Source organism: Folsomia candida, unplaced genomic scaffold (assembly GCF_002217175.1).
Source record: "Folsomia candida strain VU population unplaced genomic scaffold, ASM221717v1 Fcan01_Sc030, whole genome shotgun sequence".
In the NCBI taxonomy this organism is placed as follows: Eukaryota; Metazoa; Arthropoda; class Collembola; order Entomobryomorpha; family Isotomidae; genus Folsomia; species Folsomia candida.
Genome location: NW_019091222.1, coordinates 124640 through 196728, shown reverse-complemented (window position 1 = coordinate 196728; position 72089 = coordinate 124640). Strand labels below are relative to the sequence as shown.

Below are 72089 nucleotides of genomic sequence, written 5' to 3'. Positions count from 1 at the left end.
CGAGAAGCTAGTTAACACGCCAACTTTAACTTGCAAATAATTCAATGGATCACTTACTTTACGGTTCTCTTCATCCTCCCGTGCCTTCCTCCGCCTTTCGCTATCAGCAGACTGTTCTGCCTAATTGTCAGAAGCTAGTTAACACGCCAACTTTAACTTTCAAATGATTCAATGGATAACTTACTTTACGGTTCTCTTCATCCTCCCGTGCCTTCCTCCGCCGTTCGCTATCCGCAGACTGTTCTGCCTAATTGTCAGCGAGAAGCTAGTTAACACGCCAACTTTAACTTGCAAATGATTCAATTGATAACTTACTTTACGGCTCTCTTCATCCTCGCGCGCCTTCCTCCGCCTTTCGCTATCAGCAGACTGTTCTGCCTAATTGTCAACGAGAAGCTAGTTAACACGCCAACTTTAACTTGCAAATGATTCAATGGATAACTTACTTTACGGTTCTCTTTATCCTCACGCGCTTTCCTTCTCCTTTCGCTATCCGCAGACTGTTCTGCCTAATTGTCAGCGAGAAGCTAGTTAACACGCCAACTTTAACTTGCAAATAATTCAATGGATCACTTACTTTACGGTTCTCTTCATCCTCCCGTGCCTTCCTCCGCCTTTCGCTATCAGCAGACTGTTCTGCCTAATTGTCAGAAGCTAGTTAACACGCCAACTTTAACTTGCAAATGATTCAATTGATAACTTACTTTACGGCTCTCTTCATCCTCGCGCGCCTTCCTCCGCCTTTCGCTATCAGCAGACTGTTCTGCCTAATTGTCAGCGAGAAGCTAGTTAACACGCCAATTTTAACTTGCAAATGATTCAATTGATAACTTACTTTACGGCTCTCTTCATCCTCCCGTGCCTTCCTCCGCCTTTCGCTATTCGTAGACTGGTCTACCTAATTATTAATCATCACTACTAATTAACTTAACTATCATTAGCAAGGTATAATTTAAAATAAGACTAAAAGTTCCGTACTTTACGTATTACTATATCTTCTCTCGCTTTTTTCCTCGCATTACTGTTGGCTACCCGTTCACACCGTCTGTAATCTTCATCCTCCCTTTTTAACTTCTTTAAATTTTTCAACTGAATCTGAGACTGCTTTCTCAATTTTGGCATTATTACTAAAGCGGATTTGGAATGATTTCAGTAGAATAAATCCGAAGAAAGCCGTAAAATTGCAATTTAAATAAAAAACTAAATCAATTAATTACAAACACTTTTCTTATTTTTGTTTACATTATTTATTTCATAGCAACAAATCTTTAATTTTAAATTTAAATTTAAGAATTTCAGTTGGATACCATAGATTTCATTTTATATCTCTTATTACAAATCACTAACACTGTCAAATTTCATATTCTTTCATTAGAAGCCGTCAGAGGCCTATATGCCAAATTTCAAGGTTCTAAAGCAATATTTGAAAATCGGTGTGGGTCACCCTATAGGGTATCTCTGGGTTAAATTTTTCCAAATTTTACTTCAAATTCTTTCATTAGAAGCCATTATGGACCTATATGCCAAATTTCAAGCTTCTAGGATGATTTTTAAAAATCGGTGGGGGTCACCCAACAGGGTCGTATTTGAAAAAAATTTCAATTTTAACTCTATTTTCCTAGTTTATACCTCCAATTGGACCATCATGCTGAATTTCAGCCTTCTACGAATATTTCGAATATTCTGCACCAAACTCAAAAAACCAAAGGGTCCCCCCTATGGTTTTAAAAATCATATGACCCCCACCGGTCAACTACTGGACCGATCTGGCTCATCTTCGAACTTGACTCGTACTTTCACCCGATAAGCACATGGTGAAAATTTCAACCAGATCGGATAAGTTTAAAGAGAGTTATCGTTAGACGGACGGACAGACAGACAGACAGACAGACAGACATGACGGTTACATAAGCCCTGACTCGGGCTAAAAAGTGCAAAAAATTATAGTCGAGTTTCTAGTTGTTAAGGGAGATCGCGACAGGCACCTGTCAAACTTTGACAGAGGTTGGTTCCTGTCGAAATTTCCTTGGTTTTTTTATGCAACAACATTCATAATTAATTGTCAATGTCGCCCTGTAATTGTCAAATTGTCATTGTCGGATTGTCAATGTTTATGCAACAGGCCCCAGGGCGGTTTTAGAACTATTGCATTAACATTTACGCAGTGGAAATTTTTTCAAGGTATTAAAAAAATTACGGAATCTGCAAATGAGCCCAAAAATTGTCTGCAAGCATGTCATGCCGTTGGTAACTGTCTTACCTTTACTGAGCAATTGGAGATCCTGGACAGCGTTGGTCAAATAGATTGTGCTGGTTTCAGTCGCCCAAAACTTTTGATGGTTACAAATTCTCTAACTATAATGTTAATAATTGCCAGATTATGATATTTCTAGGGCAATCGATTTAGCGGTTTTTATTAAAAACCATACAAATTTGACAACTTTCTGTCTGAATGTAGCAGACATAAGGGATAATAATTATGGCTGGATATTTAATTTGTTTTCTAAAAACATTTCAACCTAGTGCGGTATGAATGTGAGCAGACTGGTTTAATTACGATACAAGTGGTCTAATCAAGGCGCCTTATACTCTGTGTCGCTTTCAAGACATGTCTGTGATATTAATATGAACCCGTCCATATTTCTAACGCTGACAACGTGCACCTCACGATTATGTCTCCCAGTTTTAATTAAGATTGTAATCAAATTTTAACAAACAACTATGTATAATGTGTGACCTTTCCGCCTAAGTGTACCAGACAGAAAGGAACGAATTGAAGCAATACTATAATTTAAGCGGTTGTGCAATTTTTCAAAAACGTTTCTTGTGCTGGAATATTACGTCACCCTTCGCGATTAAGGTAGGCGGTTGGCGTAATTTAATTGAATTCTCCGTTTTCCAACATTCTTGTGTACATTTCACCCGAAATAACTGCGTACAGTTTAAATATTGCAACGCCAAAAATGTAGTCCATCTAATACGACAGGTTAAGAGGTGAATTATCCCTGCAGATTGTTTTATTCATTTTCTGGGTAGTACAACATGTTTTCATAAACGCGGTTTCTTCCTTTCTTTCCCTTTTCTATGAATACCGCATTTTAAGCTTTTAAAAATTATCTTTTAAAATTTGCAGCGTGTCCAGTTTTCTGGATTTTTCCAAACATTCACAATGAAACAAATAGTTTTGTAATTTTTCAACCATTCTCGGTGAAACCCATGGTTTTGTGTGAATTTAAATCACCAATGAAAAATTTATAAACTCTTTGCTGTGGCGGTGGACTTGTCCCGTAACTGTAGAATCGTAGTGTTGCTACGATGATATTTCTGGCCTGACAAGACATTTTTGTGAGGCAGGCGGCCATTCCGGAAAACCAGGCGAATCTGAAAAAAATTTAAAAGCTTATATATTTTGATTTAAAAAAATAGTCTCCAACGAGCCATATTATTTCGTCCGGACTGACAGTTGCGATGACGTTTAAAATCGCTTCGACAATCGCAAATATGCATTGATGTTTGTTCCCGGGGGGATGTACACGTGGAAATTATATATATCTAAAACTAAAAAGAAGAATTGGCAGAAAATAATTAAATAAATAACTGTATTTTCAAATTTAACTAGTTCTTCTTTACGTTATGACTTTATTAATTACGTGCTATGGTTTTTAAGCCAATATATACAGAGGTTACACGGCTGTAAATTCTAGGCACTTTTTCTACTACTGATGGTACCCAGCGGGCTTCCGCGAGCCTAAATTATTCTGGGTAAATTAACAAAATCTCCAATGTTTAATAATACAGAATGCAAAGTAGAACTTCGAAGTTTTTACTCACTAGAGAAAATTTACAAATATATGCTGATTTGGGTATGTATCATTATACATATGTATGGACAGTAAGAAAGACGCGAGATATGTAATCGTAGTATAATATTGGACATAAGTTGTCCAATCTGTATACGATGACAAAATGCAAAGGTACTGAGTCCTATTATTCTCATGTCTTTTTAAAATGATGAGATAAGGATTTCAATCCTTCGAATTGGGTGCTCCTTTAATACCGATAATATTAAGTTGGACAATTTACTCATACAAAGGGTGAGAGATTCGTATAAGACCATCTAGCCCCAGACATATCTTGATAACCGTGAGTCCGAGTATTTTGAATTTTTGAACACGCACAAGTCAATTCATTAGCGTGAAGTACTAAAAATTTCAAAAAATTCTGTCCACAAATGGGTCACAAAATAAATCCGGAAGTGGAGATATCCGTTTTAATACTTTTAAGGAGTGGTTCCTCACAACGAGACATCCAAAAACATCTTAAATGCAGTGATATCCAGTTATCAAAGGGCGCAATTCATAAAATAATACATGGCCTACGAAATAAAAGAAACACGATCAATGCTGGACTTCCCATACCTTCAAATAATGATCCCCCAAAAAAAGCCTCAAAAACGGTAATCCGGAAGATTGACCGTTTAACGTCCAAAGAGAATCCACCCGGTCAACGAACCATAGCAAACATGGTCAAATTGTCACAGAGACATGTCAGCCACATAATAAAAGTAAAATTAAAAAAAAATCCACCGGAAGAGGTCCGTTCATGTTCTGAAAGACTCCCACAAGGCAAATCGGACAACCACCGCTAGGCGCCTGTATGAGGACCACTTGGCAGGTGACAAATCCGAATTTGTTGTCACAATAGATGAAGCATAATATTACCTCCAAGGCTGTAACGGGACTAGGAAAATCTGCTACACCCGAAGCCAGGAGGAGGCTGAGAAGTTTGGCTGTCCTAAGAGAGAGAAGTTCTCTGAAAAGATTATGGTTTTGGGCGCAATAACAAGTCGTGGAGTCCTCCATTTAATCAAAGTCTCCCAAAACACCAAGATTAGTTATGCCAGATATGTAAATGATGTCCTGAAACCACTTTTGAAAAAAAAATTCCAAAACTCTACCCCACAGACTACGACAAAGTTGATGTACATCACGAAAAAGCGACCTATCACATTGCCACATATACCCAGCGATACGAAAAAAACCTTGAGGTCTGGCGAGGCACAAAAATTATCAAAAAATACCCTGATCCATGTCAAGTCACCTAATATATCTCCAATGGACTTCTTCGGGTTTGGTCACTTGAAACAAAAAATGTTTAACAAATATCCATCCACAAAAAATGGATTCTGGAAACTTTTGCAAGACGAGTGGAGGAAAATCACCCCTGAAATGTGTCAAGGGGTATTTTCGGCGTGGAAAAAACGTTGTCGGACTGTTGCCCAGGTGCATGGGGAACACATTGAGCAAATTAAGGATATTCACAGACATCGTATTTAGGGTAATTTTTTGTGTTCTTGACCTGGTCTTATACGAATCTCTCACCCTTTGTAATTTATCAAATTTTGTTAAATTGATAGGAAAAGATTACTCCGGTTATGTTTCAATTAATGAGTGTTTCTGATATTTTTATTTCTTCAAGAAATGAGGAGATACTTACAATGCGAAGGCATGAAGTGATACACCCCGATCTTGATGGGACTAATTCTATTATGTTCACAATCAAAAATAAGTAGACCCGTATTTTTTCTTTCCCAAGAATGCGCGCATTTAAGCGCGTGGCGCCAATTTCAAATCTTTTTCCAGCCAAAATTTAAGATTTTCAAATGGCTTTAACTTTTCGAATTTTTCCGCGAATTCAAAAAACCAAAAACATGTATGCTTAGAACTACTTCCTTTACAATATAAAAATTCAAATTCAAAAAATTTTTAAAATTCGAATTTTTGTCGAGATTTCGTATATTTCGAAAATTCGAAAAATGGATAAAAATTTGAAATTTTAAATTAGGCTAGTAATTTTATTATTTCAATTAATTACTCGGACAGTATGGACACTTGTTTTTTTAATATGATTAGACTTGAGAACACCTTATTTTGATTTTCGATAATTTGCTTTGTTTTTATCGATCCTTGGAAATTCTTTATTGGTTATCGATGATACATCCAGCCCCAATGTATTTCAAACGCCGAGGTCAGAATTAGATACATATGATGGCAATTTTGTAGTATGTGAATTGTGCCATCAAATATGATTGTGCCAACAAATTCAAAAGCTATTAAATTTGGAATTGCAAGTTTTAATTATTAGACAAAATCTTGCCTCTACACGATTAATTGTGGCTACTTTAAGATATCTATTGATTCTCTCGTTTGGTGTTGAAGAGGGATTAGTTTGACGGAAGACGGAATCGATAGGACGTGGGTATTGCTGACTGTTAACGCAAATTTTAACAGACCCGCATATCCTGTACAAATTATGTATTCGGATTGAAGTAATGTATACTTCTTGATTTGCATCTTTCAGACGCCAATCGTCCCGGAGGCATGTGCCAGTTGCTTCTAGAAGATAACTATGGACGCTGATGTTGGGTGTCATTAATTGCTTTATATGATCTTTGGAGGTTTGGTTGCTAACAACATAATCTGTATACCAATATTGAAATATGACTTTTAAACTTTTACAAAATTTGATTTGAGGACTGGACCATCATTTAAGGTATAATGTGGTACTTACTTGTGGTATGCTATTCGCGAGAAATGAGACAAATAAATAGAATCCTGGTTAATATGCATTAATTCCAATTTTACATTATGCAGGCTTCCTTGTGAAATAGTAGTTTGATTCCTTTGAGTATTTTGGATGTAGAAATAGAAATCCTATTAAGGTTCGAAACTTAAGCTAGGCATTAGTGTACATAAAGAGTTTGATTTGTTGACGAATAATTATTTCGAATAGTTATCAGTATGTGAAACTCATAAAATAATATTTTTGTTTTCGAGAATTTGTGTTTTGCTTAATTTTGGGGCCTTATCATGGAAAGTTCACCAATCCATTTCGACGGTATATCCAGCATACCTCTACATCTCGGTATCCCACTACTTAATGTTGCATTAAACATGGCTGCCCCTCCAAGGTTTTTATTTATTTCTAAGTATCAGTTATGAAGAATAACTCTTCTACAATTCTAGACTTATGTACATTCTAGATATCAATTTAATATTTCATATTTAAGTATTCGGTGTCACTCTTCTTAAGAGTATAGACACAAGTTGAATTTAAGTATTGGGAGGTGAGGATCGTAATCAGTTAGATTTCCAACTTTTGCCTTATTGTTTAAAAACATGAGTACAAGATTAACTTATTTAAATTGTTATTAATGAAAAACTATTTTCTCTAAATAAAATAGTGTTTTAATGTATTTGGTGACGCAGGTATTGTTACTGACTTATCAATTTTATTAAAAACCGAAAAACCTGTCAACTTGAGATGGTGGTTGACAGAAGAAATTTGTATTGTTGCTGGAACTATAATTTGTTTCCTGAAAACGTTTCCCTGTATCTCTGTTATAAGCAGAGGAGTAAATTGTTACCCGTAAGATTCCAAACCGTGCATGGTGACACTTTAAACTCTATCAAGGTTGTGTTTACAAGATTCTAGATTGAAATCTTCAATTTGTCTGTGTAGATCTTGCCCTTTAATCGTATACGAGTATCCTCCACAATTCAGTTTAGCTACGTGATTTTGGGTAGCAAATAGTTTACAGATATTAAAGTAAACTTCAGCAATGGGAATATTTTTTAAATTCTATGTTAGCTTATTCCTCCTCACGAGAATAGATAATGGAAGACTTCTTGGTAAAATTAAAGGAATTCGATTTGTTTTTAAAAGATTTACCAGACAACATTCGGTAATATGTACTTTACTATTGACTGTCCCGGGACAGTATTATTTTTTGTAAAAACGCTGAGTTTCGTATTTTCTAAGATGGCAGAATAACGTAATGATGTAAAATGCAAAGTAAAACACCTGTACATATTTATCTCGGATATTCATCTTACGTACTTAATAAATTATGTACATTTCGCATAAATATAATTATTCAACTGAAAACATATGATTTCCGTTAATATAAAGTGTTACGAGATGGAAATTCCTTACAGGTATTAAAGAAGTTTTCCAAGTCATGATTAATATATAAAGCCGTTATCTGCAATTGGGTTTCAAATTTACTGCAAATTGCAGTCTGCAATTAAATATGTAACAACGGTGCTCCATCACTTTCTCCGTACCCCCAATTTTTCAGGTGGCATTTTTAGCTTAAGAATATTAAAATTTGTAGGAAATCAGAGAAAAACTCAACCTTTCGTTGTAGATAATAATTAGTGTATGTTATATAATGAATTTAATTTCAATATCGATGGAAAACGAGAACGGTGTTATCCGAGGCTAGGAAATAGAATTCAGGCAAATTCCCGTTTACAACTCCTTCGTTCGCATTCCTTCAATTATGCAAGAAATATAATTTTAAAAGTTTCTGTAATAGCTCACCTTGAAAAGAAGTTAGAACAAATCCAGTCAACTAAATTGAAATGATCGGGATCCAAAAAAGGAAGTAATTCGAAGTATTGGCTCCAAAATAGTTTTCTTTAATAATTTTTATACTTGAATCATGTTAATGACAATTGATTCTTCAAATGACGGTGTTTTGTAATATTAGCTAATAAATTTAGGTACATTGAAGTTCTATTCAAGTATTTGTACAACTTGCAAAATAATAGTTTTACTTGAACAAAAGCTACTTGGAATAATTGAAATGGTAAGCATCTTATGTTGATGAGTAATATTCCCAATGGTTATCTAGTAGCCTGATAATCAGATCGAGGGCCATCTCAGAAATAGGAAACAAAAGCTTTTACATTGAATATTTTGTTAGCAGAAAGTACAAGTATTTCCACAGCCATTTAGATAATGGTATCCAAGAAATTAATTCTTTGGATATCCAAATTTGCAAAGAGAGTTTAAAGAATTTATTTTTTTCTTAGGAACAAATGTTTCTGAATTAAGTTTGGTGGGTGGATTAGTTTAATTGGTTGACTTTGATGTTGACCGAGGTACACATTATACACGTTTTAAGCGATATGGTAAATCTAAAGAATTCAATCTCTGCGAATACATTTTTATACTAGACCCAATAAAACATACATACATAAAGAATTCAATAATAACTTGAGAAATATATTTGTATCGATTTTACATTGTACAATTGTACCTGCAATGACAAAATATAAGCCATTTAATAAGAATGGTTAGGAATAGAATTTTTATCTGGATTGACGTCCCTATAATCAGATAAATAATACCACATTTTTTAATGAACAGGATTCCTGCTTTAAATTCTGGGCACGATTTCCAAAAATTTGCCACGTATCCAATTCTTTGTATATTTTAAGGCATTCACTGTGAAACCGATTGTATGGGTAGCAGGTGATATTGTTACATCAAATTAAATTAAGATAGTAGTCCCCGTTGTACAGTTTTCTGAGACAGAATACTAAGAAAACAATATGCATACGTGACAACTTTTACAAGGACCCAGACATTGACCAGACTATATTTTGATACGGAAATCGGGTTTTGATATTTCATAGACCTGATTGCTCTACATAAGGCAAATTTATCATTAAATAAGACAAATTGTGAAACTGTGGAAGCTAATTATTTTAGAATTTCCACCAAGTCCTGCTTTGTCATTGATGTAATCATAAGTGGTCTATTTGAACTTGGGTTCTTAAGTGTGAAGGACCCTTGTGAATAAGGAAACTGGGCATAATTAAATAATACAGTGTTAGAACTTCTAACACGCTTAAAAATTTGACTCCTTTCTGTTTGAATGTAACAGACAGAAGGAATACAAATTGAAGATGAAAAAATTATTTATTTTAAAAATTCCTAAAAAATTTCTATAACTTGCCGGACCTGCTACAGAGAATATTTAGTACCAGGTTTCAAATTCTGGATGCATCCCCCTTCACAGCTACAACAAAATACATAGGCTATATTCCAAAATTGTTAAGCAATATTTGATTGGCCAGCTGTTCCAAAACTATTACATAAACTATTACGCAGTAGAAATTTCTACAAGGTATTGGGGAAGTTTCATAATCTGCAAATGAAACATTTCCTGCAATCTTGTCATGATACTGTCTTGTTGCATCATTAAACCATTCTGACTTCGTAAATAGGTCAAATAAATTATGGGTTTCATGCCCCAGAATTGTTGATGGTCAGAAATTTTCGAGAGATAATTAAAAGAATTGAAGCTAACAAAATATTATGATAGGAAATTTATAAATCACATAAAAAAATTTGATTTGTTAAATTATTTAATTAATATGCCGGACAGATAAAAATAGCTAGCTATGTAAATACGTGTTTGTTTGCAATGTTATTGGGATAATAATTCCATAAAGTTAATTAATTTCGATAAATGTAAATAATTAAGTAATTAAATAACTTACAAATAGAAAGAACACGTAACTGAAGGGTATGTATAATAAAAATTTGATCATAATTAATAAATAAATATATAGATAAACGTAAGTTCATCTATACATGTCGGCAGTCGACATGTATACAAAGGTTTGGTATATGAATTGCACATGTCGAAGTAATTGATATAGAATTTACCTGGGTCGCTCAAATGCACAAATTTTTTAATTGTGCATAAGACAGAATGGATACTAATTAAACATTATTAATTAAACATTGAACCTTTATTTATTTGTGCAATTCCTGAAGATCAGGAAGCAATGCCTGAAAGCTGGAACCGTAATTTATTAATACAGTCAGTAAAAACATTTTAGGTTTCGCCAGGAAAGGGTTACCGGTTTCTATATAATAAGGTGATCTAATTTATCCAGCAGCCGGTTATTTCCGCCATACGGTGTCCAACAAGTTTATTTATTTAGTATGGCTGCCTCTTATCAGTTTCTAATAGACTATGGTGAAGATTACGGCCTTACTTATCTGGACTCATAGAGATATGTTCATTTAATGTTCTGGTATTTAACATAAATGGGGTATATATAAGTAGAGATTGCAACTTGATAAAACGTATGTACAGACTTCGGTATGAAACTGAGAATTAATTTTGTTATTTTAATTCTTATCTAAGTAAGATGATATGGTGCTCATTGATACTTGATATTGAGAATCAGCTTTTTTCTGTTGCCGAAATGTCCATTAGATGCCTTTGACTCAATTAGTTCACGTAAGATAAGATAACTAAAGTCAGTTCTCTCTATGATCTTGCACATTAGACATTTTTTCACATGAATTGGTTGATCTAAAAACTTCAATTACTTTGGAGGTGTATTTGTATTTATTGGACTTTCCAGTTCATTCCATAACCGGGTCAAATTTTTCGTATTTTTGAGGGATTCATAGCAGTGTTCCGTTTTAGCCGGCCAAAAGTACTTTTAGCCACTGGCCGGCTAAAAATGGTTAAAACCGGTCAAAATTGGTTAATGGCCAAAAGTGGCTAAAAGTGTCGCCACCTTACGGCCCCCCATCCGAACTACATGTAGTTCATCTAGTGTACCACTACGTGGCGACACTTTTGGCCACTTTTGACCACTTCCGGCTAAATCTGGCTGAATTTTGGCCGGCTAAAATGGCCGGTTAAAACCGGTTATTACCAGCATAATAAAAGCCACCCGGAACACTGATTCATAGTGAAACTATTTTGTTGACATGAATTGCTACTTTTACAACAAACTAAACTAACTGCATCATCCTCTTTGTGTAGTTTTCACAGAAACAATGCTACGAGAATAATATGGTTAGCATAACCTTGACAAGGGCCAAGGATTTGGTAGGAGATTGATTTTGAAGGGATGACAGGAGATTTATTTGAGGAAGTATTAGAGTTACCTTACCCGCTGCTTCTATTCTAAGCCATCAGGCAATCGAAATTCTTTGTTGGTATTGAGGAAATTTGATAAATATTAAATTATTTTGAAGTTTGCTATAGCAAAATAATTAAGGTTACTTATACTCTAACATTCCCGGGATTCCCATGACATTCTTGATTATTTATATTATAAGGGCCGTAAAAATTGGCTTTAATTTAAAAAACCTTAGCATAATAAGAAGAGGAAATGTGTCTATGTAATCCTATCGGCGGGATCGTCTCGAACTAAAATGTCTACCCAAATTATACGGGGCCAAATATTATAGTAATTGGTGAGCGTTGAATCACTTATTGAACAAACTCACCGCTGTAGGTATTAGCAGGTTTGTGTTTAGTGAGAACAGTATGCGTAGTCTAGTTTGGAACCTTTACCTTACCTAAAAATTGGACCTAGGTACATATTAAATATATTATTCTCTTGGTATTGAGGCAAATCTGATTTCATTCCGCAAATATTTATATTAAAGGGTAAGTGCAATTTATTTACGGATTATTTAAGATAATATTTTTTTTTACCTGATTAACTTTTTGAGAAATATTATGGAAACTGTAATTCTAACAATGTGTGTAATTTAATCTATTTATATTTCATACAAAAATTTCAATATTGTTTTAGTAATATTCATAATTAAAAATTAATTAAATTTTGTAAACGTTATTTAATATATTTTTCTATGTACATATTCTTTACACTTTACGATGTTTGTGCAAATTAAAATATCTATTTAATACCTATAACAATTAAATTCATAATACAAATATATGCAGTATAAAAAATTATTCATTTTTTTGTACTGCAAAATAATAACTGAAATAAATAAAAATGTACAATTATTCTAAATATTTACCTACATATTCTCTTAAAAATTTTTACATATGTAAATGAAAAAGTTATACAGCACCTACTCATTTTTATAGAAATAAGGCTTTCCATCCACCAGAAATCCTCCATCATCCTCCACCAGGTGACAGAAAAGGTACGTAAGTCAAAATTTGCATAAAAATCTACCAACAACATGTGGTAGCGGAACAAAGACTGCAACTCGAGGAACCTTGCGGCAAATCGTGACAATATTTTTAAAAAATTCTGATGGCACCACTGTTTCAGACACACGTACTGTGCACAAACAATCTCTTTTTCTCCCAGTAGGACAACGTCTTTATTTATTTTTTCATGGACAACCTCAACAGTGCTGTTATGCAATATGTAAAAAGTTTTCGACTGAGACATGCATTATAAAATGTATTGTTTTATTACGTCTAAAATACTAGTGACTATTTTACTAGCATTTAATAATTTATGTATTAACCATTGTTCAAAACTAGCAGAAATTTTAGGAATTTATCATAAAGGTAAACAGTTTTTTATAGTATGTACGAAGGAAAAGTCAACATTGTATCATTCAATTTGCACGACAAGCTTAAAAATCATTGAAGGCGCACATTCTTTAATGAAACATTGGAATAATAAATATAAAAAACGGTATGAATAATTATTATGACCGACAGAGAATTGAAATGTATAACCTGTTTTCTTAAATTCAAATTGCTGCAAGGCTTCTCACTACAAACATATAATATATTTCGCGGGTTTGAGGCATGGTTTACTTCTCCAGATTGTGAATTATTCCACAATGTCTCGCAAGTTCGGGAAAACTTTTAAACTTCTTCCCACAGAAGTAACACTCATGCCTCCGAATATCGTGTATTTTTATGTGCTTAACTAAATACGGCTTCACGATGCTTTTATACTCGCATTTGTCACAACTAAAGACCGGAGTATTGCTTTGTGGATGACAAACTTTCACGTGTCTTCTAAAAGAATCTTTCGAGGCGAAATTCATGTCGCAACTTGCACAGTTAAAATTCTTCTGGATGGCATGGACAGCCAGTACGTGGCGTTGTAAACTGCTTCTGGTAAGCAAGGTTGCTGGACACTGATGACAACTAAATTGTTCTCTTTGAGATTTTTCGGTATGTATCCACTAGGAAAAAGGATATATGGTAAGAGTAAGTGTAAACCAGTAAAAATCTGTAACTGTAAGATTTACCTTATGTGCTTTTAAACTACTCATTTGTATGAAACTTTTTCCACAGGTGTAGCACTTGTAGGGTTTCTCTCCTGTATGGGTGGCAATGTGGTCGTTGCGGTCTTTCTTATGCTTGAATTCTTTCCCGCAAAGGGAGCACGAAAATCGGATTGGAACCTCATTATGTTCGACCCTTAAGTGTCCCATTAGACCAACTTTGTTGAGATATGTCCTATCGCATCCTTCCGCTGTGCAAGAGAATCGTTGTGGAGTTTTTAAACTGTGACGTTGTAAATTTTGTATAGTCGCAAAAGTTCGCTTGCAAACATGGCAGGTATGTGGGGGCCGTTTGCTGTGCTTGATTAACCAATGGCCGGCTAAGCTGTCGCGAGTTTTGTACATATTCTTGCAAACCTATTGAAAGGACAGAAGCTTGTTATTTATCCAGTGATACATATAATATCTTCCGGTGAAGATATATTCTACTTCACCCGACTTATCAGCAATCTAACACTGACCTAACACTAACCGAAATTATTGTAGAATGAAACAAAAACCATAATTGGAATTTACTAGTAGCATTGCTAGTAACAATTTACTACCGCTGCGGTGGAATAATATATACATTATCAGGGCCGGTAATTAATTTGAATCGCTTGGTAAAATAATTATGCTTCTGTTACTCGTTGAAAAAGTTGCTACATTATAACGATTACGCTGGACAGGACAATAAATAAATTTTGTGCTTGAAAATTAAAGGGTATTATCTCACCTCGCATTTTACTTCAGTGGTTGAGTAATGTGCTTTGAGGTGCCTATCCAAATTACGTTTCGTTTTAAAAATTTTGTGGCAGAGCTGACATTTGAATTTGACACGTTGGTCGCCTGATTCCATCTCTCCTTCTAATATCTGTTCTTACGCAATTGAAACTATTAACTGAATTATGAAACGTTGTTAAAAATAACAAATTAAATGAAGGAAAAACTGCACGTTCGCAAGTTCCAAAACAATGAATTTTTTCCTCCAAAACTGTTGACTACAGTCACCCTATTTATTTATTAACAACAAATAACAACCAAGTAATGGATGTCTACCGATGTAAAAGTACAAAATTAGACTCAACCTTTTTCAAACTTTTGTTGTGCTTTAACCCTTAAAAGCTATTAATGGACTAATGCTCATTTCGCTGGCTTCGGTCGCCAAAGCTCGGTGCATGTATTTGTAGGATGCTTCGTAGCATGAGAAAAAGTTGGTCAAGCTTATATGGAAGGACCATTCCGAATTGGACATATTCTTAACTGCAACATTATATGTATTCAGGGAAAGGTGGAGAAGAGTAGCAATTTAGAAGTTGAGATTATTATTTATTATGATCTAGTCAGACAAAACTAAACTAATGTCAAGTCATTAAAATAGTCCAGATTTTAAGTGGATTCCAAATAAGAAGAATTTTATACTTAATTTTTTTTAATCAAGAATGTTTAGTCAACCTGCAAGGTAACAACAGCTATCGGCGAGCGTGCTGAAACTTTTTCACACTTTAATAAATTATTGTGTATTTAGTACAAATACAAATCTCAAATATAAATCTCAAATACAAATCTCAAAAGCAGCTGGCCATGGTGGATACGATGAATCAAATGGTAAATAATTTTATTTTAAAGGACTGCCCACTCCGACATGTGCATACTTTAGCTGAGATAATTACATAGGGGCTCCAAGGTAGGTACAGTAGAGGAGGTTATATTTTAGCCATTCACATATCCAGTATTTAAGGAAATTCTTCCAGGGAAGGAATCCTTGATTAAGCGATTATGTTAAATGATGTTCATAAGTTCGATTTATGGAAATTAAAAAAGTGTAAATTAATACAAATGTGTAAAATGTAAGGAACGGATGAAATTACAGATACTTTTATCGCATATCCACACATATGTACACATATCTATACATATCGTCGGCGGGAGCTCAAATTAGACACGTCACCTTATTTCTCATCCACTTTAATTAAATGAAAAGTTTTAAAATTTTGACGATAAGGGACACCCCCATTTAAAATAAACCTTCCCATAGTTTACTCGTAGGCCCTGAAGGGCAGTGCAAGTGAAAAATTTGGAGTGGGTGACGGATAACATATCGCCGAGCGGTTTACGTGGTTGTCACGCCCATTTTTACCTGATCGCCGGACCTGAGGACACCAACGGTTTAACAGGAGAGTGTGCCACTCCCACTTTAAAGGGCACGCAGTTCAGCCTCTTTGAGGGCCCCATCCGGTGCATACCGGAGGGCTAGAGGTGAAAATTTTCCGATGGGAATTTTTTATTAATTTTTGGACTAATTTGTTTTTCATTATCTGGGTGGGCCCACTTGGACCCTCCTCGCGCCCGGAGCACTGTGCAGGATCGTCTGGACGTCGCCAGATCCCCCGACATTTCTACATGAGCCCATTTGAATTCTCGTCGCACTCGGAGTCTGATACGGATCTCAATGTCCTACGAGGGGGGCTTGGGAGATCCTCCCGATCAGCCCACTTCTTCTGCGACACGCCGACCACGACGATCTTTGGTGGGAAGAATTGCGGCGGTGCTCGATTATGCTGAAGATGAATTGCCACAAAATAGTTCCACACTAAATAATTCTACCCTTGCTCCGCCATCGCAACGCCGTAGGCGATCTACTACTCCCACGTCACCAACAACAACCAGAGCCGACACTTTCGAGGCGGCGAAAACTTGGCTTCGGGACAACCTCGTCCCTCTACCACTCTCCCGTATTCCAAAGTCGGAGGTTGGAGCACGATATGCTCTCTACGTTCAAGAAAGTGGCCTTGGTGGGGTGGCCGTCACCACCCTAGGCAAATATTTGAAGGAAGTTTACCCCAACGTTGAGACTGGCCGGTTTGGAGGGACTGGCACTTATGTAGGCCTTCGTTGGGCGGATCAGCCACCGCCACCAGATTCACAGCAACAACAGGGGAAGGACTGGGGGGAAATTCTCTCCACTTTGAAGTCGACTGTTCCTACCCGCCGTCGTGTCCCAAAAGAATGGTCGTCACTGAAGCGTACGCTTACCAAAGCCATCACTGAGGTCACCATGACCAATACAGAGGAGAGTTGGGGCAAACTTTTCCTTTTCCCCTACGCAGTGCTGCACGTCCCCGAAAAAGCAGATAAGGTGCGCAACAACACCACTCAGGGGAAAATAGGGTTGTCGCCTGGGACAAAGACCCGTTCGCTTCTCTACCTCGCCCACGCCATCCACGCCCCCTCGTCACAAAACCACATCAAGAAGAGCAAGCCATTGCAAGAAAGGTGGAGGCCAAGCTGTCTGACGGTGACATACGTGGTGCGATCCGTTTGGCCTGCTCTACAGACACAATTGCCCCCAACGACGTCGCTACCATGGCGGCACTCCTCGAGAAGCATCCTCCACACCCAGGGCCAACATATTATCCTCAACTTCCGCTGAACAACGTTGAACCTATGGAGGAGGCTGATGAGCGGCGGGGGGAAGTGCGCAGTGGTATCGTCACATTTCCTCCTGGGTCTGCGGGCGGACTCGATGGCCTTCGGCCGCAAATCCTCAAGGACCTCATAAGTGTGGGAGGGGTGGTCCCTGCCAAACTAGTGGACGCTATTGCGGGTCTTGTTGATCATTGTTTGCGGGGTCAAGTCCCGCCCTCCATTTGCCCCCTCTTTTTTGGAGCGACGCTTACCGCCCTCAAGAAGAAGACTGGGGGCATCCGCCCTATCGCAGTAGCTAAACCCTGCCGCCGACTGGTTGCAAAAATAGTTCTCTCCCGCATCACTCCCAAACTCGTTTCTTATCTCGCACCTCATCAACTGGGGGTTGGCACAAAAGGAGGTGCTGAAGTGGGAGCCCACACCGCACGCATTTATTTCAACCACCCCCACAGTACGCCGCGTGCGTTCCTAAAAATGGATTTTAGGATTTTAGGAACGCTTTCGATGAAATACGGCGGGACAAGCTTTTGGAGACTGTAAGCGAACTTATGCCAGAATATTATCCATACATTAACCAGTGCTACGGGGCCCACTTCACTCTTTTCTATGGGACCACACCCCTTCAATCCCGCCTTGGCATCCAACAAGGGGACAATTTGGGGGCCGCTATTTTCTCGGCGGTTATCCAGCCCATCGTCCAGGCTATCGAGGCGGAACTGAACATTTGGTACCTGGACGATGGGACAATTGCTGACTCACCAGAGAAAGTGCTTCAGTGCTTAAATGTGGTTACCGCCAGGGGAGAAGAAGTAGGATTACACCTCAACCTGGGGAAGTGTGAAGTGGGAATCCTGGGGACGGACTCCCAGACACGTCATACCATTCTACAACAATTCTCAGAAGCCGCCCCCGGTATTCAATTTATTTCTGCCGACGGTGCTACGCTTCTGGGGGCCCCGCCCAACGATGACAGCATTGAAGGGGTCCTCAGGGCGAAGACAGATCAACTGTTTTTCTTCTCTTCCCGCCTTAAGCATGTCTCCGCCCACTCGGCATTTTTCCTCCTCCGGGCGTCTATCTCCATACCTCGTCTCATCTACTTTCTCCGCACTGCCCCGACTTGGAGAAAGATGGACGCCCTCACAGACTATGATGCCATCCTAAAGTCCGCTTTGGAAGGCACCCTCAACTGCACCCTTACTGAACACTCGTGGCTGCAGTCATCGCTCCCCGTTAAGGAAGGTGGTCTGGGGGTCAGGCACGCTGTGGACTCCTGCGCTGTGGCAGCGCCCTGCCCCTCGTTCAGCTACTCCTTCCGGAACGCATGCACGGCACAGACGCCGCCATGGCAGAGGGGGGTGGAGAAGTGGTCCGAATTTGGACCTGAATTGCCGGAAGAGTCGGTCCAAGAGGTCCAAGCAGCATGGGAGCGGCCAATTTTTGACATCACGCGTTCTCAGCTTTCCCTCACCGCCGTTACCCACGAAGACACTGCCCGCCTTCTCGCCTTCCGCCAGAGAGAAGCTAGCGCCTGGCTCCATGCCCTTCCGTCGCCACAACTTGGCACACACCTTCCAGATGAAACGTTTCGTGTGGCAGTCGCCTTGCGCCTGGGTTGTGACATTTGCCAACCACATATCTGTCCGTGTGGCGCGGAAGTCACGCGGAAAGGCTACCATGGCCTTCATTGCAGAAAAAGTGCTGGTCGCTTGTCCCGTCATGAAACCGCCAATGATGTCATCGCTCGAGCTCTTCGTTCTGCTGAAGTGCCCTGCATCAGGGAGCCCCCCGGCTGTTCTCGTCAGGATGGCAAGAGACCTGATGGCCTCACGCTTGTACCCTGGGCGCGAGGTCGGTCTCTGGTGTGGGACTTCACTTGTTGGGACACATACGCGCCCAGTTACCTCCCCTCCACAGTTGTTCATGCTGGAGCAGCCGCGGAGAAAGCGGAGGAGAGAAAAAAATCACTCTACGGTTTCCTGACAGGTTTCTTTTTGTCCCCGTCGCAATGGAATCGTCAGGTGTTTGGGGGCAGGAGGGCCTTGCCCTCATAAATGAAATTGGCAACAGAATTGCCCGCAAAACGGGCAACAAACGAGCTTCCGCATTTTTGCGTCAGCGCGTCTCTCTTGCGACTCAGCGTGGAAATGTCGCATCCATTTTGGGAACTTTGCCAGCCGGTAAAGAGCTGGACGAAATCTACTTTTTTTAGCTTTGTCCCCTTTTTTTAATGATTCACGAATAATTTTTAGGTTAGGTTTTTCATTTTTAAGTATACGGTTAGGGAATGATAATGTGTGACTCCTGCGAAGTCAGTAATTTTCTTACATAATTTTGTATTTTGATATTGTTGAACTCTGCGAACAAACAACTTTACTACACCTGAATAAACCTAACAATCTATACATATCCATGCATATCCACACATATCCATACAATGTATGGATATGTGTGGATATGTATGGCATACATATCCACATATCAACACTTATCAATACTTATCCATACATATCCACACATATCCACATATCCTATTAATCAACTTAATACCTCCAACAAAAGTTTGATTATATAAAGAAATTTCATTAAATTCTGGCTTCAACCAACAATTTTGTATAAAGGTATTTATTTAAATTACATCTCACGAAGGCTAACGTAAATAATTTGGTTTTTTCGGAATATAGGGACTTTATATGTATGTATATGTGTAGGTATGGTGAAGTAAATTTATCAGAAGAATAATACTTATTTAAGACGAATGCTCACAAAAAATTGTATTTTTCCATCTAAAATTATAAAGTTTCCTTAATTTGCGTGTATATGTTGAATAATCTATGGGCATTTATAGATATTCCGATTGGTTTTGCGTCTTGCATACTTATGACAAACATTCTTTTGCAACCGTTATTCATTAAGATGAATAAAATTTAATACACATAAATATTTTGAAAAATATTTGCCAATGAGAAAAATATAAGTCAAGCATAATTAAATATGTTTTACAAAATCTTAATTATTACGACCAATTGTTTCTTGTCTTCTGCATTGTAATGATGTTATAATATAGGTAGCTAAATGGTTGTACTTTTAGTCGACTTCCTTGTTTCGGCAAAAGGAAAACATTTCAACTTAAACAATCGAAATGGGGTCAATTTCACCTGACTCTTCATACACAAGCTGCTAAGGACGAAGTATTTACCTGCAGAAGCAAATGGAGCTGGGATTTTCGGAAACTTATTTTATATAAATCTAGTCGTGGAAGGGTAGCTTGAAAATATCAGTAAAAAAAATTGTGATACTAATTTAGTCTTCCATAGTTATCTCAAGATTTGAAAATTTTGCGATCCAATTCCCATCCATCTGTGAATATGTATATTTGTTGAGGTGACGTGGACATGACGACGTGTCACTGTTTTGTTGTTACGGTAGGTAGAAAATATGGTGGAATTATTTACCTATCAAACGCAGAAACTTAATAATTTACAACTTTTCTTAAATATATTCTAGAAACAATAACCCTGAAAATCTTAAACGACAAATAAACCACCGAATATTAATGGAAAACATTTCTGAAGGGCAGGTAAATAAATAAGGCTCAAGAGTAATCCGTCTTTCTAAATTAATCCTGGTCTACTAATCAGTTAAATGAATATTTTGTAGACCTGAAGGGAAAAACAGTTAAAGAAATAGGTCAACCGGGACGAGATGACCGTGCCAACCAATCAAATAACAACATTTCGAAGAATTAATGGAAATGGTACATAATCACAAAATTGGGCTTTATATACAAAGCTTTTCTTCAACATCTATTATATAATTTCAGGACTTGTATTTCCTGGAGAAAAATATCTCGAGTCAAACACAATTTTTTTTATTGACCTGGACCGGAAATGGATATTTCTACTCAGAATCCAAGCCAGCACAAAGGAGGAAGTCATCCCTTGATGGAGATCTTGCTGTCAGCCCAACCCATGGTGGAAGTGGAAGTTAAGATGTTTGAGTTTCATTATTTCCTGATTGATAATTAATTAGCTTAAATTAAATTTATTCCTGGGATATCTCCATCCATTGACATGCAGCATATTATATTACACCGTCCGTCTTATTAATTAAAAAAAAACCGCACAACCTAAAAATGTTCGACGAATATGACCTTAGTTATTTTCAAAGTTCGAGACCGCTTTTTGCTCTTTTTGAATTTGTGATGCGGCGGTATTTATAGAATAAACAACTCTTAAATTTTAGAACATATAATTACACTTACGAAATCTCACACGGTTTAGATTTTTTTTTTCATAGTTACATATGTACATATACCGTTAATAATAATAATCGATCCACTAGCGAAGATTTATAGAAATAATTTTAAAACAGGATTGAAGCAGGATTGTGTGGAAAATAATGAAGGAATTTAGAAGGAGGTCATTTATATAGGAAAAGAAAATTTGCAATGTTTAAAAGAAGTTGCATCAAAAACTATTCGCCTTATATTTTTACCAAATTTCCGTAAAAGTTTATATTTTTGCACTACGCTTTTACGGGCGCTGCGAAAAAGAAACAAGATTTTAATTTCAACATAAATTCGTTTAGATTAAAGCCCGGTGATATTTGTTATGAAATATCAATTTATTCAAACTTTAGCAGAAATTTATTTGGGGACTGTACCAGCATTTCCGGTATTATGTGGTACCTACATACATATATAATGCTTCCCGGAAAACACAAGACGAATAAATACTTGAGTATTTTAGTTTCAAGCATGGAAATCCTTATGAGATTCGATACCCAAGCTAGGCATCTTTGTACATAAATAGTTTTTTTTAGCAAATATCTAATCAATTCCTATCGGTAGCAGTATGTGGAATTCTAGGAATCATATTTTTTTTCTTCGAGAATTTTTTTTTCAGTTATTCCTTTTTAATGAAAAGTTAGCTATTCCATTTCCCTGATATATCCAACATCCGTACGTGGAGCATACGATTATGTTTTCTTAAATATTATTGTCATCCTTGGTGTTATACTACAACGGTCCAGGTCCAGGTCAGCAGTGAGGTACATTCTTGACCCTAGATAACTGATATTGTAATTCTGGACGACTCGTACACATTCCTTTTCTTGACCGTTAATGTTCTTATATTTAAATAATTGGTGTCGTTGTTCATAAGAATCTTAATCAAATAAGAACTTAAATAAAGTGTTCTGTTTCCCAGTGAAATATAACATTTTAATAGAACACTGGCAATCATTAATGGAATTTCCTACTTTTGTCGTATCAGTTATAAACGTGAGTAGATCAACTTATTATTTATAAAGAAAATATGTATCAAGATGTAGGTATTGTCATCGATTTATTTAGCAATTTACTTATTAAAAACCAAAAATTTGCAAATTACTTCCACAGTATAGCTGACAGAAGGGATATTAATTGTAACAAAAAGTTTCCTAAAATCACGCTACATATAAAGATTTTCTAAACGGAGGCTTCAAGTGAATTTGCTATTATGTAAGACATGGTGACACTTTATACTTTTTAAAGCTGTTCTTTTGTTTCTTGGGAGACGGAGTTTCGAATCTATGAATATTGTGCTGACAATGTGATTCAGTTTGGCAACTTCAATTTGAATCATGAATTGTGCACCGATATATACCGAGATTAAAGCAAATTTCAGAACCGGGAATAATTTAAAAAAATATAAATTAGTTAATTCCTACTCGCGACTCATGAGTATGTATTTGCCCACATACATGCATATATAAATATTTAGTAGAGTAGGGATACCTTTTGGTAAAATGGAATCCAAATCAGAGCTCCGCGCCGCCGATTTTACGCCGGCGCGCCGCCGACGCCGAGCAAAAAATCGGCGCCGCCGCCTCCCAGAAAAATTGACGCGCGCCGCCGTTATGATTTTTATGGCGCCGTCAAAAACTTCAAGCATTTTTTTGAAAATTTTGTAAAAAAAATTGAAAATTTTTGTTGAAAATTAATAATTGCAATTATAAAATCTTTTTAAATGTTGAATTTTTTTATATACATAAATTGCTAAATTTTTTCTTGAAAAATTAAAGTAAAAGTAAAATTTCCTGTAGAAAATATAAAAAATTTAACCAATTTAACATGGAGAAAGTTCAGCGCGCCACGGCCCGCCGCCGCCGAGAGCCAAATCGGCGCGCCATGGCGCGCCGCCGCCGCCGAGGGAAAATAGGTCTCACACCGCCGCCGATGGAAATTGTATCGGCGCGGAGCTCTGATCCAAATTCAGAGAATTGCAATTTTTTTTACAAATTTCCGAGAACTTGAATTTATTCTTTGACCGGAAACATTGGCATCCTGGGGATAATAATATTTTTTTAAATGAAATGCCTTGTATTTGGCATTTGCTTTTATTAATAAAACGTTTTCAGTATTTTGCTGAGAATTATGGATATTGATCATAGTTAATTTAAATAGTATAATTGATTACCTAAAATATCTAAAGATTATTTTTGAACGCGTATGTCAAAACTAATTAACAGAGGCAAAAAATACTTATGTACACGACCGACGTAGGTGCAAAATTGTTTGCAATTAGTCTGACAATAGCATCTTCCGTCATAAATCTCGCATGGGCATGCAAGAAAGTCAGTTTTGAAGGTTTCAGCAAACTCCCTTTTCGATTGAGTGAGAACAGATCAAGTAAACTGAACAAAATTTTGTAAAATTTTGTAATATAGACAAAACCGTCATTATTTTAACCATAACATATTATCATTTATGCCCAGTTAAATTTATGTTGGGTGCAATAATTCAGATAGAAATATTTAAGAGAATTATCTTTTTCCCACAAAAAGGAAATACATAATTAAATATACCTATTAACCATACACCGGTATCTGTATGTATATTTTTTAAATATACTTAATTGAAACTTTTTTAAACAGTATCTGAAGATGTTTTTTATTTAATCTCTTAATTAATACATACGCATACCTGAGGCAAATAAGTTACAGTTTTCATTTAATTAAGAGGTCCGGATATTGATATCGATTTTTTACACTAAAAAATCTGACTGCTATCTGGCTGAATATAACGTCCAGAAGTGACCTGTAAATAAATATTAATTAAGCTGGTATCTTGATTAGTAAAAAATTCTAAAAAACCTTTTGCGTCTTAACTGATTTGCTACACTGAAACGTAAGAGGTTTTCAATTGTCCATACATCCGCCATCGCAGTTACAACAAAGAACGCATGCTTTCTAATTGTCCCCGCTGTTAATTAGCATAAACAATAACGCATACTGATGATTGACCAAAATAATCATTAGAATCGTTAATTGGGCCCACTGACGAAGAAAATTTTGGTATAAATATTATTTTGGTTTAAATTCGTTATCTAATCAACGCAATCCCTGCTGTTGGTAGTGACAGAATTCTTTTGTAGAAAACGTGTGTGAATTTTAATACTGAATTGTGTTCTAATGTTAGATAAATTTAAGAAATGGACATAGCTTGTTTTAAGTTAAGTAAAGAAAAGGTTTTAAATATTTCTGACTGTAATTAATATTGTAAATTAATGTACAGTTTGGGATTTAACAATTTAGTACTGATTTTAGACGCGTTCTTCTATATATGTAAGAGGGACTCAATAGACTGCCATCCAGGAAAAATTAAAACAATGTCTGCTACGGGTATTAGAGGAGATGTTTCCAAGTACGAAATGGAAAGTAAAACTTAGAAGTTTAATTTTTAGAAAAAAAACTGCAAAACATATATTGTTTATACTGCAATATGCCGTATACTAATTTTGCTGAAAGAGTCATACTTATTTCCTTTGAAGCATTTAAGTATTGTAAGAACAAATTTTACATTTCTTCCAGCGCAATGATTTCATTTTTATTTAAGTATGTACGTACTAAATAGAATAAAGTGCTTATCCACAAACTCATAGATTGCAACAGTAGTCTAGCTATATGTAAATGAAATTTACCACAAGCTTAGTAAAATACATATTTTTGTAATGACAGCATTAGTGCTAAATACATGAGACAGACAGAAGGAATTAATTAAAGTATTTAAATAAGACCTGTAACTTATTATGCACTTACAAAATACTTTTGCCAATAAGTTAGCTAGCGATTTCTAACAAGGTGATTTCATGTATACAACAGAATACCTCTGCAGTACGATGCCCGACTAATTTTTGATTCGATCAAGTCTTTCTCGTATGAGTTTCTATTGATCATATACTTATAAAGATTTTGATTTTATTATTTTTTAGTAAATATTTCTGTCTGACGACAGTAGATATGTTCATACATAAGATACGTGAGATTTTGCGTTTCAGTAATGCCCTAAAATAAACTTGCATGCTGGGTAAAACGTATGGGAGGAAATATGTAATTAAAATACATTTTTTTAAAATAAATTCGGTCCTACGAGGAAGAGGTTTAGATTAGTATTGTATAATTCGACATGCATCCATCTACGATAAGATTATAATTTCTATAGTTAGAGTTCTGATTTATGATCGGTGTATCCTATGAGATCATGTTTAAAATTTTTAGGGTTTATTATTTGCGTAACTTTTTCAAGTAGTTTTTTTGTGCTTGGTGAAATAACTTAGTATTACATGTTTGTTTAAAAAACAGTTTAATAAGTGAAATTGTCATTCAGCGTCATTTCGCAAAAATCCATCTATTAGGTCCCGCCAGTATGGGAGTTAACGACTTAAATATATGTAAAGCTGCTGACGAATCTAAGGTGCTTTTTAAACTGGTGAATCTGCACTCATAGGTTTTGGCCGAGTATCGTCTGACTCCATACACATAATTCTTGTTCCAGCAACGTCGGCCCTCAACGAGTAGGTGTGGCTTCACATATTGAGAATATGTAGGATTGGGAAAAGTTGAAGCACCTATGTGTATCGATAAAATATTTCAGAGATGAGCATAACTTTTTTCAGGTTTTCCGTAGCTTGTTCCGAATTAAGAATATAGATTGGCACAGTAGAATATGAGTACGCCTGGTACACATAATTTAGGAATTTAGAGAAATAAGATATATCTTATTTAAATGATCTCTTCACTAATTTATCTTTCTTAAATAAAAATATGTACATATTGGGTGATTTCAACTTTCGTGATGAGAGATCGCTCAACCCATTTTATGATGTTTTAACTCGACAATTATTAATACAAATTATTGATAAACCGACCCGGGGTGAAAATATGTTAGATTTAATTATAACTAATAATACTAATTCTGTGATAAGTAAATATGTATATAACCCTCATCTATCTGACCATTCATACATTGAATGTAATTTAAGTTTCATAAGACCTAAAGTGCCAAGGAAATTCTTAACATATCGTAACCTTAAATCTGTTAATACGGAAAATATTGTAAAGGCGATGAACTCCGTAAAAATAGAGGGAATAAACTCGGCAAACAGTGCAACTGAACATATGGTGTCTAAAATACTAGCAGTGTTTAATAAGTATGCTCCTTTCAAAAATAAAACAATTCTCCAATACCCTTCCAAGAAGTTTATTTCCCAATCAACTAAAGACTTAATTAAGAAAAGAGATAATGCATATAACGTATATAGATATAATAGCAATCAGACAAATTTAATTACTTTCCGTCAACTGAAGAAAAAGGTCAGTGCAGCAATATACCATGACACCAAGCTTGAATTCTCAAACAAAGTACAGCAGTTACATTTATGGGGAGCACTCAACAAACTATATCCATTACTAAACCCGTCACCAGAAATAAATATTAGTCCAGAGGAGGTTAACTCACACTTTGTTGCCGTATCTACCCGAAATCCTTCCACGACAGTTCCTGCCCTACCCATGAAGCCGCCTCTACCTTGGGACCTGTCTACACAAACATTTCAATTTCTGACATTGACCCCGAAGGACATTTACAACACCTTGAAACGTATGAAGAACCGGTCGTCCATTTCATATATGATACGCTTGGTATTTGTAATAATATGATTAATATATGTATGGCATCCTATAATTTTAGGGTCCAATTAACCAATCTTTTTAATTTGGGCTCAAATCAACTACCTGCCTCACTAAAACAATCCAAAGTTGTCCCTATCCCTAAAATTAAATATGTTACTTCACCAAATGACCTACGCCCAATATCCATACAACCTATCTTTAGTAAATTATTCTCCAAATGTTTGTTTAATCAGCTATATGTATATTTAGAATCCAACAGCATGTTATCACAATATCAATTTGGTTTTAGAAAAATGCATAGTACAACACATGCACTAATTGCATTAACAGATTTTGCTTATGACGCCCTCGATAATAATCTGATATGCCTTATCGTAAGTCTCGATATACGTAAAGCATACGATATGGCATGCAAAGAAGTACTTAGACACAAATTACGATGGTATGGTGTAGATTCAGATTTAATTGATTCTTTGTTAACTGAGCGATCTCAATATGTTTGCATATCCTGTAAAGAGTCAACCAATATTTCTAAAACTCTGCCTACCAATCTAGGCTTTCCACAAGGTTTATGTATTAGTTGTCTATTGTTTCCTATAATTATGAATGATCTTCCGTACCATGTAAAGAATAGTCTTTCCATTATGTTCGCTGATGATACGGGAGTGACGATAGCTGGTAAAATTGAGGATGTAATTTTAGTTAAACAGAAACTTGAGAATGATTTATGTTTTGTTAGTGAGTGGATGAGACTAAATAGACAAGAACTTAATGTTGACAAATGCGCTGTAATGTTCATTAGTAAGAAGAAGCACAAATCTGTACTATCTGATATTAGCATTTCCATAAACAATGTTCCGCTTAGGAAAGTTACTTCTATGAAAATTCTGGGTGTAACTATTGACGAGAACTTAAATTTTAATGAGCATACGAAAAATGTATCAAAAAAATGTTTTGGAGCATTATGGTCGCTTCGTCCATTAAAATACGTATTAAGTACTCGTCATAAATTAATAGTGGTACAGGCATTAGTTAATTCAATTTATACATATGCATGTCCTGTTTGGTTAATTGGTAAAAATAACTTAAATATTATTGATAAAATAATTCGTGTATGTGCTCGGTTCATAGCAGGTAAATCTAAATATGATTCAATTATTGATGATATTAATGAATATGAATGGTTATTAGCCCAAAACATTGTAAAAGTAGAATTATCCAAATTAGCGCATAAAATGATGGGTGATAGTGGGCCTGAATATTTTAAAAACTAAAGCATGTCTACGAAATAGCGGAAATGGTATTGAGTTGCCCCAACTTTTTACCTGGCGGGTATAAAAATTTAAAAAAAATAGTTTTCGAAAGTCAATATTATGCCCGTGAATTTGTGAAAATTTCATTTTGATACCTTTTGATTTGCGAAAATGGGACGCAAGGAAAGCGAGTACCTCGGAATGCGAGTTTGCCACTACTACAAAAATATAGGCACCAGTGACAGGAACATCACAATTGACCACTTTGCTACGGAAGGATTTTCCAAAAACACAATTCGCCATATAATTACACTACTGGGGAAGCCGAACACAAAAAGATTCCAGGTCAAACTCCTATCAAAATATCACTCACAAATATGACTAAAGTGAAAATACTTTTCACGAGGACGCCTTCAGTATCCTTGAGGTTGGCTGCGAAAAACTTGGCATGAAAAAATCTACCATATCAAAAATTAAAGTACAGAAGTTGAGCATCACGGCTAGGACAAAAAAGAAATCACCAAAATATGTTGAAGACCAAGAAAAACGTGCCAAATCCGGACTAAGAAAAATTTCGGAAAAAACACGCGACAAAATTCTTGTAGTTTACCATGAGACTTATGTGACCTTCCACCCATTGCAACTACCTGGAAGAAAATTTGTACATGCTGTAGACCATACACAACTGGAATTTGAAGAAAAATTCAAGTTTCATACTAAATTTCCAAAAAAATACATGGTTTGGCAGGCACTCGACGAGTTTGGCAATGTTTTGGATGCCTACATTTCGGACGGAATTACTTCCTCTTCCGTTTACATTGAAAAATGCATAAAGGGCAAGTTAATTCCCCTCATCAATAAGCATGATAACCCTGATGACGTTTTGTTCTAACCTGACCTGGCAACATGTCATTATTCAAACATTGTGCTATCTGAGAGAGAAAAACATCAATTTCGTGGCTAACAAAGAAAATCCCCCAAATCTCCCCCAAGTCAGAGGAATTGAAATGTTTGGTCCCTATGTAAGCAAAATATAATAGTCGAATCAGGGAGCCAAAGAATTTGGTTGGATTCAAGATGATATGGCAGAGATTGTCAAAAGAAGTTGCAAAAACGAATGGCAAGGCCTGCATAGGGCACGCTGCTAAAATGACCTCTGCGATCGGTCGTAAAGGGGTCAGGAAAGCAATGTGTGATATTTCTAAAAAGAAGGACACTCGATGACTTCAGATACGAATTTTCAATAAAATCGGTTTGCTAGTTTCTTAGTAGCATTGCTTTTTGTCCATTTCCGCTATTTCGTAGACATGCTTTATTTGTCGTTGGTTAATGATACTAGATGTACAAGAAATAAGGTATATTCTGAACCAGTTCAAAGCGCAAAAAGTAATATTGCAAAGAAATCATTTCGTTACAGAGCACAAAAAGTAATCCTGAGCATACCTGAATTCAATCCTGATGTAAATTTTAATGCTTTTAAAACCTTTGTAAAAACCTTATTTATAGATAAGCAAAGAACTGAACGTATGCATGAGATTTTTGAACTTATTAATGATTTTGAATTTGATAACTGTATGTACTAAGATATCCTTGAGATGTAATGACCTACTTGGTAGGGTATCTCATTGTATTAATAAATAAATAAATAAATAAATAAATAAATAAATGTCTTTACTAAAAGAGTTGGAATTAAGCAGGAAAGAATTAGCCAATATCAAGCCAATTTTTGCCAGCAATATAATTGAAATCCTATTTAATTTTAATTACTATACGAAGAATAAAATGGGCGACCATTAACTAATAGATTGCATCGATGGTCTAGCTATATGTAAATGCTATTGGTCAACATTTTGGGAAAATACATAGTTTTCAAATATCAAAAGTCACAGTGTTGGTCTAAGATCCGGAATTTAAACTTTGGACATCATTAGAGGAAAATATTCGTTATCCCATCGATTTAACGATAGTAATATCTATTTCTACAATGCCCTATGTTAGATGCATATTTGAGACATTGTTAATGTACCCACGGTATGAGGTCAAAACTATATTTACGTAGCTGCGAAATGCTTGTTGTCATTTGAATTACATAGTCTTTTACCATGCAAATTTTAAAAATATTAAAATATGCGAAACTTGCTTTCTCACAACTACATATAAATATGTAATAAAATTGCGGTACGGTAAAAATGTCGGTAACCAGAAAGAGCTTTATTTCTTTTTCTAACGGTTAGAAGCTTTCGGGAATATATTATGATATCAAATTGGAAGTGTGCAAAACATAATGCGTAAAAATAAAAATCATATCAATAAACTGCCTTGTCGAGTTCATTTGTCAAGTGACAGTGGACGACAGTGATTAAAAGGTTTGTATATTTTTAACATTTTTGAATTTGTTATTTATATTTTATTTAAGCGATGTTATCGATTTGCAAATTCCCACGAAAAATAAACAAATCTGACAGCTATCAAACTGAATGTACCAGAAATGATGCGAAGCAGGGACCGCATATTATTTAATGCAATCAATGAAGACTTTTTGCCAGTAAGGGAGTTAGTGATTTCTAATAAGGTGATCTCATGTATTCTGCCGGACTGTTATTGGTGATGTCCGACTATGTTTTATGTTGACCATGTCTTCCCCATATGCGTTTCTATTGATACCTTATATTGATTTTTAATTTACTATCTTCCAATAACTATTTCTGTCGGAATGTATGCGACAGTGCGTAGATATGAGGCTATATAGAATTCGGTCAAATAAATTGTGTTGTCGTATGTTAACAATCACGCAGGTTTGAACTCCAATACCAGTGATTGCATGTTTTAGCTGGGGAAATATAAGCATAAGTATGAAATATTTATACAAAACTAACTAAACATTTTTAGACTTACTAGGATTTAATTCGGTTGGCAATAGAGTGCTCGAGTTGTGCCAATAACAAATATATTGACCCTGCCAAAACTTCCCATCTCTCGTAGAGAATGGTAATATTATTTAAACTATTGCGCAGTAGAAATTTTTACAAGGTATAGGGGAAATTTAATTATCTGCAAATGAGCTCAAAAATTGTCTCCAATGATGTCACGACGTTGGCAAACGTCTGTATGTGAACATCCACAATTGAACCATCCTGGCTACGTAAATAGGTAAAATAAATATGTGGGCCGCATCCCCCAGAATTTTTGATGGATAGAAATTTTCGAGACATATTTAAAAAAAATTGAAACTGCCAAAATATCATGATAGGGGTTTTAGAAATAACATAAAAAACTTTAATCTACTAAATTTATTAATATGCAGGACAGATAAAAATGGATAGCTATGTAAATGAGTGTGTGCAAAGTTATTGGGATAATAATATTATATAAAGTTAATCCATTTCGATAAGTGTAAGCAACTATGTAGACCCGTTAACCGTACAGGCTCTATGACACAGAATTGCGTAATTAAAGCAATTTCAAAAAGTATCTGAAAATGCTATGTGCAAATATAAGAATATGTACACATAGCTGAAGGGTATAAAAATTTGATCATAATTAATAAACGGATATATGTATAGATTAACGTATGTTGATGTATATATGTTGGCAATCGATATGTATACAAAGGTGGGGTATTTGAATTGCACATGTCGAAGTAATTGATACAGAATTGACCTGGGACGTTCAGATGCACAAATTTGGAATTGTGCATAGGAAAGAAGGGATATTTATTGCGGTTGACGTTTATTTATTGATGCAATCTCTGAAAATCTATCTATGTTCAGCCAGGTCTAGTGGTACGATTCTACGTAGTATAACAATAGAAAGCAAATATGTTTTTCAGAATACGTATTGGAAATTCTTAACTGGTATTGAGGAAATTTCATATTCATTAAATTAATTTGAAGTGTTCTACAGTTAAATTATGAAGGTCCGTAACTTTCGTACCAGTCCGAGATTATCTTTGCGTACTACCGATGGTTTTGTTGACAATTTCTATAGATTAAGTATTTTATTGTTATTTTTTATGTTTTACTTAAAATACTCCGTCTCAACTAGATGTTTTCAAAATACGAATACCGCCTGTTAGAATGCAGAGATTTCTATTTTTTCAGTGTTGCTAATTTACGAGAGCACATTGGTTAAACAATGTGTTTACAATTTGGAAACTTGTCTTTTTAGCCCGAACCAAGGGCTTATGTAACCGTCGTGTCCGTCCGTCTGTCCGTCTGTCTGTCTGTCTGTCCGTGACACGCTAGCGGACGAACCCCTGAACCGATTTCGACCAACATGGTCTTAAAATGACCGTTGGGGCAAGGCCTTGGATGTGTTCGAAGATGAGCATAATCGGTCCAGTGGTTGACCGGTGGGGGTCATATAGGTGGTGGGGGTATTATGCACCAAAATTTCAAAATGGTCGTAGAAAGCTGAAATTCGGTACAGAGGCCATTAATGGTATCTAATGAAAGAATACGAACTAAAATTTGGAAAATTTTCATAAGCTAAGCTTGAATAAGCTTGAAATTTGGCATATAGGCCCCTGATGGCTTCAAATGATGGAATATGAAGTGAAATTAGACAAAAAATTCACCCAGAGGAACCCCTATCGGGTGACCCCCACCGATTTTCAAACATTGTCCTAAAAGGTTGAAATTTAGCACACAGGCTTCTAATAACTTCAAATGAAAGAATATAAAGAGAAATTAGAAAAATTTTCACATTTATGTACCCTGTTGGGTCACCCATACTGATTTTTTACAACCCTCCAATTGAGCTGAAATTCGGTTTGAGGATTGACATTGATTCTCACACTGATTTTTAAAATTTGTTGTATTAATCTGAAATTGATGCCTAGATCAGACAATCTTTGAATTAAACGTCATATAGTCGGACGACTTCCTTGGTTCGGGCTATGCAAAGCTGTACTGAGAGGTTTTGGTATCATTACTATTCCTTGAAATAATCACTTTACTTTTAAGCTATACAGTAGTTATTTAACTAATCCTTAGATATCCGGAGGACACACAGGCTGCAAATTCTAGACACCTCTTATGCCACTGATGGTTCGACGTGATTTTATTCGAGTTTAGTTTATCCAGGAAAATTTAAAACAATCTCTGCTACGGGTATTAGAAGAGATGTTTCCAAGTATGACATGCAAAGTAAAACTTTGAGGTTTTACTTACTCAAAAAAAATTACAAAACCTATATTAATTGCGGTATATATGGATGTGTACGGTTAGAAACTGTGAAAAATTATTGCTACCTGACACAGGTAATTGTAACATAAATAATATTGGACTCTTTATTAGTGTGAATGCAAACACTAAAAGTTTGCGGCTCTTAATGGGATCTGGACGAAATGTTTCTGCAAAGTGTATATTCCGCGTCCTTATTTATGTAACCCATCCGGTATGAGCGTCTCATCGACATGTTGAGAGCAGGATGTTCCCTTCGTCCGAATTACGAAGGTACATTCTTGGTTTGCTAAAATTTAATTAATTTTAAGATTGTCGCAACTAAAATAGCTTCGAATAAACCTACAGTGTGTAAAAAAAGTTGTGCAGCATCGCTAAAATAATGGATAGCAAGTTAGTTAAATGTTTATAACTTTTCGTGGTTTACATCAAAAGCTGTAATTTTTTGTGACAATGTTTATTGTACATGTATCTATTATATTGGAGACTCGGATGAAAATTCAAACGCTTTTGGACGAGGGGCAAGGTGTAAGGGAAATTGCCAGAAAATTCGGAGTTGGTCGAAGTACTGTCCAATGGTGGAAGAACCGGGAGTCATCCAATGTTGAAAATCAACCTGGACGACCTACAATACCCTCACCTACAACTGGGGAATATGACAAGAAACCATTGTACCGGAAATTACGTAGTTTCACCAAAAAATGTGTGGAGGCCCTGTAACTGGCATATCGGTTAAATCGGTTTGACAAGGAAATAAGCCACATCTCCTTTTAAAATTACATGAAATCAACACTATAGGGACGCACGACATTCAGGGGTCCTAAAAAACCACTTTTGCCTAAAAAAATATAGAGGATAGCAAAAAATATGGCAACTTTTTCGGAGAAATCGGGTATTTGACCAATGTGAAAAGGAGTCGAAATACACTCGTCACCGATGAAACCTGAATATACGGCCACCCACATGGAAATCCTCACAACATCAGGTATACAACTGAAAAAAGATTCTAAGTCTCAGCTACAAGGATACAAAGAAAAATCCTCCAATTGGTGGTTGCTGGTAGGCTTTTTTTGCAGGAGTGGCAAAATTGCACATCATTTCTAGAGGTCAAAATGTTAACGCAGAGTATTAGCGTAAAAATATACCGCCAGTGTACTTCGATGCAATGGACACCGTGGATCTTTTTCCCGTCAAGAGCAAAATTATATTCAACAGAATGGTGCTCCAGCACATACTTTAAATGCCAACATGAAGGTTTTGACGGCACAACTTTGAACAGCCTGGGGAAAGAGGAGATTGCAAGGAAACAGTCCGGACTTGATTTCTGTAGAGAACCTGTGGTCTTACCTCAAGAGTACAGCGTATGAAGATCCAGTTCCACATGACCATGCTTTACTAGTGCGTAGTTTTCAAAAAAGTTGGGAAAAAATTTCGCTCACCGTCTTGGAAGAACTGACCCACAGCTTCCCCAGAAGAACTAAAGATATTATGGATGCTAATGGGGGGAGCACTAACTATTAGGCTATTACATATGAGCAGGATTTGTGGAATTAAAAAATGTAAATATGAAAATAAAGGCACTTTTAAAACATGTAGTTTTATGCTGCACAACTTTTTTTACACCCTGTACACAATTAACAAGTGCGAAGTAATAGTGTTCTCAAAAAGTGTGTATGAAAATTTTCAGTGTTAGACAAGCAAAATATAATCGTATACTAATTTTGCTAAAAGCTACATACAGTAATTTCCTTTGAAATATTTAAGTATTTCAAAGACCAAATTTTCAAGTTTTTCCAGCACAATAATTGCATTACTATTTATTTACTTACTAACTAAAGAATAAAATGCTTGTCCACAAACGAATAGATTTCACCATTAGTCTAGCTATATGTAAATGCTATTGGCCACAACCTTGAAAATGCATAATTTTGAAATGTCAACTTTTGTGCTAAATAAATGAGAGACAGGTAGAATGCATTAATTGAAGTAAATAAGACCTGTAACTTACTATGCATTCACAAAATACGGTTTCCAGTAAGAGAGTTAGCGATTTCTAACAAGGTAATTTCAAGTATCCAGCAGATTACTTCAGCAGCACGATGCACGACTAATTTTTGATTCGATCAAATCCTTCTCGTATGAATATCTGAATGTATGAAACAGTATACAACTCTGTCAAATAAATTGTGTTGTCCTATGATAAAGATCACGCAGGCTAGAATTCCTATACCAATGTTTACAGGTATTCTCCATAAAAATATCACCGGAAGTCTCGAGAGTTTATACAACGTAAGCATTTTTAAGCTTACTAGTATTTAATCGACCTTAAGTTAAACAAATAAATTAACACTGCCTGAGGCTGCCGCCCTTGCACCGAGGTTGATCATATCGTTATGATATAAGTCAAGGACCTCTGAGTCTCCGTCTGTTATTTGTTCCACTTATGTACTAATCAAAATGAGCTGGATCGAAATTACTAGATCCGGAATGGTATAGCACAGGTTATTCTTATTTCTCCCAGTATATCTAGATATAATCCATTTTAATCTAGTCGTAATATTAGGCAAAGTACTACAATAATGAACTTATAAATCCCATCAAAAACATTCAAACTGACCAATCTGTTTTTAAACTGTATATTTTTTTTTACTTATATTCATGCCAATCTATGTGTATGTAGTTTACTCCACACGAGGTAACTAAACTTCTATGACCTTTGTAGTTTGTTCAAGTGTATTGTTCAAGGAATATCCACCAAGGCCTATAAATTATTTTAACTAAGGGATCATCTTAGGGTTTTCTGGACCTGGAGTTCTTAAATGTAATTGAAGAATTATCTAGATAGATGCAAGTAAATGCGTTTATTTGTTCGCCAATTTTTACTAGTAACTCAAATACAAAGTTGGTGACTTTCTGCTTGATAGGACAGAATGCCATCTTAATGGTTCGAAGTGGTTCTGTGCGAGTTTGAATTGCTTGGATATATTATCTGTCTCAATTTCTCCCGTTTTCTAAATGTTGTATTTAATATTTAGTTGGACTTTAGTGAAGTCATTTGACTGACAATTAATTAGAACATTTTAAAATGACAAATGTTAATATGATAAAATTGTTAATACTAAATTATTAACTATGTAATTATTAAACTAATTGCCAAATTAATCTATTTGAAATTAATAGTTTTAGTCAGTCACATAAATTGTTAAAATTTGGGGCTTTGTGGCTTTCAAACTGCTGCAAATAGGCATTTTCACTGTTTTTCTCGGGAATATGACGAGTACTTCACCAGAAACTTAATAAAGATGTCCTGCTGTGAATAGAGAAATTATTTTTAGGGTTAACGATTTGGCAATTTTTATTAAAAACAAAACAAATTTTGCAACTTTCTCTCTAAATGTAGCCGACAGAAGGTATATTAATTACCATTAGCAGCGTTAATTTGCATTATGATCGAATCCATTATGATCAATTATCTAAATAATTGAACAGGAGTCGGATCTGCGCCTAAATGTACAAGGCAGACAGGTCTTCAACTAGTGCTGTAACTTGAATCTATTTTTGCATTTTATAAAAAAACTTTCTTATACTGTCAAATGATTCCCTCCTTGCTCAAATTTGCCATTTATTTCAAGTGTGGTTATGTCAATTGGATGAAAGTTTTTGCTTCTATCAGCTTCGGGTAATTTAAATTAAACGTATATCCGATATGGGAATATTTTTTAATCAGATTTTATCGTTCCAACTCGAGAATAAATATTTAGATTTAGTAGAATACGGATTCCTTCTGGTAAAATTTAGAGATTTAGAATTTCTTAAGTGCTGCTACTGTACAGACGCATTTAAGTAGGGTAGAAAGTATTTTTATCTGGATTGATAATCTGGACATGATTAACAAAATTAATGTAAACTAGGTTATTTTATGGTGCCAGCGGCAAAATTTTGATCATAATTAATTGAAGACCTAAATAACCATTTCAATTTGACAGAGAAATGATGTCCTAAAATATTTGAAGTGATTTTCTTTTAGCCTTGACTTATTTATCTAGCTAAGGCAAAAGATACAGGCGTCGTTGGTGTAGATCGACAATAAAAAGTACCGTAATCAATTTCACAGGACTGGCAAGCAGATCGTTTTTAAATGTTTCGGCGAAAGCTCTCCACGAGAAGGAGTAAGAACAAATTCAATAAACTAAATACAAAATTTATAAGAAAGACAAAACCTGGCATTATAGCAACCATTATAAATTATCACACAATCTTTACAGACCAGTTAAATTGGTTTTAGGTATAGCTTTAGAGATAGCAATATTGCAATAAATTGTTTGCTATAAAAACATTTATACGTAATTAAGTATAGATCTCTGATGATTTTGGTTGAGTGCAGACATCTTAACTATACAACAGTATGTATGCTAATTTTATGTCATAGATATATAATATACTTAACAAAAGTATTTTCTTAGAGTATCCCCGACGAGCACAGTCAATACCTTTTAGTCTCCGAAATGTACCTAATCGGTTCAGCTTTGCCCCTGCATCATGTAGGTAACGAAATCTGAGTACAGGATCGGTATTCGTAAACAAAAGTTTACAAACCTAACGCAGTTATGTAGGTGACATGGTTTCTCCTTTATTTCCGTTTATTTCCAGGATTTATATTTATCGCAATCTTTCAACATTTTTCTGCATTACACAAGGATAAAGCGTTTTTAGAGAACTGCGATTGAGTCACGAATTAAATGTTTATGCCTGTAGCCGGTATGATTCAATCTAGCATAACAATTAATACAATTAGTAAACAATTGAGCTAAACTAGTTTACTTAAAAGATTTTTAACTTTGTCTGTAATCCTCTTAACGAAAACTGATTGTTGTACGAGCATTTTTCTCGTTTTATATTTTCTCATATAATTTGTTATATGGTATTTCTATTCAAGTATTCGTAATACGTCAAAAGAACAGTTTTGAATTAGATTGATAACAATATAAAAATATACGGACCACTAAACATTATTGCCATTTGAAACGGGTTTCACCCTGTCATTAAATTGGACTCCAGCAAATAGCCGACGCTAACGGCTCCAGCGGATTCGCCATAAATTGTCATCTTGTTTGGATTCCCATTAAAGTATAATATATAATCCATTTATTTGCGAATAGTTGATCTAATAGTCCAAGGTTACCTGGGGGGAGGTTGAATTCAGTGATAAAAAACCTGCGTTTGTACACAAAACCGGTCACTAAAATTTATGTGCCCTTGCAATTTCGTATTATTGTTTATATTTGTCTGACTTAAGACGCCTAAGCGATAGTCAATAGACCCCAGAATGTTGTATTTAGATGCCAAAAGTCGGTCACCATTGTACATGGCGCCACCCCACCTAACTAATGATTCACCTAGCAATATTTCATTATTTTTATGGTAAGATGGATCTTCAAATCAATTTGGCAAATAATACACATGCAACATATTAACCGTTTTTTTAGCAAAAAATAAAATCATGGGTTAACCGCTATGTTAGGATTTTGTGAATTTGTCCGAGTTTATTATTTAAGGAATTTTCACCAGCTAAATGTTGTCATCCAGTTTACCACGCGAGATCTTATTCAAACCTAGGTTAGTTCTTATATTTGGTAGAATAAATAGTTACATAGATGTAAATGTATCTATTTCTGTATTGTTGATTGCTATAGATTTGCCTACGGGTCAATCAAGTTCAGAATTTTTAAATAGTATCATAATTTAGTTAAATTGATACGAAAGGATCACGGTGAGATCGGGTAATCCTTAAGTTCTGAAATAATATTAAGTGTGGTAATTTACACACCCTTAAAAATATAGATTTACAAAACATATGTTCGTCTTTGTATGCATTAGAATGTGTAAGTAGGAACCTACAAAATTATTTGTATGAGATATACGTAATTTTAACATGAATAATATTGGGACGTCATTTTGTCGAGAACACATATTAAAATTGGCAGATCTCAACATAATCTTCACGATTGGGTAACTGTAATACCCTGCATGTTGTCCGTCTGGTGTGAGATTCACACTGAAATATCGGGCGAGCTAGAGGTTTGTCGTTGCAATTTGTCCCAATAAGAAGAGAAACTGCGAGTTTCTATTACAACTTCTATATCAACATTACCGGCGGGGTACTCTGGAACTATTTAATCCTGCAATGCATAGAATTCGTAAAAAAATTCTTAGCTTATACTAAGTCTGCGAGTACATGACTATCTGTTTTAGCGAATTATTTTTTCGTACTGAGATCAGCACTTCGACTTGAGAGCACCCAAATTTTGATTTTAGGTAATTTGCTTTGCCTTTCCGGATCTTGGGGAATTTTGTATTGGTTTTCGATGGTACACCCAAATCCAATGTATTTCAAATGTCATCGTCCTTATTAGATATGATGAAAATTTTGTAGTATTTTGCACCATATTGGACTCAAAATTGTATGTTAAGTATTAGACTAAATCGTGCGTCTATAAGATTAACTATGGCAGCGTTAAGCTGTCCCCTGATTCGCTCGTTTGGTGTGGAATATAGACTAGTTTGGTGGTAGATGGAATCGATAGGATGTGGATGGCCATGCTGATAGTTATCGAAAATCTGGACAAATTAATCTAATAGATGTAATGTATACTTTTTGATTAGCGTCTTTCAGACACCACTTATACCGGTGGTTGCTGCAGCTTGCTTCTAGAAGAAAACTATGGACGCAGGTTTTGGGTGGTATTCTCGCGATATGCTTATTATTATTAGACGATTTTGAGGTGCCCGTGGCACCACATGAATTAACTTGGCCGATTCTGTCCGTCCGTAATACATCCTTTCATTGGATTTCTGTGCCCATTCTTCAGTTTATACCACCTAGTGATACCAACTGTAGGGAAAGGAATTCCGTTCCCTTTCTATCTAGAAATGTGGTTATATTTGAATGTCTAAGGTCATGTCCTTCCCGTCATATTTTGGCCTTGGTGGTAAGCGAATGTGAAGAGTACGGCATGCCCTTTATTTTAAAGTATGTAAGCATTGCAAATATCGTCCGCCTCATAGCGTCGCTTTCTTACCCTAACCTACCCTAATCATAGGCGGCCAGTGAGACGGACGCGGACGCGGCACCATAGTGTCCGCGTCCGCCTCATAGGATCGCCTTCTTACCCTACCCTAACCTACCCTAAGCCTAGGCGGCCAGTGAGGCGGACGCTGACGCGGACGCGGCATCATAGTGTCCGCGTCCGCGTCCGCCTCATAGGATCGCCTTCTTAACCTACCCTAACCTACCCTAAGCCTGGGCGGCCAGTGAGGCGGACGCGGACGCGGCAGCATAGGGTCCGCGTCCGCCTCAATCTGCCGCCTTACTTTTCTAGTTTAGCGAGTGTCTCATACACAGGCCACATTTATGGAGGGTGCATCCATGGTCCATGAATCGTGCTCGAATTAAAAATTCGTACCCCTTCAATGCTTTTTTGATACATTGAAGGGATGCGTTCCGACGGACAAAACTGGGTAAATATATAAGTTAATTATATTGTATGTATGTATGTATTTGTGTGGGACATTGAGTTTTGTGTAATAGCATCAAATAGGTAGATATGGTGACTGTCATTAGGTATGTCTGCAATAAATTCCTTTTCTCCCTAAAACCTGTTAACCTTAAAAGTTTGAACCTTTTTGCCCTGTTACAATTTTAAATGTTGGTAACTGTCTATCCTTTCCAGGATTCCATTGGGATTGTTATCTAGCTGAAATTTTTGTATTTTTCAAATTTTTAAATTTGAATTATATTTGAATATTGTAAATATTTTCAAATACGGGGTTTTGATAAGTTGTTTCTTTAAGTGCAAATAATCATTAGCTTTGCTTTGTCTAGTTTTGTCTAACCGATTCAACAATATTTTGTGGATTCACGAAGCTGGCATTGACTTTAGAATTGTGTTATCCAATATTAAGGTTGTTATGGGTTTCTAATAAATATTTCGACTTTTTCTTTATTTACGAGTGACACTACTTAAGAAAGGCATTACATTATTATTCTAATTCTATTTCTAGATTAGGACTGTCATTAGTAAAATTTTCTTCTTTGGGCTTACACATATGTATAAAACAATTGATTAGCATTAACCTACATATTTAGGGTATTCGCGGTGGGAAGTGGCACACTTTGGTTTTTGACTTGGAAATGGTCAAAAGACGTAAATATGAAGTATATATTTTTGTATAGTGTAGTAGTACTATCTGGTATTATGTTTAATTAAACAAACTAGATTTCAATTCATTGTACATTTCATATTTAATTTTTTACTAGGCGTCCGCTGCAAGTACTTTTTCGGAAGACTTCGCAACTTCTTCGGTCATTTTCTTTCATTGATGTCGAAATTTTCTTAAACTGTGATATTTATCGTGTGCTCTGGAATGTGCCTGCTTATATATGAGCAAAAAGTTTTGAATTCGGTGAAGATTTGCGGAGCCTCGAGTATTTTCTTCATGGGGTAAAAAACCGAGATTTTTCACAATCTCATCTTTCGCGATGTTTGCTTTGTAGATTTTTGCAAGATTAGGCCAGAAAATCCAATTGATGATTTTATTGTTCTACCTGATGTAGGGAATCACACGGTACAAAAATAGTAACTGTAAATATGGTACAGAGTTCATATAACCCTCATGAACCCAAGGCTTAAAAATTAGGCTAAATTCGACCTACGCGTGCTATACCATATATTTCTTCGTAAATTTTTACGCTAATTTCAGTTTCTAAGTAGTTTCCACTTAAGTAGGATATATTACATGGGAAAAATGCATAAATCCAAATTTCTGACTGTTCTGAATGACGTATGACATATTATCATTCAATAAATTTTTTTGCAAAATTTTACGAAAAGGTTTGGGAAGTTTCTACTTAATTGAATTTTTTTGTACCCGAGTATACCTCGCAGCTATATTTTTCTATGCCGTTTAGTCTACAATTCTTGCGCTTTAGAATGGTATAAATATTTGTCATTTATCTTTTTCCGTTGCGGTGCAGCATACATAATTGTGATACGCTTTCAACTCTTGTCAATTATTTATTTTCTATCGTAATCTTCTGAAATTTGGACTGATAATTGAAAACATATTGAGGATTTAAGAAAAAACTTCAATTCATGGGTTTTATTTTAAAAAACAAATTGGCCACACAAAACGAAAGTGTGCCAGTTCCCACCGCGAATACTCTATTTATCTCTGATTTTAGACGTGAAATCATCTATGCTGATAACTTATTTCTATTTGCTGTAAATATGCAGATACGTTGAAATTACTTTCCATCAGTACACTGATATGGGTGTCTTTCTGAGGTTATGAATTGTATGGAAAATAGTTTTCAGATGTTGTTGAAGATGCAGGTATTATCGTCGACTTGGCAATTAAAAAAAGAAAACTTACGACTTTCTGTCTAAATGTACCATACAGAAGGGACATTGATAATTGGTGGCACTGTAGTTAACTTCTATCCGCCCTTTTGCCTATTTCCTAAGAGATTTCCAATAGGATTCCAGCGAATATGCTGTAGCTATTTTTGTAAAAATTTTAACAAACTAAGTCTTGCATCAAGGAAATAATTATTGCTTCTGCTAAGAACCTATACTCCCGGCAATTAAGTGGGGTAACGTAATTTGGATTACGATTATATATGTATTTAAAAACTCAAATGTGTCACTTCTCTGAATATGTATGCTTGCAGATGAATTGAAGTTGGAATTTATATTTGTAGTTTAAGAAGTCCCGGCATTATGTACCCATTTAAAATTAAGGGAGTCAATCACATTTAGTTAATTGGATAAGGTTTATTGTGTTTACTATTATCCCTGTAGGTATCTGGGATCGGAATATATTTTAACTACCCGGTCAGACGTATGTATGTATATGCATACCAAATTGGAATAGGATTGCAATATTGTTTGCAGTTTGACCAGCAATAATAAGTATCGTTGGCAATTTCAAACGGAAAGTCATTATTAAAAGGTTTGACAATTGTTTTCCAAGAAAATGAGTGAGAACATATCGCGTCAACCAAATAGAAAAATTATAAATACAGGCAAATCCTAAAATTAATTAAACCATTATACTATAAAACATAACCTAATAAAACATAACTTCTTTTTATGTTTTATTTTTTAAGTACTATCGTGGCTAATTTTTCTGTTTTTACCTCTATAGATTTAACCCCACGTATGGATTTTAGAGATGTGGTGTTATCCGTAAAATATTGATCATCTATGTATTTTTGTACGGCAAATTTTGAATTTTAAATTTTTATAGTTAAAAATAATTCACACATGTTACAATTATTTGGAATCAGTCAATTTCAGGCAAGACTGAAATATTTCTAGGGCAATCGATTTTGCGATTTTTATTAAAAACCAGACATATTTGACAACCTTCTGGCTGAATGTGCTAGACAGAATTGATATTAGTTGTTGCTGGAAGTTTAATTGTTTTCTAAAAAAAATTCCGCATGGTGCAGCGATAAATCGGAGTAAACAGTGCTCATTATGATACAAGCGAACTAACCAAGGTGCTCTGTGCTCTACCAAGTTTCGCTTACAGGACATGTCTGCAATATTAATAGGAACATACGTCCATATTCCTCATGCTGGTAACGTGAACCCTACATGAATTTGTATATCTGCCAGCGTTAACTACGATAGTGATCCAGTTTTAATAAAAAACTAAAACGTGTGACCTTTTCGCCAAATTGTACCAGACAGAAAGGACCGAATTGAAGCTAAACTCTAATTTATGTAGTTATGTGTTTTTTTAAAACGCTGGTTTTGTTGATATATTACGTCACATTTTACGATTAGGTGTTTGGGCATTTGCCCCGTTTTAATATAATTTAATAGATCTAAACATTTTGTAATATCTTGAGAAGTTTAATTGAACACAGTTTGCTATCGTAGCGCTATAAGTTTAGTTCATATAATACGACAGGACAAGAAGTGAATTTTCTGTCCAAATTACGTCATCCATATTCTTGGTACACAATACAATATCATTTCATGAATGAGGTTTCTTGATGTTCCCAAGGACCCCAGTCACCCCAATTGGTCACGGTGTTTAAAACTTGTACCGTGTACAATTATCTGTATATTTTTCAAAAATTCACGGTGAAACCGATGGTTTAATGTGAGTTTAAATCACTAATGATAAATTTACTAACTCTTTGCTATGGGTACCAGTGGAGATGTTTACTAAAATAAAATGAAAATAAAACTTCGAAAGTATTACTTCCGCGAAAAAGTATCTTAAAATTATTTATTTTCCAGTACATATATATTTATACTTACCTGAATGCGAGGCAATATATAAGTACTATATTCTATTAATTAATGGTCGTGAGTAATTCATCTTAACCAGTAGAATTGTTGAACTAACCCCCATTAGCGTTAATACCGGTAGATCCATCAGTTGAATGCTGAATCCACACATTTTGTCTTCAATCCAGCCCCAACTGACGAAGCCCAGGAGGCTGCCGAGCAATAGAAGTTGTAGCGGAATCCTCCTCCTAAGCATATATCAAAAATGATTATCGTGCAATTAAATATTTATGTACCAACCTTATTTCTCCTAGGCCTAGGTCTCGGCCTAATGTTTCCGGCCACATAGACCGTAGCTATGCAACATATTATTTAGTACGTAAACTTTTATGAGTAGTTAAAGATAAGTTATTGCAGAGCTGCATACTCGTCCCTGCAATTTTGCTACCAGTTCATCCCCTGTCATTGCATAGCTTCTGTCTCTTGCCAAAAGCAAGATGCCAACTAAAATAACTGTTAATTGTTAAGTGTGGTAAAGCCGAGGAAATTAAGAAAAAAAGATCTACCTTTCTGTGTACGTATTTCAAGCTAAAATGAATACTTTTCTTAATATTATTCTTTCAAAAATTATAGGTGGACTTAAAATAAAATAAATATTTGAATAATATTATCGTATATTAACATTACCATTACTTTAAGCGTTAGACGATGATAGTAGAATTCTGCCGACTATTTTATTGTTACTTAAGGCTATGAAGGGTGGTAGTTTAAATCATACAAGAATATCCAACAAAATATCTGTTGTGGATAAATTGTAATTATCCTGAAAAATATATGTTTGCAAAACATATGCTGGTTTTGGTAGCATTAGCATGTCTACAATTATGCAATGGAAATGTGTAATGGGCATAGAAAAAAATTCCATGATCTAGAAATGTAAAAATGTAACTTCATCAAATAGATTCCATAATGCTTTCACTAGAACAGATTTCCGGTATTAGAGGAATGTTTCTGTTTCAAAAGCTGTTGCAATTTCTGTCACGAAGTGAAGATGTTTCTGTCACGTTTACAAGTATTCTCGCTATCAGACGGAATGACGTGCCCTTTGTTGATAGTTATTATCAGATTGAACCACTGAATTTCTGTTACATGGCGCTTCAAGATTAAACTATTAGACTATGGAATTTCTTCCCGGGTATCGAATATCTTCCATAATTTGATGGTAGGTATATTGTTAACGAATATTGGTTGGTGTATGCATTAGTATATGTCCAACAATAAATAATAATAATAAAATATCTGCATTTGATCGTTATGTAAGTTATTTCGGAGGTACCTGATTTCGGAGGTACAGTGAGGTGTCGCTGTATTGCATCCAAACGTAACCCACTTGGTATAAGGGTCCTTTTAACTATTGAGAACATGCAGCCACCTCCCGTCCGTTAGTCCTGTTTTGTCATTCATGAGTGGTCTCTTTGAACTTGTCTCATTAAATGTGTTTGAAGACCTATTTACAGATACTTGTAAACTATGGGCATAAAGTCTCTGAGCATCCTTTTGGCCGCGCGTTTCATGAGAGAAAATAATTAATTTCTCCGAAACAGCTGGAGATAGAATCTTAATTTTATTTTTATCGTAATCTACATTAAAATGAGGTCCATAGAGGAGAAAAGGATACAAATCCTAACATTACTGCAAGAGGGGTGGGGTCCGTCCCAAATTTCACGAAAACTAAAAGTTGCTCGAAACACGGTCAGGTTGTGGGCTGCTCGAGCAAATGTGGAGGACAAACCAAGATCAGGTCGACCGACAGTGTTGTCCCCTACAACAAAATCACAAATAACTAAAAATATAAAGCAGAAAATTGGAGGATCAACAAGGAAAGCTCTAAAACGATTAAATGAGTCAAAACGCTACCAACAGAAGGGGAAGAAGATAAGCCGAACCACAGTTCGGAATTACATAAAGAGCCAACCATGGGGACGAACAGCTTACAAGAGACCTGTAAAACAACTCCTCAGCGCCAAAAATGTTCAAGATCGCCTAAAATTTGGCGAAATGTTGAAGAAAACGGGGTTTCTCGAGGCAGGAAAACGAGGTCAGCAAAAGCGGTCCCACGTTCTCTACACCGACGAGACCTGGTTGGAGGAGTCACCAAAAGGAAACCGACAAACCCAGAGATACTACACCGAAGACCCGACAAAAATCCCCCAAGTGATGGTGCCGAAATTTGGACTTAAAGTAATGGTAGCAGGAGGGTTCTGTGCTCAAGGGGTCACCAAACTACACATGGTGGAAGATGGCACAGTAAACGCCAAGTACTACAAAGAGAAAATCCTGCCTTTGTACATGCAATCCATGGAGGATCAGCGATTATTTCCCAATTCTCGGAAAGTGACATTTCAACAAGATGGGGCCACACCCCACACCGCAAAAATTGTCAGTACCGTTTTGGAGGAGCTCTCGGTCGAGGTCTGGGGAAAAGGCGTTTGGCCAGGAAATTCTCCAGATTTGAATCCTATAGAAATTTATGGTCTATTCTCAAGGATTCAGCCCACAGACCACCATTTCCGAAGACCAAGTTGGATTTATTCAAAAGATTCGAACGAGAGTGGAATCAACTCCAACCCGCCCTGCTCGAAAAATTGGCCCAGTCAATGAAGACGAGAGTGGAAAAAATGTTGGATGCTGCTGGTCAACACACTAAGTATTGATGTACAAATGTATAAAATTTCGCAACAATTCAACTGTCCAATAAAAAGTTATAACAATGCAAAATTTGTGCCCGTTTTCTGCTCAGAGACTTTATGCCCATACTTTACTCCTTTAGGCATTGTTATTAATTTTTACTAAACCACAAAATCTGACAATTTCCTGGCTGAATGTAGCAGACAGAAGAGATATGTATTAGCTGAAGCTTGAACCGTAATTCATTATTAGAATCACTAAAATACTTTTCTGTTTTACCAGAAACAGTGTTACCGTTTTCTAATAAGGTGGTCTCATGAATCCAACATACTACTTCAGCTATACGGTGGCCAACAATTTTTTTATTAGCATGTCTACCTTTTATCATTTTCGAATGGTAAGTGATAAAGGTTACTGCCTTACTTTTCTGGACTAATAGAGATATGTTTATTTAATGTTTTGGTATTTCACATAAATGGTGTATTTATGAGTAGAGATTACAAACGTATAGACTCGGGTATGAGACTGAGAATTAATTTTGTTATTTTAATTCTTCCCTAAGTAAGATGATATTGTGCACATTTATACTTGATATTATTAATTAACTTTTGTGGTCTGTATGATCATTACATAGATGCCTGTGTACATGTTCTCAAATTAGTTGGTAACTCTAAAAATTACTTTGGTGGCGTATTTGTATTTATTTGACATTCCAATTTACAATTGCAACTCTTAAATACCACAAATTTATGCCATTTAATACGACTGATTAGTAACTGAATTTTTTATCCTAATTGGCTACCCCATATTGCAATGTGTAAAATCAAATATTTTTATGAACGGGATTTTTTGCTTCATCTTGGGGTACTGCTTTTTGAACGAGGTGTTCGAAAAGTGTTAGCGGGCCATATTTTTCGTGTTTTGTCAGAGATTCATAGTGAAACCAATTGTGCTGCATGAAGTACTACTAATTAAGAAAACTGACTTAACTGCGTCCTCCTCGTATGTAGTTTAGTTTTCACAGAAACAATGCCTCGAGAATAATATACATAGCGTAAACTTGACAAGGGCCTGAGATTGATCTTGAAGTGATGAAAGCAGACTTACTTGAGGGAGTATTCGAAATAATACTTCCGAAATAATACTACCGAAATTCTTTACTGGTATTGAGGAAAATTGATAATAATTAAAATAGTTTGAAGTTTGCCACTGCTAAATCATGAAGGTTACTTATGTTCTAATCGCTCCGCGACTTTAATTACATATTTGATTATATTTATATTATGGACTTGAAACGATTGGTCTCGCTGTTCTTAGGAACCTTAAAAATCAAATGTGGACTTTCAGGAGGTGTTTTTTGGTTTGCAAGTATTTTTGGAATTCCAACCCGAGGTGATAAGAGGTGATGTTTTTTATGCGAAGGCAATCATTATCCTATCATCTAGTTTTCCCTTACTGATTAAACAGTATTTTATTAGTGGATGGACGTGGTTAATATTGAGTTTAAACATCATGTTATTCATATTTTCATTTTTAAAGTTTAAAAAAAATATTTTGAACTTCACCTTCAATTACCAGAGAAAACCATTAAGAACATTTTATTAAATATTTCTGGTGGTAACTAATATTGTGAATTAATTTACGCCATGGATTTAACAATTTTTTACTGATTTTAGACGTGGTCTTATATATACTCTAATATTAGTATTTTTCAGTAAATATTTCTCCCGGTATGTATGCGAAAGTGTTGAAGTTGTTTAGGTAGGTTAAGCAAATTCGGAATTCGGTTGATCCTGGTTATGTACAAAGCCATAGCGCAAGTGCACTAAATTTTCTTTTAAATAGTGAAATATTTTCTAAACATAAGGATCGCATCAACATAAAGATAAGGATCAATTTTCTTAATTTATGCGCCAAAAAATTGTAGCTGTACGAATGATTATAAGTTTTCTGTATGAAAATATCGTCGGAAATCTTTAGAATTTCCACAAAGTAAAACAAAAAAATTTAATCTTACTAGGATTTAATCCACCTCCAAGTGGTAGTAGGGTGTTCAGGTTGTTGGTGCGCCTATCAAAGAGTACATACACATATTTGCACTGCCCGAGATTATCCCCAGGTGAATTTCTTCGCTTGCGTAAATGTTAAATAGTTATGTCGGTATGATATAAAATAAGTATGTAGTAATACCAAGGACTGGAAATTCTAGTCACCTCGTATCACTAGAGTCTTATGCCACTAATGGTATCAAGTGGTGTAGTACTTAGGTAATAACTGGATAGGAAGTTTTGGCAAGAAAGTTAACCTAATGCAATTTAACCGTACAAACATGTAAATTTTGCAGAATACGGATCCTTACCATCCTGGTGTAGTTTTGTAATTCCGAGCTAGTCTATTATGTTGCTATGACGTAAAACTGTACGCTGGAATTTGAACTTGTTAACCAGTAATTCCTACCAAAACTATATCATGCATATATTCCGTACCTTCTTTAATGCTTCCGTTACGTCACTGATAGTTCGCAGTGGTTTTTTTAGTTTAAAATTAATCAGGATAAATTAACAAAATCTTTGTTGTGTGTACTTGCAGAGCTGTCTAAAATAAATTGCATATTTTATTTGTTCAAAAATAGATTATTTTTATAATAATTGGTATGGGTATCTACCATCATGTAAGTATGTATGAACTATTACAGTGGAAATTTTCAGCGGTATTGAAGAAATTCCATAATGTCTGAGTGAATTTCAAGTTTGTTATTTGGTCCTTAATAGGTAATTAAGTTTCATGATCCCAGCCGGTGAACTGGAATGGGAAACTACAGATAGCTTTATTTCGCATACCACAAAATATAAAATATAAAATATTCGCAGATGCGAATACCATAAAATATGAGATTTTTGATATACCCGGTATATGGGTATAATGCATTGATTGCTTAGTTTATGGTTTTTTTTTTTAGAACGACCTTAATTGATGCATGGGAAAATGCATCAGAAATGTTGAAAATTAAAATATTAACCAAAATTTCAATTTTGAACGGATTTTCAAAATTTCAAAAGTTTTGGAAACCTTGGGTCAAGGTCACCAGTATATAATTTCACTTTTTTGAAATTTGACCTGGGTGACCTTTAATTTAGGTCACAAGATCAACCACTAAGTAAATTTCATAAATTTTTAAAATAAGCGAATTATTTCGAAAATTCAAAATTTTGAAACATTTTCACATCAACCAAGTGCCCTAGGTTGAACAGAATTGTCAAAGGGTCACAGACCCCTTGGGGGAGGCAGGGGGTGTGGTTTTCAGCGACTATCGGAATATTTACGAAAAGTATGGCATGCGATACCAATTATTACTCGGGAGGGTAAGGCCAACAAAACAGTCATCTCTAATTTTGAAAAACCACACCCCCAGGTGGGTGTGGCTTTCAGCGCTTTCGTTGTTATGATAGTAAACCATGTGGTGTGATACAAATTATTTCTCGGGACAGATAGGCCGTCACGTTGGTTATTTTGATTTTGGAAAACCGCACCCCCCGGTGGGTGTGGTCATCAGCGCTTTGGGGATTATTCTAATCAACCATAGCATGCGACACAAATAATTTATCGGCTAGGGAAGGCAATTCTGATGGTCATTTCCAATTTTGAAAAACCACACCCCCCGGTGGGTGTGGTTTTCAGCGCTTTGGAAATTATTTCAGTAAACATGGCATGCGATACAAATTATTTCTCCGGAGAGAAAGGTGATCAGGATGGGCATCTCCAATTTTCAAAAGCTACCACACCCCCAGCAGTGGGTGTGGTTTTCCCCCGATTTCGTCATTGTGAAACCAAACCACGATGTGTGATACTAATTATTTTTCATGAGACAAAAATAATTCCGAGGATGACCTCGAACGACCAAAAACTACACCTTCAGGTGGCACACTGGTACGGATTAATTAATTTTCTTTCTAAAACCCGTATTTCTAAAACAATTTGAATTTTCCACATTCTGTTTCCAAAAATATTCACAGGAGACAAAATGCTAGTATATGTGCTTCAATTACAGATCTTGACCATACCCCTCAAGGTGTGTGGTCATTGATAAAATTTATTTTATCGCATTCCCTGTTAAAACTGGTGTGGTTCGAGAGCTCAGACGAAGTTACATAACTTCTCCAAAGATTATAACCGTGGAGCCACTACCATTGACAAGGCGTGCGCTGAAAATTCAAAATATTTATGACGACAAACCATATCAAGTGGGGTGGGCCTGCATAGGTCTCATGAAGGGCTACATTATTGCTCAAAGGACCATACAGATATCTCCACTCTATAAGACAAGGGAGTTGGGGAATGACAAATAATTAATTTGAAAATTTCCACTTGTAATGAATTATGTCTCATTACCAAAAATTCAAAGATATTCATACGAAATTTTCACCAGTTATTCTAGATGGAGTTCTAGATCATATGGAATTTTTTTGGAATTTTTGTTAATGCCAATTTAAAATTACGAGCTATCATTCACCCGTTAATAATAATCAGGATTCACATTTTCACATTCGTACTTCTCCTAGAGTATTGGGTTCGGGCAGCTAGGGGCAGCAAATTTGATAACTGACATATGGAGGATTAAAAATATGTACAAGGTTCCTTGGAGTGACACGTGATTTGACAGTATTTCCAACTTGAAGTTTTTTGTATATGACGTAATGATAAAACAAAAGTTTAAGCCTTCATAACTTTTTTCCCATGCGAGCAATTCTGCTGAAACTTTCCACATTTCTTCATCTATGTTGGAGCTACTAATAATAGAACCTGGTTTTGGAATTGATGTGAATAGGTTTTGGCCAAGAATTTCACGCAACCGTACCAAGGGTGTATGCGCTTCCGTTTAGATTCATGGTAATATGCTTAAAATATTTTACCTACAAATATATGCCAAAATTAAAACCGCATATTTTCAAAAATTTTAATTTTGGCCGTGTTGGGTTTAAATCTAGGTCGTTGGTTCACCTGGGAGAAAATTTGGATTTTGATATCAAACTTTCTTTAGTAGTTTTTGGTCGTTCGAGGTCATCCTCGGAATTATTTTTGTCTAAAATAATTAGTATCACACATCGTGGTTTGGTTTCACAATGACGAAATCGGGGGAAACCCACACCCACTGCTGGGGGTGTGGTAGCTTTTGAAAATTGGAGATGCCCATCCCGATCACCTTTCTCTCCGGAGAAATAATTTGTATCGCATGCCATGTTTACTGAAATAATCCCCAAAGCGCTGATGACCACACCCACCGGGGGGTGCGGTTTTCCAAAATCAAAATAACCAACGTGACGGCCTATCTGTCCCGAGAAATAATTTGTATCACACCACATGGTTTACTATCATAACAACGAAAGCGCTGAAAGCCACACCCACCTGGGGGTGTGGTTTTTCAAAATTAGAGATGACTGTTTTGTTGGCCTTACCCTCCCGAGTAATAATTGGTATCGCATGCCATACTTTTCGTAAATATTCCGATAGTCGCTGAAAACCACACCCCCTGCCTCCCCCAAGGGGTCTGTGACCCTTTGACAATTCTGTTCAATCTAGGGCACTTGGTTGATGTGAAAATGTTTCAAAATTTTGAATTTTCGAAATAATTCGCTTATTTTAAAAATTTATGAAATTTACTTAGTGGTTGATCTTGTGACCTAAATTAAAGGTCACCCAGGTCAAATTTCAAAAAAGTGAAATTATATACTGGTGACCTTGACCCAAGGTTTCCAAAACTTTTGAAATTTTGAAAATCCGTTCAAAATTGAAATTTTGGTTAATATTTTAATTTTCAACATTTCTGATGCATTTTCCCATGCATCAATTAAGGTCGTTCTAAAAAAAACAAACCATAGTTGCCTCATTAAATAGGTAACATGGTTATTTCACTTGAGCCATATCGAGCCTGTATGAGTTGTCCGGTTGAACCACTTGGTCGCTGATTTCTGTTAATTTTTGTGTCAAACTTAAACTATTAGAAAATGAAATTTCTTCTGGGGTATATAACATATTCCATAATCTGCAAACTACTGACACGTCGCTGCATTCTAGTCTTGAAACTTTTAATTGTCCTGCCTCTTCTTTAGCTAAAGGGACGTTTCTAGTAGCGCATTTATGACGTATTTGAATAGATAATCTTGTGTGAGGTTCCTATTGACATACCGGGCCGCAAGAAGCTCGTCCTTGCAAATTGTACTAATAAGGAAAGGAATTATGTATATAGTAACATTATCGGCGGGATTGTTTCGAACTAAAATGTCTATTCAAATTTGAGGGGGCCAAATGTTATAGAAATTGGCGACGGTTGAATCACTTATTGAACAAAATCACTGCTGCAGGTATTAGCAAATTTGATTTTTAAGTACGAACAGTATGCATAGCCAAAGTTTGAAACCTTTACCTACTCTAAAAAGGACACTATATAGGTCCATATTATATTTTTCGCATGGTATTGAGGCAAATCTAATATCATTCCGCAAATACTTATATTAAGGAGTAAATGCAATTCATTTGCGGATTATTTAAGATAATATTTTTATTAACTTGATTAAGTTTTTGAGAAATGTTCTGGCAACTGTAATTTAAAATGTGTAATTTAATCTATTTACAGTGCAGTTTTAGGTCATACTTAGCTGATTTCTGTAACTATTTCTCGAGTAAATTTTGTAACTGTTTGAGATTTCGTACACAAATTTTATTATTTTTTAGTAATATTCATTCATAATTAAAAACTAATAAAATTGGGTAAATGTTACTTATATATTTATTTATTTATATGTATTCCTTACACGTTACGATGTTTGTGCAAATTAAAATATCTATTTAATACCAATGACAACTAAATTCATAGTACAAATATAGTATACCAATTATTCATTCTTTCCTGTACTATAAAATATTAACTGGAATAAATAAAAATGTATATTTATTCGAAGTATTTACGTACATATTCTCATAAAAATTTGTACATAAATGAAGCAGTTATTCAGCACCTACTTATTTTTATAACAGGCTTAGCATCCATTTCCTGACAGAATAAGCACGTAAGCTAAAATTTGCATAAATGTCTACCAACAACATGGCCAGATCCCGGAACAAAGACACCAACTCCAGCAACCTAGCGGCAATTTGTGACAATACTTCCAAAATGCAGGAGAGACGGATGTAGTTTAAGCAGATCGCACCACTGTTGATTGATCACCACCAGACACATCACAAACAATCTCTTTTTCTTGCCATTGAACAACGTATCTGCCATCTTGCAAGATTTTACTTTTTTCTCATCAGAAGCATGCCGTCTCTCCTTGTGTACATATTTCTTACTCATTCCGTCCTACACTCTCAAATTTTAAACTTGTTAAATTCAGGCACTTCAGCTTAAAAGTTTAAAATTTTAAAGTATGTAAATATTTTCAATTTTTTACTGAAATCAACAAACGGTAACCGGATATTGTCATCGAGTAGAAAGTGAAATTGAGAATTTAAATATATAAATATATAGGGAAGTTGTTATATTTAAAGAGTTGTCAGGCCATTGATCCGCCCATATATAAATCTGCGACCACACCAATAATCTACAGTCTATTCGGAGCAGATTTACCCAATTTCGCTGCATCTGCATTAAGGTCACTATAAAAAATTTTGAGTTGAGGTATAAATAATAAATTAAATACTGTATAACAATACAATAATCTCAAATTGAATTAGAGAAAATTTATGTAGATTTTGAAACATCGTTTTATGTTGCTTCTGTAAAAAATAATTCAGGTCAATATTTTGTCGTTTCTCGAAGCAAAAAGCTGTAATGAGTGAGGTGAAACAACCTGAGAACGGGATGTTTCCTAACTGGACTTCTCCAGGAATGCTGGAACCAATTTGGGACTGGAGAGAAAGTCATGATGCTCGGATATCGAATTTACTCGAGACTGGGTTTCAAAGCGATTTAACCCTTTATCTCGGATCGGATGGAGTAAAAGTTTGTTCTGATTAATGAGTTTGTTAATAAACTCGGAATATTTAATTTTTTGTATGTATATAAATAGGTTCCCGTACACAGAATATTTCTCCAGGCCGGCTCTCCAACTCTAAATTTCAAGATCAAGGTTTCGATGGAGGACCTGGTCATAGAAGATGTGGATAGTCGTGTCTTCAAGATATTGCTGAAGGTTTAAAAAATAGAATTGTGGGATTGACATTGCTAATATTTTTGCCTTCAAATTTAGTATTTGTACACTGGGAAATGTAACGTGGAAATGGGGGATGCTCTCCAACTAATGCTACTCGCGAAGGAATATGAAATAAATGGTTTAAGGGACCACTGCGCTGCAGTCTTAAAGGGAGACTTGACCTGTGAAAATGTACTAGGACTTTTTCAAAGTGGGATGGAATACGGTCATGGTGATCTTATCCAATCATCACTTAAATTCATATGCAGGTAAGATTATCCATTTCCAATTTAAATCCGGTCAAGATTATGAGCCATAAATTATAACATATGTACATATAATTTTTTGGTGGGTTTTATTGAGCAAATTTAATTAGAAATAGAGTTCTGATTTTGCGGAAAACCTTACAAAAATTTAAATCTCTGGTTTATACCATCTAATTTTCAAACTTAGCTCTCTATTTTTAAATTTGGCTCTAATCAAATTGTTACTTAATTTTTTATATTGGTAATCTTCTATTTATAGGAATGCGAGTAAAATTTTGAGACGTGACGAATTTTCCAAAATGCGATTGGAATGTTTGATCGAAATAATTCAGCAGGACTCCCTCCGGGTTATTAGCGAGATGGAAGTGTTTGAAACGATAAATCGGTTAAAAAATCCTTTGCTAAATAAGAACTGAATGATTATTTTACTTATAAATTCTTTGTAATTAGCTGGGGCGTAGCAGAATGCGGACGACAATCTTTGGATCCAGAAAATACCGAAAATTTACGAAAATGCTTGGCCAAACCGCTGAATTACATCCGATTTCCGTTAATGGATCCGGAGGAATTCGCCTTACACGTGACATCCAAAAAACTCCTCAACACGGACGAGTCGATGGAGCTGCTGACCTGTTTCCTTGTGAAACCAGATCGTAGGTAATTAGAAAAATAAGAACCTTTTTTTTACTGTTGATCGTCATCATAAGCATGCTAACAGGCTTATTTAAATTACATTCTCTATTTCCAGAAATTTGCTTCCACATGCAAAATTTATATCACGTCCACGCACTTACATTTGTAAGGACATCTGTCTAAAAAGGACCATTACAGGTGGAACGAGAATAATTCAGAACGTTATCGTTGGCGGAAATGCAAACGGCGAAGAAACAATTATGTAAGAAAATCCGTTTGAGAGACAAAGCTTTTCCGTATTATTAATTTGTTGTATTAATATATTTCAGGGTTCGGGTTAAAGAAAATGCCGTATTGAAGTCAATTTCAGTATGCAAGGACATCTTTAACGTACATGGTAGTAACTACGTCGCCCTGTATGATCTAATTCAGGCCACGATCACAATGTCTGATGCATTTCTAAATGTCCGAACCCTTATGGTACAAACGGACGCTGTAAATAACGATGAATACTTACGAATCGACATCACTCCCCCTTTGCAACTTAACGTAAACGACGGTTGGGTGAAGGTCACGATTAGGTTTTCCGGCGTGATCGGATATCGCCATTTCAATGAAAGCATGGCCAGCAGAGTAAATGTGAACCTTACGCAAAGTATATTTCCCGCTAACGGATATAACAGAGTGGTTGCAAATTATGAGGATTGTTTTAAGTTAAGTATGGTAAACAGTGTGGATTTTGTCGATATTAAAAGAGCAGATTGGGATAATCTTTGGGAAAAGTTTGGATTGATTGAAAAGCTGGTATTTGAGTTAGTTTGATACATACGGTTTGTAGTGATCTTGATTTTGTTGGGTTTGTTTCTATAATTTAGTAATCCAACATCAAATAAAAACTGAATTTTTAGTATGTAAAAATTATTAATTTCTTTGTACTAAGAATGGTAATTCACTCAACTATAGAATACTAATCATTAAATTTTATTGCATATTATTGATTTAAATTTATTTATATACATATCCTCAGCAAAATTTGTACTAAATAAAAAAAGCAAAGGAATACAGAAACCTATGTACGTATTTATTTACATATGCATTTTTCTAAGGCGAGACAAAAAAGTAACCATGTGCCTATTTACCAAAAAAAAAGTGCATGGTTACGGCGAAGCCTATAGTATGCAGTTCAGTCCGCACCCCCAAACTTTAGCCTCAGATTGCGAGAAAACTATGCATCGTAGAGAAAAAACACAAGACACAAAAAAGTTAGGAAATTATGCGAGGTAGTGCGGGTTTAGCTAAGCGGTCCAAAATTTGCACCCTATCGTACCCCTCCAGGCGTCAAAACTGACTTTTTTTTCAGGATCTCGGAATTTTGCGATGTAGCTAAAAATTCGGCGTTACTCAAATGAAAGGTCTTTAATAAAAGTTATGTCGAATGCACTTTGTTTGATTAAAATCGGTTGAAAAATGAAAAAGTTTTAACGGTGGGTACTTTATTCTTGGTGTGGTATGGTTGCTACCATGCATTTTCATGAAAATTTTTTTAGTTCGTTTCTGCATTTATCTCTGATAGCAACCAATAATAAATTTTGAAATTGAATTATAATCAAAGAATCAAGAATTTTGAGATAACTTTGGTTAGATTTTTTGCATATGTGGACGGATTAAAGCAGGAGATAAATCTGGAAAACAATATAGGGTGACGGGTGGGCGTAATATTGGCTTATAGTAATGAAGTTAATTTGAAAATAATACATAGGAGGAAGCTCACATTTACACAAAGTTCCCCAAACACTAAAGAAAAATTGTGTGTATTAATGTAAAAAAATTAGCCCAACTGGACGACACATCCCATTTTATAGAAGTTGTTCTTCATTAAATTTCTTACACTTGAAACCGTTACTTATATAATACATAATTTTCCCACTTAAAAACAGAAAATAAATTACATTACAAAAAAGAAACCTAAGGCGTGACTGAAAACGGGAAACAAGCCCCCCACCCCCTCTCCTGATACCCTAAGCAACCCGTACTCCACCCACACAGCTACACCCTGTCTTGCCGGGCCAAGTGTAGTTTTCAATTTACGTAATCTTCCTTTAAAATAAAATTTACTTTGTACAAATTCCATATTTTCGTTGCATGATAGAAAGGGATGAAGCTTATCATCGGGATAAAAAAAATGTTTAACTAAGCTAATTTCTTTTAGAATTAGTTTTGAACTGGATCGATGCGTTGTGTTTGCCAAATCTCGTCAAAATTGGACAAGCGTTCTGATGTTGCGAAGGACATACCCATGTACATATGTTCTCATTTTGATTAAAAAATTCGACACAGCACTTGGCCCGGGCAAGACAGGGTGTAGCTGTGTGGGCGGAGTACGGGTATCAGGTTGCGGGTATCAGGAGAGGGGGTGGGCTTGTTTCCCGTCTTCAGTCACGCCTTAGGTTTCTTTTTTGTAATGTAATTTATTAAGGAATAGTTATGGTTTCTGTATGCATTTGATAACAGAAAAAATAAGTATGTATTTACCTAATTACATATTTGCATATACATCAAGCAGCAATATACATAGTGAACAAAGGCAGCCACTCGAGTAACCTTGCGGCATTTCGTGGCAACATTTCCACACGAAGAACCCATTGAGCAGCAAAGTGAAGGCAGGGCGTGGCCTTGTTGATTTGTCACCAGTAAAGCAGGGCAAAGAAAAATACTTTCCTTTGAAAAAGGACTCCATTCTGCCATCTGGCATTATTTATTTTTCTTAACAATACACTCACCATGCCTTTTCTCCGTCTTCTTCATTCAGTGGAACTCCCTGAAACTCAGTACATATTAAATTTACGTGCTCAAATATTTCCGTATTTAAAATTTAAAATAAATATTTTCATTATTTAATACTTAACAAATATCACAAGTAGTATCCGTGTACACTGGTATAAGTGTCCCAATAAAGAAGAAATTGAAAGTTAGACCGGACATTTAGGGAAGGAACTACAGTAGTCAGACCTTTCAAACTCCGATAAGTACACTTGCGAGAACACCACACCTCTAAGGTAATCCCCAGACACCAACCAAACTCATGTAATCCTGGTATTTATTTAACTTAAACTAATTATAAAGCTGGAGAATAATACGTACTTAGCAATACAACTGTCTTAATTACATTTTAGATAATTTGTATAAAGAGCTTCATTATTCCGAAAATTTGTTTCTGCAATTTATAATTCTGTCTAATGTTGTTTGTTTTCAGTATTATTATTATATCACTATTTATTATTTTTATTTTAATTGATTTTATTTAATATTTACCATAAAAATTTTAATTGATACTTATTTAAATTTGTCGAGAAGCTAAAATGAGTGACAAGATGAAGATAGCTGACCACGGAAAATTTTCTAAAAACGGGCGCGATACTTCTCCACGGTTGGTAGAATCAGCATGGGACTGGAGAGTCAGCCATGATGATCGGATATTAAATTTACTTGAGACTGGATTTCAAAGCGATTTAACCCTTCACCTAGGAGCGGAAGGAGTGAAGGTTAATTCTAATTAATGAGATTATTTGTCAACTCTTAAATTAATTACAATTATGTAATCATATTTAAAATTTGCATACACAGGTACCAGTCCACAGAATATTTTTCCAGGCCAGTTCTCCTGTGCTGAATGGCAAGCTCAAGGCTTCAGTAGAGGACCTGGTCATTGCGAATGTGGACAGCCGTATCTTCAAAATATTGCTGAAGGTATAACTAGTGAGGGAAGAATCGGTACTGATTTATTTAATTCTGATCATTTAAATTTAGTATTTGTACACGGGGACATCTGACGTGGGGATGGGCGATGCTCTACAATTAATGCAACTGGCGACGGAATTTGAGATCAATGGGTTGAGGGACGATTGCGCTACAGTGCTGAAGGGGGACCTGACATGTGAAAATGTGCTTGGGCTGTTCGAAAGTGGGATGGAATATGCTCACGGGGATTTTATCCAGTCCACACTTAAATTCATTTGCACGTAAGACCCTGAATAATTTATTCCAATTTGTTATAGATTTTCAACTTTTTGTTTTTATTTATTATCGTGTGTTTTTAGGAGGAAGATTTGAATTTAAATAATATTTCTGCTTGGATTCTTAAAACAATTTATAGCTTCCTTTTCCACTAACTGATTACCCAATTTAACTCAGAATAATTATAGGAATGCGCGGCAAATTTTGAAACGTGATGAATTTGCTAAATTGCGACTGGAGTGCCTGATTGAAATTATTCAGCAGGATTCACTGATTGTTATGAATGAGATGGAAGTTTTTGAGGCTGTCAATAGGTATAAGTTTGTATAGCTATGTAATATCTTGATAATGACATTTTAAAATTAAAATGTGTCATAAATATACAGGTGGGGCCTAGCCGAATGTGCACGACTATCATTGGATCCTGATAACACTGAAAATTTAGGCAAATGTTTGGCGAAACCATTGAATTACATTCGATTCCCGTTAATGAATCCGGAAGAATTTGCTTTGAATGTGACGTCAAAGAAACTTCTCAACACGGACGAGTCGATGGAACTGCTGACCTGTTTCCTTGTTTCGCCGGAGCGGAGGTAAACAGAAAAATTAAACACTTTGCATCTCAGAATTTCCATATAAGTACGTTTGAATAATGTTCTTTGATTTATAGAAAAATGCTTCCACAAGGACGATTTGTCTCGCGTCCGCGCACCTACGTTTGTAAGCGTGTCTCTCTCAAAAGAAGCATTACAGGTGGTCATAGAATTCATATCACTGGTGGAAATGCTGGCGAAGCAATCATGTAAGAAAATATTACTGTATATAAAAATTGTGTTTGTCTTTTTAGCCCGAGCCAGGGCTTATGTATTTATCATGTCTGTCTGTCACCACGATAACTCTCTTTAAACTTATCCGATTGACTTCAAATTTGGCAGACACGTAGATAAGGTCAATAGTCAGGCTAAGTTCGTAGATGAGCAAAATCGGTCAAGTCGTTGACCGGTGGGGGTCATATGGGTGGTGGCGGTATAATGCACCAAATTTACAAAATTGTCGTATAATATTGAAATTTGGCACAGAGGTTTGTAATGCCTTCTAATGAAAGAATACGAACGAAAATTTGGGAAATTTTTATCCGGAGGCACCATATGGGGTGCCCCCACCGATTTTAAAATATTGTCCTAGACGATGTTGAATAGTTTTCCACTGTAATTTTTGTGAATAAGTTTTTGTGAAAATAAAGCTGCAATTTAAAACTGAAAATCTATTGAACTGGCTCGGGCTATATCAAGTCTGCACTGTAGGTTTTAATAATTTACTAACATTAAATATTTTCAGGGTTCGTGTTACAGCAAATTCTGTACTGAAGTCTATTTCAATATTCAAGGACAACTTTGACGTTTATGGTGCCAACTATGTTTACTATTATGACCAGATTCTGGCTACTATTACAATGTCTCACGGAATTCTAAATGAGCAAAAATTTACCGGACAAGCACGCATTAGGCAGGACAATGAATACTTTCGAATTGATGTAGACCCCCCTGTCCAGCTTAATGTGGATGATGGTTGGGTTAAGATCACGATTTCATTTTCCGGGCAAATCAGATATCACTTTATTAACCACCCCTCGTATAGCAACGCAAATGCGACAATTATTAACTTAAGTTGCATGATGGTAGGAAATTATGAAGATTTGTTTTCGTCAAGTGTGGTAGACAGTATGGGTATTGTGGATATTAAGAGACCTGAGGGGGATAACCTTTCAGTAAAGTCTGGCTTGATTGAAAATTTGGAATTTGAACTAGCTTAATCCATTCGGTATAGCGTTTTTTAGATTATGTTGGGTGTGTTGTAGAATTAAGATAGAAGTAAATATTTTTAAACTAGGATTTTTTTGGTGCCCGTGACACCAGGGCAGTTTTTAATATGAAATTTAATACGATAAATCAAATAATTTAAAACAAATTTATCAATTTGTGTGTAAACAACGAAACCGAAAACTTTATTATCAAGACAAATTTTAAGGAGCAAGATTCATATACATACTTATTTTTTTAAGAATACAAACACAGCAGGCATTATCGACATTATGGACGACGTCAACGTCGCAGGCCACATGCAACCATACTGAACTCAGTTACTGAGTTCAGTAATGCATTGTGAGATTGGCTGATAATAATATATTGAAGGGATGCATTACAGAAGGACAAACAGACAGACAGGCATTATTGGGTAAATATATAAGTTAATGAATTATTTATTAAACATTTTAAATATTTATTAAATACAGTATATACTTATACATTTATTAAATATTTATAAATATTTAAATATATAATCTTGCACGTTAATTATAAAAAAGATCCAAATGGTCTTTATGGATACTATTAAGTGTATTTTTACAGATATAGTTAACATAATATACAAAGGAATAACTATGAATTTATAAGTATTTACATATCTAGTGTTGAGTTTAAGAGAAATATTTATACTAAAATTGTAATAAAAAAGGGTACTTTAATTGCTATGGTAGGTGGGCCACGGGCCATTGATTTCCTATTAAATTTCTGGGCCACGCTAAAATGCAGGACTTTCAATAGTTTCGAATTTTAATCCATGGAGATTTTTTGCGTTTAAAAAAAGTCATCACTTATGGCATGGGAATTAAAATTAGAGACAATTTTTACGCCCCTCTCCGTAAGAATATTAGCGCAGGGGCGTAAAAATTCTCTATAACTTAAATGCCCATACCATAATATATTTATGTGTCGAGTAATTCTGGACAAACTTTCAATTTCGTATACACATATTTCTGCAAGTTATATATGTATCTTACGTATGTATGAATGAAATGCATAGAGCGAGCCAGGCGAGATACATAAACTATCTCGATCAGAGTTTCGCAATTCTCACTTATTGAGTATATTTCCCATCAGACTGGGAAATTGGAAACAAATGGAAAGTTGGGATTGCTGTTTCGGGAATACTTGGAACAACTTTTTTGAAAGCTGATATTTAGAAAACCTATCTCATAAATTTATCTTACTCTTCATGAGATTCTGAGAAATATATGGGTAACACGATTCAAATCCATTACTCTTTAAAATTATCTATGTATGTATTAATATGCAAGCCTCCACTATGGAAATGGTGAGCCCCAGCGGTATACCTAAGCAAATAACGCAGGAGTATATGGTCTATTAATTGCAAACTATCATTCCAACACTAGGCACTATGTAAAAATGTTTTATCGTCTTAACCTATTTTAGAATACGTTATGTCCAGGATGAGTACATAGATATAAGGGTTTGTTGAAACAAATGCAACTAATACATCCTTTGTGCAATCACTTATTTAATAAGTATCAAAAATTGTTAAACCATAAAAGTGTTTGTAAGTACAATTCAGTAATTTTGTCCCATCTATTGTAGTTGAACAATGTATCCCAGTAAGTAATGCTTAACCAATTTACTGAATTTAACAAAAGATAGCTCCCGGTCCCGGAAGACACTAATTGGCATACACAATAAAGTTTTCTAAACTGTTGCGTTATTATTCGCTATTAAAGTATTTTTATTACTGTACAGCATACTATGTAGCAGATTCTGTCTGAATTATAGTGTTTTGTCAACATATTTATGTAGTACCCGGTTATTGGATTATTAATTTCTCAAGTATAGAACTGTATTCGTAGTACACGGTTATATATGCAAAATTTATCCCGTTTTCATAATGCTTGATACACGTATTCCGTTATAATGCAATGGCTTCTCGGTTCTACTGCAATACAACATAAGGTTTTGCAATATTTTGAGTGCCAATTAGATAGAATTATGTATCACTTATCTTACAATTATTCCTAAGCCCAAAAAATTATATTTGGGTTTGGCAGCATTCTGAGTGCAAATTAAATACAGAGGTAAATTGCGAAATTATAACTATAAGTTATTCCTTAGACCAAAAAATTCTATAGTTTTCGATTTACATAAACTGGATTACTTGAATAAATTTCTACACAAATACTTATGCAAATGAAAGAAACGAGTAATAGATTGAGACGACGGTTTGTGCAACGCAAGTCCATATTACAAAACAATTTGATAAATTTGATTTCACAGCGTTCACTTACTTCAAAATATTGAAGATTTTACTTGCTTCGAACAATCTATTGGTTCTTATTCCAGTATTTCAAAAAGGTATTCCCCGCAATGGAAATAAAACCAAAACGAAGCTTTTATAAATACTTTTCTATAGAGTAAGTATAAGGGAACATAAGACATTGTTTGTGAATCTGACAAAGTGTACCCGTCCCGCCCGGACTCAATGCACCCGATGAAGGAAAATATAACGATTTCAAATTTTATCCGGTTATTATGTGGTCCTAAATAGAAATGGGGTCGCCAGTTTTTGCAAATTCGATAAAATTCTATGAAGGATTTAAAAAAAAGATAGGATAGTGTAATGCAGGAAACATTCGTGTAATTTAATTACACAATTATCACTAATTTTCATCTCAGTCTATGGTCTTGGGACCAATGAGAATTCATTTATTTAAATTCCAGAATTTTTTTTAAAGGAGAACCATTAAGTTCTACCCTAATTGCAGCTTACATAAATATGTACAAGTTCTAGGTAAGAGACACCTTCCAAAAAGGCCAAGGGAAATTTTTTAATTTACGACTTTACATGTTTAACTACTTATTATTCGTATAATATAAAAAATCTTCTGATCTTCGACACAAAATTTATGAAACAATTTGAGACTGCAGCATTATTTAATTAGGGAACCTTGGAAGTTTATACTTTGGCAAAAATTAAAATATATAATACAGCGGTAAAACATAGGGGTTGTTTAAACATTGACATTCAATTTTTTTAATATATGCATTTTCAAGGGTCGCTAGGTATTAAGGTTATCTAAATACATAAGTGTCTATAGACACTTATTTGAATGTCATATATATGACTTTCAAACCTTGGTATTTCATAAGACTTATCTGTCGGGGTGCGCTCACTCTGATGGGACAGGTGCACTGTGTCCCAGTTTATATTGTAACTATTTTAAAGTTAAGTAACTATTTTTTTCTGTAGAATGTTTACCTCCATGATGCCTCATGTATTTACTCGGTTGGTCTTGCTGTCGGAAATATTGTACCCGGTTTGTATTTGTTTGAAAGATATTCGTAATAATGATGGTGCAATACCCAAAAAAATTGTACACAATGTTGAAAATTGTGACCTACAAATACTCCACGACGTCGATTTGTCCTCGCATTACTTTTCGTTCTTGCAAGATCTATTTCTCCCGAGAACCATAATATTTATGCCACCGTTTGAGAAAATACTGGTCAGTTTTATAAGTATTAGAGACTTGCCATTCACCATTGACGTTATGGTGACTCGGCCTGCGGGAAATAAGATAAGCATTTGGTTAAGCAAGCGTCTACTTACTAAAAATATACAAAGTTTTGAATCACCCAAGTTTACAGCTTGGTTGATGATATCTACTACATATCACTACATTAGTAAATTGACAGGGCATTTGAAATTTATATCCTCGATAAAAAATACTTACCCAATAATTATCACTAAATTGGGTTTGGAGGAAGCAGCAACTTTTTTAGAAATCTATTTATTGTCATGAAAATTTATTTATACTCCTCATCTCAAGACCAAGTGTAAAAATCTGTGTAAAGAGGCTAGGGTTGTCACCTCATATTAAAGAGAACTATGATTGTAAATTAGCAGACGACGGTAAAATATTGGCAGGTTATGAGAGGCTTACGCCACTTCAAGAAATTTGGACGGGATCTTATAAACCTTCAAACGTAAAGGAACCTGATCTTGTCACAATCAGAAATTTGCCTCATCCTTCGCTAAATCCGTTTGATGGTAAGACCTATATGTCCATGCCGCTGTACATGGCAGCAATTTTAGTGGAAGCTGGGAGAAATGCGACGCTCGTTTTAAGTCGATATTGGGATAATGGTCCACGTGTGATTGCCAACCTGGAGGTAGAAACCAACTTATATCTTCTCAACTACGAAGGAATGCTTTCGGAATACACATATTCTACCGGATACCAATTTCTGAGTTGTTATGCTGATTCCTATATAACTTTTGATTTTTACGTGACACCATTCCAGCCAGCAGTATGGCTTGTTTTGGTATCCAGTCTGCTTTTGACCTTTATGGTTCTATCCTTCTACATGTTTTGGAAGAATAACCGATCTGCGATTTCATTATTATTTTCGGTCCAATCTTTATTTTTCGATGACTTCACATCTGTTCCGAAATCTATTGCAAATACGCTGTTCTATCGTATCTTGTTCAGCGTTTTGGGATTAGTTGCTGTTGTGTTAACGAATTGTTATATTGGAATAATGATAACAGAACTTAACGCACCGTTGAAACAATCACGGCCGGCAACGTTCCAAGACCTAATATGTCAAGGTGGACATATTCTCAATAGTAAAGACTCTCAAGATATTGAAAGATGGGCAAACGATGGAAATCTAGATAGATATTTCGGGTACTGGGGAAAGCTGAATTTGTTGTTACCAAATGTTTCAAATGTTTTTGCGTCGGATACTTGTTTTAGAATGCTTTCAACCCCGATTCAAACTGCATTTGGGACAACGTACGCATTTTATTTTCATTTGGTTTTCAAATACTCCTTTGATATCGATAAACTATTAAAGGAATTTATGTTCAAAAAGGAAAATCCTACAGAAATTAGCAAAGCCAATATATTCTACCTCCTCCTTTTAAATCCAGTCCATAACTTTCTTCCCAGCGGTATCAATTTCACAACAAGAACGCACACCACTACAGAATTACAAGACTTGGTGGAGTAAGATATTACAGGTTGTCAGAAAAAAACTGTCCTAGTAGGTATGCTGGAACTGATTGAGGGAGAGATGGATTTTCTTACTAAAAGTTGCCCTTCAAAGAAATTTTATTCTGGAACCAACCTCCTGGAAGAGAAACGGTCTGGATGGAACTTTATTGGTGGAGGTAGGAGTCCAATGTCTAGAAGTATATCTCCCGTTCATCAAAGATTTCAAGCTCTGGTTCATTCCGGAATTTATTCAAGATTGAAGAGTGAAATGGCAAGAAATATGTGGAAATGGAGAAGACCGGTGGCAAATGATGCATTATTTCCTACATTATTTCATCGATGGGTATGAATGGAAGACTTGTGACAGTTTTTATTGTCTGCAGTGCTCTGTTTTCTGTAGCTTTGACAGTCTTTATGGCCGAACTTTTTAATTACACTTGGAAGTTTTTGTATTTAAATGTCCATGAGAGGTTCTATTCGTGCCGTTGAAAACTGTAATTTCATCCACATTTTAAAAATAACAATTGCACAGTGAGTAATAAAATGAAAATGTGAATAATAAAATAGACATAAACTAAATTAAAATTCAATAGTTCCTCCTGACAGTTTTGTTATCTTTTCCCAAATTATATTATAATTAATGCATAAACAAAACTTTTAATCAAATTATTTCAATGAATATAAAGTAAATTATATGCTTATCTCTAGCACGGTATGATTACTAATCCAAATTTATTACAAATAGATGTTGTAAACGGACTCATTTATATTCATGACATAATGCCCCCCATGCATGTGTTAACAAAAAAATTATGTATAAATATAATTCCAGTGTAGCATGATATTCATGCAACATAACGGCGAGATGAAGAAACAAATGCAGCTATCGGAGCAACCTTGTGGCAATTCGTAGTAATATTTCCAATGCAGGAGAGACCACGTTCATAAAGAGGAATGCTCCATGGCTTATCACTGGTTATCTGCGTATTTGTATGCTGATTAGATAAAGGATGTCCTGTTATGCCCATATTTAACTCATTGGAAAATTGTGAGCAGTGAAATAATATTTAACGATAATAAATTCCTAAATTTAATTGGGGAGAATTTACGTTAGTGTTACGATTTATTACTAGTAAGAAGAGTTATTTCTGACATTTGTATTCCGTTAAATAATCTGCCATTTCTCTCGTTAGAATAGCTTAAAGGATTGATAAGCTCATAATGTCTGGGAACCGTCCGTCTTCTAAAAAACCCAATGGAAATAATACTTCTCAAGGGATGATGCAACCAACATGGGAATTTACAAGAACTCATGATGATCGGATATTAAGTTTACTTGAGACTGGGTTTCAAAGTGATTTGACCCTACAACTTGGATCGGAAGGGACAAAGGTTTGTTTTATTTATAATGAAGTAATTAGAAACTAGCAATCAACATATATATTGGAAAATATTTAGGTTCCTGTACACAGAATATTTCTCCAGGCCGGTTCCCCAGTGTTGAATGGAAAGATCAAAACTTCGATGGAGGAATTAGTCATTGATAATGTGGACAGTCGCATCTTCAAGATAATGCTAAAAGTAGAAAAAAGATGCAAAAAATGATAAAGATTTGTTCTATTTTTGTTTTTTGAATGTAGTATTTGTACACTGGCAAGTCTAGCGTCAAAATGGGCGATGCTCTGCAATTAATGCAACTTGCGACGGAATATGAGATCAACGGGTTAAGGGACGATTGCGCTACTGTGCTTAAGGGAGACTTGACTTGCAAAAATGTGCTTGGGCTGTTCCAAAGTGGGATGGAATATGCTCACGGGGAATTTATCCAGTCAACTCTGAAATTCATATGCACGTAAGACATAAATTATGTTTTTACATTTGTTCATGATTCTTAAGTGTATACTTACTTATAAAGGGACTTAGTTTAAATTTTTATGTGGAATATTTAAGGTAACCATATTTGCGATGTTTTTTTATAAAATGTGTGGATGTTTCCTGCATCAATTATCAAGTTGAGCTTGGGAGGTTAAATCGTCATGTGATTATTAAGATAGACTAATACAATCAAAAGGTGTTTTTTCGCCCTCCAACGATTTCGATGTATGATACCTCAAAATTTACGGAATTTTGTGTAGATTAAGAATCAGTAATAATACACAATGGTTAGGCGTTATGATTTACTAAAGGTTATCTGATTTATCCCTGAAGTATTTTCCGTCGGTGAATTTTACTGATCGACTCAATATGTAGGCCATTAACTATTCTAAGCAGGCCAAGTCGTTTTTTCCACTCCGTCATCTCTTTTCTATATTTACAGGCATTGTTAGGTTAGGTTAGGTATTGGTATTGGGGGCGAGGTTAGCCAGTTTTTACGCCAGAAACCAAAGTATGCGAATTTATTGCGAATTTTGAAATATTTCGATATTGGCCAAAATTCGTCATAATTTGTTCAAACATCAGCGGAAATTACTAGAATAGTTAGTTTGACCTCGGTTCTGTTGAGTGGTGCTAATTTGGCGATCAGATTTTTTAAATAGTCGAGTGTGGGAAAATAATTCCAAATCTGCCATTATTTTTACTTGGTCCAGGCTTATACAATCTTAATCAGATTTTTTTCTGCTCCAACGGTTTTAATGAATCATACCTTAAAATTTCCGTAAAATTATATAGATTCAGAATCCAAAATAACATAGGGGCGGGCGGTCAGGGGAAGCCGCAATAGACTGTAATATGCGAATTATTGCGAATTTTGAGATATTAGGTTATTGGCCAAAACTCGTGCTCAATAGTGCTCAAGAGTGTTTAAAAAAATTATTTTGACCTCAATTTGGTCCCCAAGTAATATTTTAATAATCAGTTTTTCAAATATACGACTTTTGGAAACTATTGGCAAATTCGCCATTTTCGTTCTTAGTAGTCCACGATGGTAATACCGAACGTTTTGGGGCATTTTTAGCATTAACATGATTTTTTTAAGTTGAGTTTTATCCCTTACGGTTTTTAAATGTTGATCAGTGATAGCATACATATACGTATGCAATCGCGTCCGTATATGTATATCCGGACACTATAAACGACTTTTGTTAGTCTCGACTTCATTACTTTCTGCTCAATAAAATCTTAAAATCAAGTTATTTTACATATGTAGTGATTGACCACATATCGCGTAACCAGTGTTTCCTTTTGGACGTCCAAAACACATTTGGACATTTTGTTTATTTTGGACACCTCAGGATTGGTGTCCAAAACCACTTTTGGACACTATCCAAAAGTGTCCAGGGTGGTTTCAACCAAGCGAAACCCTGCGCGTAACTAAATTCGAAAATATACGGACACATCCACCTTGTCTAAATCACCATTTGTTATTATTCTTTTATTTAAAGCAATGCGCAAAAAATTTTGAAACGTGATGAATTCCCTAACCTTCGGCTGGAGTGTTTGATCGAAATAATTCAGCAGGATTCCCTCCGGATTACCAGCGAAATGGAGGTGTTTCAAGCTGTGAATCGGTAAATGTTTCTCTAGTTCGCTAAATAGTATTGTAATAATTAATTGTTTTTTTCATCCTAAATTATATTAAATATATATCAAGCTGGGGCCTGGCTGAATGTACGCGACAAGCTCTGGACCCAGAAAACTCGGAAAATTTACGCAAATGAATGGCGAAGCCATTGAATTACATTCGCTTCCCGTTAATGGGCCCGGAGGAATTTGCCTTGAACGTAACGTCAAAGAAACTCCTCAATACTGACGAATCGATGGAACTTTTGACTTGTTTCCTCGTTTCGCCAGAGAGGAGGTATTAAAAAATAAACACTTTTCAACTCTGTATCGCCACCTAGAAAAAAACTGAACCATTGATATACCTGAATAACGTTCTTATATTTCTAGAAATATGCTTCCACAAGGAAGATTTATATCACGTCCACGCACATACATATGCAAGGATGTCTGCCTTAAAAGGAGTGTAGCAGGTGGTTAGATTAGCTAACTGGCATCACATAATTTTTAAATGTAATTAAAAGTATTTGCATATTTAAATACAGTATTTTGTATACAGTATAAATATATTTAAGCAGCAAGAACTCTGTAAATCATATTGGATTATATTTTTTTCAAGACTAATATGCAATGAGCGACTTCTTTGTGCAAGTATATACAAGTATACTCATAGATACTGACCTAATTAAAATGCCGAGCATGGAAATATAAAATAATTGTCATTTATTTACTGCGGCTCCTTATTCGCCCGGCCCCTTCTTCACCAGGCTCTTTCTTCGCCAGGCCCTTTCTTCGTCAGGCCCTTTCTTCGTCAGGCCCCTTCTTCGTCCGGCTCCTTTTTCGCCCGGCTCTTTCTTCGCCAGGCTCCTTTGACCACGCTCCTTCATCCCCGGCTCCTTTTTCGCCGGCTCCTTTATCGGATACCCGGGAAAAAGTAGGCTATTTAACAATTTGTTG

At 35.4% G+C, this 72089-nt stretch overlaps 4 protein-coding genes across 5 annotated transcripts in view; 3 read left to right on the top strand and 1 right to left on the bottom strand.

Annotated features, from left to right (window-relative positions):
• The window catches only part of LOC110860191, a 7090-nt gene extending 5968 nt beyond the window's left edge, over positions 1–1122 (bottom strand). Inside the window, exons 1-8 of the mRNA XM_022109246.1 lie at positions 991–1122; positions 836–898; positions 705–767; positions 578–640; positions 447–509; positions 316–378; positions 185–247; positions 58–120 (exon numbers count right to left, since the gene is read on the bottom strand). Coding sequence (XP_021964938.1) covers positions 58–120; positions 185–247; positions 316–378; positions 447–509; positions 578–640; positions 705–767; positions 836–898; positions 991–1122 — 573 coding nt within the window. The remainder of the gene's footprint in view (positions 1–57; positions 121–184; positions 248–315; positions 379–446; positions 510–577; positions 641–704; positions 768–835; positions 899–990) is intronic.
• Positions 1123–54990: 53868 nt separating this feature from the next.
• On the top strand, positions 54991–57742 carry LOC118439050. Of its 2 annotated transcripts, none has more exons than XM_035860068.1 (8): positions 54991–55360; positions 55477–55684; positions 55752–55874; positions 55932–56143; positions 56400–56525; positions 56591–56797; positions 56889–57035; positions 57103–57742. In XM_035860068.1, the coding sequence occupies exons 2-8, from the start codon at positions 55514–55516 to the stop codon at positions 57593–57595; spliced, it is 1479 nt and encodes a 492-aa protein (XP_035715961.1). In that variant the 5' UTR covers positions 54991–55360; positions 55477–55513; the 3' UTR covers positions 57596–57742. The 2 variants fall into 2 exon arrangements, with proteins under 2 accessions (XP_035715961.1, XP_035715960.1); XM_035860067.1 differs by having other exon boundaries at positions 55502–55684; positions 57103–57741.
• A 1893-nt stretch (positions 57743–59635) lies between these two features.
• LOC118439124 (kelch-like protein 24) lies at positions 59636–64427 on the top strand. Its single transcript, XM_035860169.1, has 8 exons — positions 59636–59829; positions 60128–60315; positions 60398–60520; positions 60581–60792; positions 60976–61101; positions 61174–61380; positions 61458–61589; positions 62126–64427. Exons 2-8 carry the CDS (start codon positions 60133–60135, stop codon positions 62598–62600), a joined length of 1458 nt encoding a protein of 485 aa, XP_035716062.1. The 5' UTR covers positions 59636–59829; positions 60128–60132; the 3' UTR covers positions 62601–64427.
• A 4281-nt stretch (positions 64428–68708) lies between these two features.
• Positions 68709–71858, top strand: LOC118439051 (kelch-like protein 41). Its single transcript, XM_035860069.1, has 6 exons — positions 68709–69023; positions 69090–69212; positions 69272–69483; positions 71015–71140; positions 71224–71430; positions 71523–71858. Exons 1-5 carry the CDS (start codon positions 68853–68855, stop codon positions 71288–71290), a joined length of 699 nt encoding a protein of 232 aa, XP_035715962.1. The 5' UTR covers positions 68709–68852; the 3' UTR covers positions 71291–71430; positions 71523–71858.
• The last annotated feature ends 231 nt before the right edge of the window (positions 71859–72089 follow it).

What these genes read in the sequence shown, in the direction of transcription:
- LOC118439051 (XM_035860069.1), top strand. Translation starts at nt 68,853, where the DNA reads ATGTCTGGGAACCGTCCGTCTTCTAAAAAACCCAATGGAAATAATACT. An exon ending in TCTTCAAGATAATGCTAAAA is followed by an intron (nt 69,213 to 69,271) that starts GTAGAAAAAAGA and finishes TTTTGAATGTAG; the next exon opens with TATTTGTACACTGGCAAGTC. An exon ending in GTGTTTCAAGCTGTGAATCG is followed by an intron (nt 71,141 to 71,223) that starts GTAAATGTTTCT and finishes ATATATATCAAG; the next exon opens with CTGGGGCCTGGCTGAATGTA.
- LOC118439124 (XM_035860169.1), top strand. Translation starts at nt 60,133, where the DNA reads ATGAGTGACAAGATGAAGATAGCTGACCACGGAAAATTTTCTAAAAAC. An exon ending in ACACTTAAATTCATTTGCAC is followed by an intron (nt 60,793 to 60,975) that starts GTAAGACCCTGA and finishes GAATAATTATAG; the next exon opens with GAATGCGCGGCAAATTTTGA. An exon ending in AATGCTGGCGAAGCAATCAT is followed by an intron (nt 61,590 to 62,125) that starts GTAAGAAAATAT and finishes AAATATTTTCAG; the next exon opens with GGTTCGTGTTACAGCAAATT.
- LOC118439050 (XM_035860068.1), top strand. Translation starts at nt 55,514, where the DNA reads ATGAGTGAGGTGAAACAACCTGAGAACGGGATGTTTCCTAACTGGACT. An exon ending in TCGGATCGGATGGAGTAAAA is followed by an intron (nt 55,685 to 55,751) that starts GTTTGTTCTGAT and finishes GTATATAAATAG; the next exon opens with GTTCCCGTACACAGAATATT. An exon ending in AACGGCGAAGAAACAATTAT is followed by an intron (nt 57,036 to 57,102) that starts GTAAGAAAATCC and finishes AATATATTTCAG; the next exon opens with GGTTCGGGTTAAAGAAAATG.